Source organism: Pelobates fuscus, chromosome 1, assembly GCF_036172605.1.
Source record: "Pelobates fuscus isolate aPelFus1 chromosome 1, aPelFus1.pri, whole genome shotgun sequence".
Classification (NCBI taxonomy): Eukaryota; Metazoa; Chordata; class Amphibia; order Anura; family Pelobatidae; genus Pelobates; species Pelobates fuscus.
The window spans coordinates 217,608,643-217,680,731 of record NC_086317.1 but is presented as its reverse complement, the minus strand read 5'-3'; the positions used below and the strand labels follow the sequence as shown (position 1 = coordinate 217,680,731).

At 41.9% G+C, this 72,089-nt stretch overlaps 1 protein-coding gene across 1 annotated transcript; it reads left to right on the top strand.

The window, feature by feature from the left end:
- The first annotated feature begins 11,603 nt into the window (after nt 1-11,603).
- Nucleotides 11,604-60,313, top strand: TEKT2 (tektin 2). Its single transcript, XM_063444478.1, has 10 exons — nt 11,604-11,659; nt 26,620-26,792; nt 29,487-29,612; nt 42,004-42,209; nt 49,530-49,673; nt 50,683-50,797; nt 51,973-52,080; nt 57,792-57,935; nt 58,043-58,122; nt 60,079-60,313. Exons 2-10 carry the CDS (start codon nt 26,637-26,639, stop codon nt 60,290-60,292), a joined length of 1,293 nt encoding a protein of 430 aa, XP_063300548.1. The 5' UTR covers nt 11,604-11,659; nt 26,620-26,636; the 3' UTR covers nt 60,293-60,313.
- Nucleotides 60,314-72,089: the final 11,776 nt, after the last annotated feature.

Sequence of the window (72,089 nt, the reverse complement as noted above, 5' to 3'; positions counted from 1 at the left end):
CCTTCTCTGTGGATGTATCAAGAAAATGCATCCACATTTAACTTTTCACAAAGACAAGACACCTCTGTGTGAAGGTCCGGATTATGCCTTCTGTACCATGTGGTACAAGCCAGACATTACTCCTGAACCTTGCTATGAAGATGAGCTCTACCACTGGTTTGAAGTAAAGCTCACTGCCCAAGATTTCTATTGTGACTCGGAAGGCAACAGCGTGGTCCTGATCCAACTGCCTCCAGAACTCAATTACCTATACCGACATTGGGATACTGCTATTCCACATATTCCTGTTACCAAGTTGAAGACAAGATCATGGAATGACCTTGGGCCAATGGCAAAATTATGGGCCACCATGGATGAATCACAACTACAGGAAAATGGCATTGCCAAATACCCAACAACTGACCTTCTTGAAGCATGGCCACGCCATTTCCTAGAAAAAGAATTTAAAGACCTAGTTATAACAAATGACTATAACCCAGAAACTCCTCATGACTGTTTCGAACAGATGAAAATGGAAACAGTGCACTTACCAACCGTGCATGAGAATCCATTACCGGATCCGGATTTTACTCTGTTTGTGGATGGTTCAAGGTATGCTGATGAAGAAGGAAAATACCATACAGGATATGCCGTAACCACAACAGAGGAAGTTCTCAAGTCATCACCTTTACCGCCAGCAATGTCTGCGCAAGAAGCTGAATTGCAAGCCCTGACTTCAGCATGCAAGATTTCCGAGGGAAAACGTGCTAACATCTATACAGATTCAAGATATGCTCTGGGTGTGGCACATGACTTCGGCCTCATTTGGAAGACAAGAGGATTTCTTACCACTGCCGGTACACCAGTCAAACACAGCTCTGCAATCAAGGAACTAATGGATGCCCTCCTACTCCCTGAAGAAGTGGCCGTTTTGAAAGTAAAGGCACATGGGAAATTGGATTCGGATGAAGCTAAGGGCAACCATTTAGCTGATCAGGCTGCTAAGCAAGCGGCCAGAGATTTGCAGGAAGTGGATGAAGAAGTGTCCGGTCAAGAAGAAGTTGTTCCTATCCTTACCTTGCAAACTCTTCCTACTGACCTAAGAATTTTGCGAGAACAACAAGCTGCAATTACCCCTGAAGAAATCCAGAAATGGAAAAAGAAAGGAGCTATCCTAAAAGACGGAATTTACTATAACAACTCTAAATTTTGCCTTCCGAAGAATTTATTTCCAGCAGTTGTCCAATGGGCACATGGGCCCGCACATCTGTCAAAAGACCTAATGGCCGCCCTCATTCAAAAGTATTATGAAGCACCTGGAATCACAACTTTGATCAGCAATTTATGTAAGGCCTGTGTCATTTGTGCAAAATGTAATCCAGGAAGACCAATCAGGGTGCCTGCAAAACACCTAGCAAAACCCATGTACCCATTCCAGAGAATTCAAATTGACCACATTCAAATGCCCAAGAGTGGGCCTCATGAATATGCACTAGTAATAGTGGACATGTTCTCAGGCTGGCCAGAAGCCTACCCTGTGACCAATATTACTGCAAAAACCACCGCAAAACGCCTACTTACAGACATTGTATGTAGATTTGGACTTCCAGAAGTCATTGAAAGTGATCAGGGCCCAGCCTTTACAGCAACAGTGACTAAAGACATTTGGACTGCTCTGGGGGTGACCCTAGCCTTTCACACCCCTTACCACCCACAAAGTAGTGGTAAAGTAGAGCGCATGAACGGCACTCTAAAAGCCAGAATGTTAAAAATGTCACAGGAAACAAAGATGCCCTGGCCAGAAAGCCTGCCAATAGCTTTATTCAGCGTTAGACACACACCTAGAGGGAAGCACTCGTTATCCCCATATGAAATTCTATTTGGGACAGCACCCAGACTAGGTTGTTATTATCCACAACAGTTACAACTTCAATCTGATGTTTTAGTAGACTATGTAACTGAACTTGCAAGTGTCTTGAACAAAATACATGCCCAAGTTTTCTCTTCAATTCCAGATCCTGATTTGGACACAGGTACCCATAACCTGCTCCCCGGAGATTGGGTTCTGGTTAAGAAGTTCGTGCGGAAAATTACCCTGGAACCAAGATTTGACGGGCCATTCCAAGTTCTCCTGATCACCGCAACTTCCGTCAAATTGGCCGGCAGGCCACATTGGATCCACGCTTCCCACTGCAAGAAGTCTCCTGCCCCAGAGGAAGCAGATACCGCACAACCATGTACCTCTGGTACATTGTCCCCTTAATTAGTTTAATTAAGGCCCAGCAGGTAGCCATCACTAAAGATGTCAGTGGGTACACCTTCTGGTATAATTCATCATGTACCCGTGTGGCTACCTATACCTTTGATTATTGTGACATCGTAGAATGCCCATTCTCTACACCACAAATCCAGAATATCTATAGAGATATCCCTCATGTAAAAGACCCATATGTTTGTGTAGTTGACAAACAATGGGGGCACAATTGTGGCCGTTGGGGGGCGGCGGGATGGAATGCCGGGCCTTCCTGGGGTTACAAGCCAAAAAGTGCCTTATCTAAAGTAGATGATCATGGTAGGTCCCTCCTTCAAAGAATGACTCTAAGAAAGCCTGGAGGAGGCACACCAATGAAATTAATTCTCAATATTGAGCATCCAAGCCCAACGGATGCAGACCGATATGTAATGGGGATGTATTGGAAAAAGGGTTCCTACACTAAATTAGGGCATTTCTACCTTAAAGATATGTGTAATTCCCCTGAGTGGCGAGGAGCCACTCACATGGTCATAAATCCATTAAAACCACACATCCAGTCCTTTAAGGACATGATGGCCATTGCTAACCCCACCTTTGAAGATACCATGGCCGCTGAAACAGGTTTTAATGATGTTAACCTATGGTTAGAATGGATGAAATATAATGCCAACAAGCATAACAGAACCGCATGCTATGTGTGTGGTGGTGCCCGGCCTCATCTGGGCACTGTACCTTTAACCTTACCAGTAGATGCAGAAAATTGTGTTTTAAGTCTTTTTGCCTACCAATATGATTTCAACAGGTCTCTATGTCAAGCATGGAAAGCGGAGTATCCTCTTCTAGCCAAAAATGTCAGACCTCCTAATGGTATTACAATATATAAAGGTAATTACACTTGCTATGCCATGCACGATGGGATTGGTAAATTTGTAGGTAACTTTCCCGAAGGGTATTGTGCTACATATAGAACTGTTCCTGTACGTTTACTGCAGCACCACACTAGGTCATTAGGAGATATTTACTGGTTGTGTGGGGATTTACAGCTAAGATCCAGAATGGACACAGAGTGGTGGGGGGAATGTACTTTGACTAAGGCCATTATGCCTATACACATTATCTCTGACACACACCCCAACACCCATGAGCCCAGCCACACTAAGGTTAAGCGTGAAGCCCCAGTAAAAGGAAGTTTTGACCCTCACATTTACATTGATGCCATTGGGGTGCCTAGGGGGGTACCCAATGAGTTTAAAGCAAGAGATGAGGTTGCTGCAGGATTTGAATCAATTTTTACCATAGTTACCGCAAACAAGAATTTAAACTGGATAAATTATATTTATTACAATCAACAGCGTTTTGTTAATTACACCAGAGACGCCCTCCAGGGATTAGCCGAACAGTTACAGGCCACATCCCAAATGGCCTTCCAGAATAGAATAGCCCTAGATATGATCCTAGCCGAAAAAGGAGGGGTATATAAAATTTTGCCCGACACCATGACATGTTGTACCTACATCCCAGAAAACACAGGCCCTAATGGTAAAGTAACTTTAGCCATAGAAAAATTAAATAACCTCTCTGAAGAGTTAAAAAGAAATTCTGGGATAAAAGATCCCTGGGACAGATGGTTTGGTTGGATGACAGGATGGCAAAAGGCTTTAATGCATATTGGTATGGCAATTCTAATTTTTCTTTTTATCTTTGCTCTTCTCTTTTGTTGTGTCTTCCCTTGTCTGAGAAAAGCCCTCACGAAGACTGTTGACCAAGCGGCACCCACTTTTACACATCTTGAAGTTGATGACCAAGACTTCCAGGATCTCAACTCACCCTGTTTGCCGCTGCAATCTATCCCTTTTGATGATAAAGTGCGAGAGTTCTAGGAAGGGACCACCTTAGGGACAGCATCTGTTGGTGAATGGTAAAGGCCCCGTGTGGAGAAGTGGTGGGTTAGCCGCCATGGGACACCCATGGGTGTGAAGTGTTCGAGAGCCATACTGACAGATGAGTTAGCCTGTTAGGGTCAGAATTAGGGACAGACTTGCACTTTGCATTAACACCTAGCTAGCGGCCACGGGGTTTCTGTGCCTTTGGGCTAACACGTCTTCTGATACTAACAAAATAAAGTTTTTATCTCTTAGAATTTAACATTTCATAGGGGGGACTGATGTAGAATTATTAAAAAATCTTTATTGTACTTGTATTGAATTATTGCACTAACTCCATTTTAACCTGATGCTGTGACAAATCCTCCATTTTGTCCCCATAACCTGACTTCTCCATATGAAAACTACATTACATGACAGAATTTCTCAGCACATCTAACAACAATAGACAAAGACTGTATTCTCCATAAGGATATGACTAACCCAGGAACTGCGGAATTTCCCCTAACTCGCAACATAGTATAATTTAAAGGCCATGAGAACACAGTAGTAATGAAATGTTCTATTCATAAGAGACCTTGCACCTAACCACGAGATTTGACATCACCGACCGAGTAAAATGACGCTCAAGACCCCTTGTCCCCCACCCGTGTCCAAAAAAGTACCACCTCTTGGTGGGTGGACACGGAACTAACCACTTAGTTTTTGATCCAATTAATTATATTGATAGGTGGACACTAATCCAGACACTTAACAATTAATCCAATTAATGATGTTTATTCACTGATATCCTGATAATCAATGATGACGAAAATGTCTCTTAAAAGGGCCTGCGCGCCCTCTGATTCTGGACTTGCCAATAAATTTCCTCGAAGTCATTTTAACCTGAACTCCGTGTGTCAGACTGAATTACTTCAGCGTATATACGCAATTCAATTCTCTTTAATTTGGACAGGAACAGATAGACACTTAAACATTTTGGTTTACTGAAAAAGTACCATAACATTGTTATACTCGAATTTCATTGATTATTATCATGCATGTTACTCATCATTATTATTTTAAAATATCACAATAAATTATCTATTTTTATAACAATTTGTGATTTTAATTACCGGTATATGGTTATACATTTCACTTATAACGATAAACGTTCTTAGGGATCTGAGAATTGAAAATCGTGGGCAATTTCTCATCTGTTTACAAATTAATATCCCATAAATATCCCCACATCTATCAGGTACAACCTGTGAGTCATTTCTTTTCTAATACACAGTACTGCTATCTTGCAAAAAGATAAGTCCTGCGCTCACTCCCATCACTACTGGGCAGCAGCAAGGACTACAATACACATCAGCCCCAATATATCATAAAAACCAAAGAAAAACAAGTTACCTGCGTTCTCTCCTTAATCCCTATGTATTTTTAAAAACCTCCATTTGTTTAAAAGTACTGCTATCTTATATATACACATATACATATATACACATCTATACATATACACACACACACACACACATATACATGTACACATATTGGTCACTCAGGACCTGAACTCACATTTCCCATACTGTTGACTCAGAGTGGGGACACTACTAACTTATCAAAGTGTGTCCCCAATATAGACAAACAATCACCCGCAAAGAACACTTAAGACAAACAAAGGTGACCGGGAGAAAGAGAAGTTTGGGTTATACTTATAGATCTATAAACCGTGCTCCTCAGAACACCTATAGTCTTAATAAACCGGAGACCTCTTATGGTCTCAAAAACCTGTATCTACCCGAGATACCCTGTATCTATCTTAGATACTAACCTGGGTTACCAAGAACCCTATATATTTAGATCAAATGTCTAATAAACCGGAGACCTCTTATAGTCTCAATATAAACCGGAGACCTCTCATGGTCTCAATATAACTAGAGTCCTTACACCTTTCCTACTGGATACAGTCTTACTAAACCAAAGGGAATCATAGACAATCAGTGTCAATTAAGACACAAAAAGGCTACTTACCCAATGGTTTTGCTGTTTGCTGATCCCACTTCTAGACACCAAGCTGAAAGGGTTAATGCTGTCCTGGACTCAATTCCCTCAATTCTGTATCTCTCGGTCACCACATCAATTGACGGGAGAAACTTGTTTAGCAAATAACAGACAGACACGAAAGGTGCTTGACAAGTTCTCTCAAATGCTTTACTGTGAATCGGGCATTTATACAATTTTATTTACATGTGTCATGAGATATGCCATTCAGAATATAAGATTGACTACTTCCTTAAATATCACATGTTATTCTGACAATGTAAAGATAAGACTTTCTTGAATATGTCTGGATCCTGGGCAAGACATCCTGAGTATTTAGCATTGTCTTACATCCTATAGAATTGTAAGTCTGTCACAGTCAACATATCTATGACGTACATTAAATTTAGCATACAAAGCAAAAAGTAGTTTAACTGTTCAAGTCAGCAATAATGATAATACATCTTATAAAATGATATAAGAGAAATTAACTAATATTTCTTACAAAGGGGCCAAGCATGAATATCATTACAATTATGCCCTCCGCCCTGGAAAAATTCCTGCGGACACCCATGCCTCTGTTTGTACTGTGTGATTGCAGCATAGGAGGGATATCTCCTACTCATGTTGCAGCTCCTGCACACTGATCAGTGCTAGGCAGAGGGGCATACACAGAGAAGGGACCAAGGCCTTTTCAGGCTCTGGGGATTTTCCTTATCCCTGCTACAAGCTCAAAAATGCCATGGTTAGTGTGATTGCTCAGCCATGGTATTTAAAATGTATTTAAAAGGCAATGTGCTGTGCTAACTTTAAGTGCTGCTTATAATTCATCTGTCAGTCTGGCCCCAGCTGACAGAGGGGATCTTCAGATAGCCAATATAAAAGGGGCTTCTTGATACCAGCAGGGATTAAACCCTACTTATAATTCTAATGCATGATGGTGTATACCATCAGCGGGTGTTAATGCCCTGCACTGCATAACTTTGTGGTCCTTCAAGAAACACTCAAGGCACCATAACAACTTAATTTAAATTGAGTTATTATGGTGCCAGGAGGCCCACTGGTGAACTCTTAACAGTCTTATGGCCCCCTATGCACATCAGTGCACTGGGGCCTTGCCTACACAATAACTCACAAGAATAAAAATGTAAATTAATCGATAAGAATAAGCTTATATTTATTGGTACCTCCAACAAATGCAATACATACATACACACAAACTGCTGAGTACACACACACACACACACACACACACTGCTGACAAGACACAGACTGTCTCTCTCTCCCCTAACGAAGGGCCTTTGGGCCATTGATCTCCCAGTGCCAGGGGCGTACCTAGAGCATTTGGCACCCGGGGCGGGTCCTATTTTTGGCACCCCCTCCACCCCCCAACTTTAAAACGTAAAAAGCAACCACATTTTTTTTTTTTTTTTTTTTTTTTTATGTATTTAGCACTAAGCAGTGTTTATGCTTTTAAATGTAAGCATGTTTTTGTATGGAGTATGTTTGAGTGAATGTAGGATGTGTGTCTGTATGTGGTGTTGGCGTTTGAATGCAGGCATGCATTTTTATGTAGTGTGGTTTTTGAAGGCAGTGGTGTGGTTATATATAATGGTGACGTTGAAATGCAGGGTTGTATTTGTGTGTCGTGTTGGCGAGATTCTGAGATGTATGCACATATACACATACACACACCTAAATACACACTGACACACATGCAGATACATAGACACATAGGAACAACATATAGGGGGTAAGATACCACAATCCAAACTGGGGGGGGGGGCACTAAAACTTTTCACTAAGGGATGGGGTAATGTGCTGCCATTGGCAGGATGCAGTGCACGTTGGCATCAGTCAACAAATTTGCATATAATTCACATTAGCCACCCAGATTTCTTGTTCGTGGGCTAGCTGACACCTCTTAACGTCGATCTTTGTTTATCAGATAACTCCCTTATTTGCTCTGCTTATGTGGGATTGCCATATTTAGGGACACCAAATAAGGATAAGGGAGCTATCTGCTAAACAGAACCCTAATTTGGTATCTTTAAATATGGAAATCTCACATAAGGACACCAATTTAGAGAATTATCAACTAAACAGCTAAAAGATGAATTAAAAAAAAAAAAAAACCTTTTCCTAATTTCAGTTGTTTAGTAGATAACGCCCTTATTTGTTATCCTTATGTGGGATTGCAATATTTAAGGACACCAAATAAGGGAGCTATGTACCAAACACATACACATTTATATACACACACAATAACACAATAGGTGTATGTCTGTGTGTATATCTGTGATTGTGTGTGTGTGTGTGTGTATGTATATATATACACGTGTGTATGTATGTGATGTTTGCGTGTGTATATCTAATTATGTGTGTTTGTAATTGTATGTGTGTGGGTCTGTGATTGTGTATGTCTGTGTTGATGTGTGTGGTTGCGTGTGTATCTCTGTAGTTAAGTGTGTTGTGTGTGTATATATATATATACACACACACACACACACTTAATAATTAAGAGGTCCACCCAGCCTCCCTACCTTGCTCTGGGAGGGCTAGAGTGGATCCTCAGTCCCTGGTAGTCAGTGGTTGCTGCTGGGATCTCTGTGCTCTTCATGCACACGTTCCTTGCACATCCTGTAATATGACGCCGATGCTTGGATGATGTTATGTGCCGACTCACTGCAGGGCGAAGACAGTCAGATACAGTCAGATGTACACAGTTATACGCATATACTGTCAAATACAGCCACATGCACACCGTACCAAACACATAGTCACTTGCACACTGTCAAACGCACAGCTGCAGGCAGACAGTAACACACACGGTTACAGACCGACAGTCACACACACACAGTCTCACACACACACAATTACAGGCAGACTGTAACATAGTTACAGGCAGCACACAGTCACACACACTCAGTGACATGCAGACAGTCCCAGGTAGACAATCACAGGCAGACATTCATACATACAGGCACAGGCAGACAGTCACACACACAGTCACCAAAAGTCAGTCTCATGCACAGTCACAGGCAGGCAGTCACACTCAGTCCCAGGTAAACTGTCACAGGCAGACATTCACACACACAGGCACAGGCAGACAGTCACAGACACAGTCACAGGTAGACAGCCACAGGCAGACATTCACACACAGTCACAGATAGCCACAGGCAGACATTCACACACAGTCACAGATAGCCACAGGCAGACATTCACACACAGTCACAGATAGTCACAGGCAGGCATTCACACACAGTCACAGATAGTCACAGGCAGACATTCACACACACAGTCACAGATAGTCACAGGCAGACATTTACAGACACAGTCGCAGGCAGACATTCACACACATTCACAGACACAGGCAGACATTCACACACAGTCACAGACACAGGCAGACAGTCACACACAGTCACAGACAGTCAAAGGCAGGGATTCACACACAGTCACAGTCACAGGCAGACATTCACACACACAGTCACATATAGTCACAGGCAGACATTCACACACAGTCACAGATAGTCACAGGCAGTGGCGTACGTACCGCGGTCGCAGGGGTTGCAGCTGCGACCGGGCCCGGCACTCCAGGGGGCCCGGCCGCCCTGCGGCCCCCCGCGACCGGGTAGCAGCTGCCATGCTTTGCGGCCCCGGCGGCAAACCGCCGGGGCCGCATGTTAAGGGGTCCATCGGGTGGCCCATGCTGTCAGGGCCACCCGATGGACATGGATTGTAAGGGGGCCCGGTCTGCGCTGAGCGCTTTAAGAGCGCGACCGGACCCCCTGTGATGAGATCATCACACGCTGGGAGGAAGTGACCGCACGTCACTCCTCCCAGCATACTGAGAGCCCGCGCGGGAGGAAACAGAAAGGAGGAGGGAGTCAGAGTGAGAACTCTGACTCCCATCAGGCTGAGCCACCACTGGACCCCAGGGAAGTCACACATGGTAGGAAACATTTTGTGTCTCTGTATGTGTGTATGTATGTGTGTATGTCTCTCTGTGTGTGTGTATCCGTATGTATGTATGTATGTCTGTGTGTGTGTGTGTGTGTCTGTGTCTCTGTATGTGTGTCTGTCTCTGTGTGTGTGTGTATCCGTATGTATGTCTGTGACTGTGTTTGTAAGTATGTGTGTGTCTCTGTGTATGTTTGTCTGTGTCTTTGTCTCTGTAAGTGTGTGTGTGTGTATGTGTCTCTGTATGTATGTGTCTGCATGTGTGTATGTATGTGTCTGTCGGGGGTGTGTGAATGTGTTTGTGTCTGTATGTATGTGTCGGGGGGGAAGGACCCACAGTCAGGGGGGAGAGGGTCAGGGTAGGGGGGGGGGACACGGATCAGATTCGCCACTGGTCACAGGCAGACATTCACACACAGTCACAGACAGTCAAAGGCAGGGATTCACACTCACAGACAGTCACAAGCAGTTTCACACACACACAGTCACAGACAGTCAAAGGCAGGGATTCACACACACAGTCACAAGCAGTTTCACACACACACACACACACACACACACACTCTCTCTCTCTCTCTCTCTCTCTCTCTCTCTCTCTCTCTCTCTCTCTCTCTCTCTCTCTCACTTACTGGTGGAGGAGTCCAGTCAGTGAGTCCCTGGTGTGTTGGAGTTGGGGAAGCAGGGCCTCCTTCCTGCTTCCCCTCAGTGTGCTGCAGTGAAAGGCAGCAAATGGAGGCTGGCTGTAGCTCCGCCCCCGCATCCGGTTTGGCTCCGCCCCCATTTCTCCGTGCAGTACACTGTACTGCTGAATTCCCAGCCCCTGCGTGTGTGAGCTGTGTGGCTCCCGGCGCCCTGTGCAGCCACACAGCTCACAGAGTCACAAGCCCTGGAGGCACCCCCTTACCTGGTGGCACCCCCCTAACTGGTGGCACCCGGGGCGGACCGCACCCCCCGCCACCCCCCCCTTAGTACGCCATAACCATTGACCATTGTACATGTTTAATTGATGTGCTCTCTGTTAAAATGTCACTCTATGTAATGCCGAAACTCTGCGTTAATGACTATGAGTATTGTACTGGAAATATGTCACCTGGCTGTAACTCTTGCAATTGTACTTATGTTGTGTTATTCTTGCATAAAACATCAATAAAATTAGATATTGAAAAAAAAAAGTTAAACCCTCCCCCTAATAATATGAACTAGAATAACTAGCCTTAAATTGGTATATTGGTAATCTTGTCGTGCCTCACAGTTTTGCATGTAAGATCCCTATCTAACCAGGTGAAATATCACCCATGTCCTGTTTAAATTAAAGTAAATTGGTGGATCAGCTTGCATCGTGCAGGGAAAACTTCCCTAATGCATGTCTTTAGGATGTTCCGTACGGCTTGCCGTGATAGCTCAACCCACTAACGTTGCTATGACAACGTATGTAAACAGTCATCCTAAACTTTGCTACATGGTATCCCTGGAGACGGTTGCCTAGAGACGCTGTCCTGAGTAACACCCGGCTTCACTCTGAGCGTTCTGAAAAGGAGCACAAGGAACCAGCTTGGAGGTGAGCTGAACGGGGGGCTATTAAATAGAAAACGGGGGTGGGGGCGGCAACAAATCGTCAATATTCTCAATTGCATATGCATGAATTTATTGTATTAATAGTTTTATATAAATATTTGTAATATAGGAATTAGTTCCGTGTAAGTGGTGATTGTTTAGTGTGACTGTATGTAATATGTATCGTAACATTTTCAGGGTCATTCTCTAAACCCCGACTTCTAGCGAGTTTAATCCGAATGGCAAGTAACACTTAAATAGCCAGATTGTGACTACTAGTCGCAGAGTTTTTCCTGATCAGCTATTTTGCAGTTAAACTGTATTTCAATAAAGTTTGTAGTTTGATAAATAAGTCTGTTAGGGGATTCTTAACTAAAGGGCAGAACTTATTTACTTAACAGTGAGTTGGAAATCACATAATAGCTGCCTCAGATAATTCCCCAATTCAGCCGTTTTTCTGCATTGTATATTTCAGCCTAGATTTCTCAGTTTAGTTTTCATTTAGCATCAAATCCCTTAGTGTAAACTAAAGTTGGAATTCATAGTAAATGTAACATTTGCGTTTAAAATAGCTGAATTGAAAAAAAATTCTCTGTTCAGTATGCTTCTATTTTGGCTACTTTGGACAATAATTTTTGGTTAATTTTGAATTCTCACTGTAGTGAATAGGGACATATCAAGGTCATGGGGTCACTGTGAGAAAGTCATATAATGTCGCACCCCACCTCACTTCCCAATCATGGTTCTTGTAATACATCTTACCAGTATAGTAAATATTTATACAGGTTAAAAAAATAATAATTGACATGGGCGAGAGGACTCACGCGGCTTCAAAATAAACAAAATAACGTATTTATTCTAAATGTTATGAACAAACGCATATTTCAGTGGTTAAAGCGGCACTGTCATGCCGAACTTACCTTTCCCCAATCAATTCCTCTTCTCTCCCTCTCTCAGGATCTGTTCTTCATTTCTTCCTGTCTGCTCTAGTTTTCTTGAAAACGTAAGAAAAAGTAGGGACTATTTCTCTTATGGAGGTTTCCAACGCTGTGACCAGCAGAGGAGCAAAGTGTGCTTCGTTTCCGGTGGTCACAGCAATTTTCCCACAATCCTTACCTTTCCTCCCTGTTCCCGCGATGCTTCCTGTCACTTAGACAGGACGCTGGCAAAACTGCCAAATTGCGTTCTAACAGTTTCTCCATTCATGTTAGAACGCAATTCGGTACTTTGTTCGAATCGGAATTTCATGCGCTGCTCACTGTTTAGTAGACATGCCCTTACTCGCGGTGAGGGACCTGGGGGGCTTAGGAAGTGGCGGGGAGCACAGCTCCCTGCCGCTTCTAGCTTTACGTTGTACAAGGAGGGAGCTGCACGTCGGTAGCTTCCTCCTTGTAATAAACTGAACGAACAAACGAACACTGAAATTCAGTGTTTGTTTGTTCGTCTGAAATATCCATTTATTCATTCGTCTTTCTGACGAATTAATGAATAGATGAAATTCCCGTTCGCATGCCCAAGTATTTCACTGGGCATGTGCGGGAATCTCAGTGCTATCTAGTGTAGGCAGATGACGTGTCCCTCAGGGACTTCATCTACCTACACAAAGATGGCGGCGCCCTGAATATAGATCGGGGCAGAAAATAAAGATAAAAAATAGGTAATATGGGGGGTTTAGGGGCATTTGGGGGTAACTAGGGGGTCAGTTAGATGTAGTGGAGTTGGGAGGGGGGGTTAAAAAAAAACGGGATTTGGCCATGACAGTGCCGCTTTAAGTCTGGTTTCCTTGTGTTGTGAGAAGTCTAGTAATAACATGGAAACGATTACTGTATGCCATTGCACGTCTGATTAAAATAAAGACTTTTTATTTTTAATCCTATATTTTTTTTCTTAATGGCACACTAGAGTCACCAGAACCACTGCACTTTATTGTAGTTTGTCTGGTGTCCACTGCCTGTCCCTGCAGGCTTTTTAATGTAAACACTGCCTTTTCATAGGAACATTACTGCATAGGAACTGCATAGGAACACCTCTAGTGGCAGTCACTCCGACAACCACTGGAGGTGCTTCCTCTGTCAGTGCTTCACAGTGTGAAGCACCATCCTTCAGCATCTCCACGCTCTGCATAGAGGCTCTGAATGTTCCTTATAGAGAGGCATTGATTCCTTATGAGGAAATGCTGATTTTGCGTTGCATGAATATTAGCCTCCCAATGCTTACCTAGGGGCCCATCAGCATGTATCCCACTACCCAGCTACTATCATCCCACTATTGACACTAACACCCCACGGTAGTCACTATCCACCACCCACTTTAGCATCCTACTGACTCTATACCCCAATATACACCCTATTGCCCTTATTCCCTCAAACACATCCTAAGCTCTTATGCTCAGCAACACAAAAACTACAGCCCCTTTCTACATACAGCTCTGATTTACTACATTGCAAACAGACCAACCGACACACACAATCCCACAACAGCCTGGCTCTCACACATGGAACCCTACAAGCATCATTTCCTCCACACCCACAACCACACAAGCAGTCTCCCCTTACATACACAACCCCACAAGCAGCATATTCACAAATGTACATAATCCCACAAGCGGCATCTCCACAAACACCACAAGTAGCCTACTGTCATAAATACAATACATCAAGCAGCCACACACACAACCACACAAGCAGCAGCATCATATATACAATATCACAAATTCAACACCACAAGCTGCCTCCACACATTTATACACACCTTATCCTAGCACATATCACCCACCTAGTTACATTCACCATCTAATAATACCCCAACTAATTGCTTTATTACTTTAAAGTGTATATATATATATATATATAGATATAGATATATACATTGTAGTAGCTTGCACTCCAAGAAGACTTTTGTAGTGCCCGGTGCTGGTTGTGGCAAAGGTAGATATGGGTGTAGAAACAATCGCACTCCTGGGACTTGGTTGAAGTAGTAAAATTTAGCTTTTATTTATTCCATATAAAATATCAACGTTTCAGCTCCAACATGGAGCTTTCATCAGGACAGGTAACATATATCTATAGATATAGATATATATATATATTGCAAGAACTGGCCTTGGGGCAACAAGGTGGGTAAACACAGCCCTGATATTTGTTGCCATGAGAATAAGAAACACCTCTCGGCTATCAAACAGCTTCTTTTTCTCTTCTGTTAGCTTTACTTAGCTAATGGAAGTGGTAGGCAAGGGGAAAGAGGGAAGGGCCTCTAAAGATCTGCAGCTTGCAAGCTTTTTAGATACTCCCAATGGCAGCGTGTTTAACCCCTGAAGGACACATGACATGTGTGACATGTCATGATTCCCTTTTATTCCAGAAGTTTGGTCCTTAAGGGGTTAAATAAATGCACACATGTTTTCATTGGGGTTAGATATACTAAAATGCAATTTAAAAAAAAAAAGAAATCCCCTGTGGAGTTTTCCTTTAATTCTTTTGGATATGATTTTCAAATGATCATAACTTGTTTCAAATGATTTATGTACAGAAGTCACCGTTAAAGTCTATAAACATTTTTATATATAAAGCTTGGGAAAGTGGAGTGCTAGTTTGTGTAAACCAATGGACACTACAGCTACTATTGTGAACTCCATTTTCCATTAGCTATCAGGCATGGCAATGGTTTGCGTGTCAGTGGTTAGTCTACATAATCCGCAGTCTACACATCTGCACAGGGGAATTCTGAAATTAATAATGAGGTGACAAAATCCATGCATGCTATATTTTTTTCAAGTTTTGAAACTTTCATCATGCTCTAAACGCAATTAACATAAGTGTGTGAGTGGATGTGTATATATATATATATATAGGTAGTTAATACATTTTTAAACAAAAATCTGCACACCAGTCAAGCCATAAGACTTGCTTTCCCCACAGAAATCCTATGCAAATTAGTTTAACAAAGAATCACATTTTTGCCTCATTCCATTTTAAACATGGATTCCTTTGAGTCTGTGTTTGCAGTATACAACAGCTTTGAAACACAACTTAGGAAAATACGCAAAGCCAGTGAACCACTCATGGACAGCTGTTATGCAAATCATTAGTATGAGGTTGGTTACTGGCTTGCTATTAAGGCTTGGTAGTGCTTGGGAAGCAAAAACCAAGAAGGGTATGGTGTGTGTGTGTGTATATATATATATATATATATACACATATATACATATACAAGTGTAGTGGCACTCACCCTTTCAATGAATAAGTAAAAAACTGCCTTGGTGCAATCCCACGCTGGGTATGTAAAGCAAGAAGGAAAGAGATGCACTCTCAGGTCTTTGTAGAAAAAACTCAATATTATTTAATAACAGGTAACATACATCTGATCGACGTTTCTTCGGGTCTTCCTCAAGATATATATATATATATACACACACACACACATTTTTAATAAGTGGACAACCTGGTGTGGAGTGATATCACAGCACGTGCTGCCTGTTTTAATGACAGCCGCTGAGAGGGAAAGCAGAATGAGATTGGGTGCAAGTGGATACTTCTCCACCATTAGATACCATGGACATTAACTCCAGTCAGGGGAAGGAGAGAGAGAGCGTATTAAATCTGTTCTGTGTGATTGTTGTCCGTGTATGTATGTGATTGATTGCATGTCTCTGTATGTGCCTGAGTATGTGACTGCATGTCTCTGTATGTGACTGTATGTGTACAGGCAGGCATGAGTCAAGTGTCACTGACACCTATGTGCAAGGCTTTTCAATGTTCTATATGGATGTAAATTGCTCTTCTTGTATTTTGCTCCCCTCCCTTTATATGTCTGCTCTTTGTATGTGTTTCACTCCTTTCACAATAAAGAACAGCATAAAAATCACCTAGGGAATGTGGTCATTAGTGATGATGATTGACCATAACACTTCAGATGTTGGTGTTAAACACTTCCAATTTCTATAATCCTAAACCAGCCTAAACGTGCAGATTTCTTACAAATGTGTATATGTGACTGCAAATGTATTGTGTGTCTGTGCACATGGGTTTAATTTGTGTGTGCAAGAATGTGTATCATAGATTTAGAAAATGGATGGGGAGTACGTGAATTTGGCTGGATAAATATATGTTAGTCGGTAAATGTATGTCGTAATGTTATGGTATGATTTTTATTATCCCAAAAATTACAAATTGGTAAACAGTAACGGAGCAAAAAAATAAGGAACTCCATGGTATAGAGTAATTGATATTTTATTTTTAAATGTATATCCCACGGCAGACCTCTCAATATAAATCATGTCAAAACTTCTAGATGCAATCTCATGTATCCAGTTACCATTGAATAATAGGTTCTTGCTTACAATGTTAGTTTGTAGCGGTTATATTATGTTACACATATACAGTTACACCTGTAATCTATCTACTATATAGTAATGTTAAAGGATTACTCCAACTGAAAAACAGTGTTTTAAGAAGAGCCCTTCCTATACCGATATCCCTGGTGCCAGATGCCAAATATGCCAGCCCAATACCCTTGTTGCAGGCTGGCTAACGACACCTCTGTGATGGGGCCAGAGGTGGAGTTACACCTTCGGAAGCAGAGGGGTTAAACTCTGCATATTCCGCATTTCATAGCGACATGCTGCACATACAGACTCTAGGTACCTTGACCACTTCTTTAACCAGTAATAGTGTTGAGCTAAAAATGTATTAAAGTGCATTAACTAGGGATCGACCGATATTGATTGTTGTGAGTCGATACCGACAATCTGTGAACTTTCAGGCCGATAGCAGATAATTTACCGTTTTGAAACAAGAAACAATTTCTTCACAAATCTACTTTTAACTGAACATGTTTAATCTTTTCATTTTGCAAATCTTTTTTTTTTATTAAGTTGTAAATGCACAAAATATACATGCCAGTCAGATTTTTTTATGTTTTCATGCATATTTAGGGTTTCTCTCCCTTCCTCTCCCCTCCCTTCCCTTAGTGTACCTCTCACGCCCTTCCCTGTCCCTTAGTGTTCCTCTCCTCACCCCTCCGTGTCCCTTAGAGTTCCTCTCCTCTCCCCTCCCCTCCATGTCCTGTAGTGTTCCTCTTCCCTCCCCTCCCTGTCCCTTAGTGTTCCTCCTCCCCTTTAATGTGTTTCTCTCCCTCCCTGTCCTTTGGTTTCCCACCACCCCCGTGGTCCTCTCCCAGTGCTTCATTACCTCTCTTGTGGCGTGGCTGGGTGGAGCAAACCATGGTACAGGAGCATCAGTTTCCTGTACCCAGCAGGACTGTCAAGAGTGCTCTCTCAGTGAGCACTTCCTCTCAGTCCGGCTGGGTACAGGAAACTGAAGCTCTTGTACCGCGGTCTGCTCTGCTCCACTCAACCATTGTTCACTGAGTGACGGGTAGGGGAGAGCACTGTGCCCTTCCTTACTTCCGGCCAACTGATTGTTGCGCCCCCATAGCTGCCTTATGGATACGCTGGCCCTGCGTGCGCTGGGCACCGCCGCCTCTCACATTATCGGCAATATCGGTATAAATAGTGGCAGATAACGATATTTGCCAAAACCGATAATCGGTCTATCTCTCAAGTTCACAATTTACACCTTAAGGAATCTTTCTAATGTGCAAAAAAAGATATAATTATACTTATATAGAATGTTCCAATATTTTCAGCCCCTATAAAGTAAAAATCGTACCTACATAATATGCCATATTAACAAAACAACGATCTTAATGTCCCCCCCAAAAACGTACACTCACATGTACAAGAGCCTAATGTCTCTAGGTAAAAATCGCTGAGCAAGGAGAGGGGTTAAACCAACACACAAGTTATATATCCTTTAATGAGTTTGCCAAGAGCCAAGGGGTGCCACAATAGTGTTATATCATCACATTTATTTCATATACAATAAAATTAAAGGGGCTTTACATTAAAACCTGGTGATCTCACTTGGAATGAAACTCACAAATATTGCTCTTGTAATACAATAATTGAAACAGTCTGCGTTACTGCTCGTAGTTCCGATTGCATGATATGCGCATGGAGGCACCTCCTGTAAACGTGTCACCCAATCACGTGCGCTTCATTTGACATCCGTTCTGTGTCCATGTTTTCCCTACGAGGCTCCAGCTCCTCAATAACTCTTCTTCTCCTCGCTTCCAGCCATTTGAATTTGTATATTAAACAAGTCCCTATACATAGTTGCATTGTACCCAATGGATGGAAACATATTGTTATAAACTATAAATATTGCAAAAACTCTTCATTATTCACATAGGGATAACAGAAATGAATGGACACATCATATCAATCAAATCTAAAAACTAAATATACTAAAATCAAAACCATGAATACACTAAATATAATCATCGTACTAATAGAATAAAAATAATGCTTATTTCCCTAAAAAATAAGTTGAATAGATTTGATTAAAAAGATAACAATTCCTTATTAAAAAAACAAACAAAAAAACAACAAGAAAAAAAGAAGGGATTGCTAAAAGGCCTTAAAGGGATATATATATATATATATTTTTAATTTTAAATTCTTTATTTTTGAGTGCAGAGTTAAATACACGTTTCGGCAATGTCACTTGAAATAAGAGAGATTAACACTATATCACTTTGAGTAACCATGGTATGCCATGGTATTTTTTTTTTTTTATAGAACAAGAGTAGTAGGAAAATACAAACAGGATTATCATGTCTAGTCCTAGCTGGAATTGCATGTCTGTAACTATATAGACTTGCTAGACATGTGGAAATTAAAATAAATGAATGCACAGGCTAAAGAGATGAACATGCTGAGTGAAATCATGCTAGGCAAATTCTGTACAGCCATATCATAAGTCAATAAGTAAAGTTGTGAACCATCCCCAGTAGAAGCTTACAAATTCAAGCAGGTTGGTATATACCCTCAGCATATAACTTGTACCCAATCTAGCATGCTAAAGGAACTAACTAAGTGAGGCATATCACACTGGAGGGATAGACAAGAGAAAGTCTGCTGGATCCTGCAAGGGTTCGGTACCACAGTAGTGGTTTACATTAGTATGTGCCAGGCAGCCAGTCCAAACTTAGCCGATGCCCACGTGTGGGAAGTTCATGATGGAGGTAGGGAATTCAATAGAGGCCACGGCACAGTGGGAGCAAGACGGGACATCCCCCCCCTCCCTTTCCCCAGGCCGGCACGTGGGCCACGGACCTGGAGGCTCAGGGAGACCAAGTCCATCCAACCTCGTGGGCGACAAGAGGCCCTGGTGGTAAGTCGCTGCCTGCGGCGGGAAGCTCTTCGTCGGTGTGGGTGATGCTTCGGGGTTAATACCCGGGGGCCCTCGGCCTAGGCAGGCTGACCTTAAGCCGGATAGGTTGCTGAGTAGAGACCAAGCCTGAAGGGGGTCCCTTCACTCTCGGGCTGACGTCCCTCCAGACTCACTCCTGCTGTGTGGCTGCCACACGGCTGTCCAGTTTGGCCCAAAATCGAGTGAACAGCTTATCTAGCCGTTGCAGAAACTGCTGGACAAAGTTGAATGGGAGCTGTTCTGCATACTGTGGTGTTGCCTCGTAGAAGATTTGCGCATCCGCCGTCTTGGCTCCTTGTGTGGAGTGTGGCTGCTGCTGATCACGCAGTAGGAGTTTAAAGTCTGAGCACTCGGCAGGTCAGTCCAGCGGGGACTGGGGGCAGGGGGGAAGAGTAGTGGATTTGCTGTGCCGTGCAAGGTTGAGTGGAGTAAGGAAGTCGCACTTCCCATCCACATGCGTTAGTAGGCCTCAACCTGCTGCCGCCAACAGGGCTGCCATCAGAAATTTTGGGGCCCCTGACAAAGCACAAGGTCTGGGCCCCCCCCCCTCCCCCCCCGACCCCTCCCTCTCCCTCCTGGGCCCGCCCACGCCCTACCTAGTCCGCTGACAATGATGCGGGACTGAATGTGGTGTGTATGGTGGAAGTGAATTAGAATGTGTGTAATGGATGTAGTGTTTGTGTGCATTAGATACTGTTTGTGCAGTGAATGCAGAGTGTGTTAGTGTAGCGGATGCAGTGTGTATAGTGAACGCAGAGTGTGTTTGAGTAGTGGATGTAGTGTGTGTACAGTGATGTAGTGTGTGTTTGTGTAGTGGATGTAGTGTTTGTATGTACTAGATGAAATGTGTTTAGTGGATGCAGTGTCTGTAGTGGATGTAGTGTGTGTATTAGACGCAGTGTCTGTGTATAGTGAATGCAGAGTGTTTCAATTTGTGTTGGATGTAGTGTGTGTACTGTGAATACAGGATGTTTGTGTAGTGGATGCTGTGTGTACAGTTAATGCAGAGTGTGTGTCAGTATAGTGAATCCAGAGTGTGTGCATAGTTTAGTGAATGCAGAGTGTGTGTTAGTGTGTAATGAATGCAGAGTGTGTGTTAGTGTGTAGTGAATGCAGAGTTTGTCAGTGTAATGAATGTAGTGTGTGTGTTAGTGCAGTGAATGCAGAGTGTTTGTAAATGTGTAGTGAATGCAGAGTGTGTGTTAATGTGTAGTGAATGCAGAGGGTGTTTTAGTGTGTAGCGGATGCAGAGTGTGTGTTAGTGTAGTGAATGCAGAGAGTGTTTGAGTAGTGGATGTAGTGTGTGTACAGTGATGTAGTGTGTGTTTGTGTAGTGGATGTAGTGTTTGTATGTACTAGATGAAATGTGTTTAGTGGATGCAGTGTCTGTAGTGGATGAAGTGTGTGTATTAGACACTGTCTGTGTATAGTGAATGCAGAATGTTTCAATTTGTGGTGGATGTAGTGTGTGTACTGTGAATACAGGATGTTTGTGTAGTGGATGCTGTGTGTACAGTTGATGCAGAGTGTATGTTAGTGTAGTGAATGCAGAGTGTGTGTCAGTATAGTGAATCCAGAGTGTGTGCATAGTTTAGTGAATGCAGAGTGTGTGTTAGTGTGTAATAAATGCAGAGTGTGTGTTAGGGTGTAGTGAATGCAGAGTGTGTCAGTGTAATGAATGTAGTGTGTGTGTAAATTTGTAGTGAATGCAGAGTGTGTGTTAATGTGTAGTGAATGCAGAGAGTGTGTTAATGTGTAGTGAATGCAGAGAGTGTGTTAGTGTAGTGAATGCAGATAGTGTGTTAGTGTAGTGAATGCAGAGAGTGTGTTAGTGTAGTGAATGCAGAGAGTGTGTTAATGTGTAGTGAATGCAGAGAGTGTGTTAGTGTGTAGCGGATGCAGAGTCTGTGTTAGTGCAGTGAATTCAGAGTGTTAATGTGTAGTGAATGCAGAGAGTGTGTTAGTGTGTAGCGGATGCAGAGTGTGTGTTAGTGTAGTGAATGCAGAGTGTGTTAGTGTGTAGCGGATGCAGAGTGTGTGTTAGTGTAGTGAATGCAGAGTGTGTTAGTGTGTAGCGGATGCAGAGTGTGTGTTAGTGTAGTGAATGCAGAGTGTGGTAATGTGTAGCGAATGCAGAGTGTGTGTCAGTATAGTGGATGCAGTGAGTGTGTTAGTGTGTAGTGTATGCAGAGTGCATGTTGTATTAGTGAATGCAGTGTGTGTATTGTATTAGTGTATGCACTGTGTGTTAGTGTATGCAGTGTGTGTTGTATTAGTGTATGCAGTGTGTGTTGTGTCAGTGTATGCAGAGTGTGTTCTGTCAGTGTATGCAGAGTGTGTTGTGTTAGTGTATGCAGAGTGTGTGTTGTGTTAGTGTATGCAGTGTGTGTTGTGTTAGTGTATGCAGTGTGTGTTGTGTTGGTATATGCAGTGTGTGTGTTGTGTTGGTATATGCAGTGTGTGTGTTGTGTCAGTGTATGTCGTGTGTGTGTTGTGTTAGTGTGTATGTAGTGTGTGTGTGTTGTGTCAGTGTATGTAGTGTGTGTGTTGTGTCAGTGTATGCAGTGTGTGTGTGTGTGTTGTGTCAGTGTATGTAGTGTGTGTGTGTTGTGTCAGTGTATGTGTTGTGTCAGTGTATGTAGTGTGTGTGTGTGTGTTGTGTCAGTGTATGCAGTGTGTGTGTTTTGTCAGTGTATGTAGTTTGTGTGTGTTGTGTCAGTGTATGCAGTGTGTGTGTGTGTTGTGTTAGTGTATGTAGTTTGTGTGTGTTGTGTCAGTGTATGCAGTGTGTGTGTGTGTGTTGTGTTAGTGTATGTAGTGTGTGTTGTGTCAGTGTATGTAGTGTGTGTGTGTGTTGTGTCAGTGTATGTAGTGTCAGTGTATGTAGTGTGTGTGTGTTGTGTCAGTGTATGCAGTGTGTGTGTGTGTTGTGTCAGTGTATGTAGTGTGTGTTGTGTCAGTGTATGTAGTGTGTGTGTTGTGTCAGTGTATGTAGTGTGTGTGTGTTGTGTCAGTGTATGTAGTGTCAGTGTATGTAGTGTGTGTGTGTTGTGTCAGCGTATGCAGTGTGTGTGTGTTGTGTCAGTGTATGTAGTGTGTGTTGTGTCAGTGTATGTAGTGTGTGTGTTGTGTCAGTGTATGCAGTGTGTGTGTTTTGTCAGTGTATGTAGTGTGTGTGTTGTGTCAGTGTATGCAGTGTGTGTGTGTTGTGTCAGTGTATGCAGTGTGTGTGTGTTGTGTTAGTGTATGTAGTGTGTGTTGTGTCAGTGTATGTAGTGTGTGTGTGTGTTGTGTCAGTGTATGTAGTGTCAGTGTATGTAGTGTGTGTGTGTTGTGTCAGTGTATGCAGTGTGTGTGTGTTGTGTTAGTGTATGTAGTGTGTGTTGTGTCAGTGTATGTAGTGTGTGTGTGTGTTGTGTCAGTGTATGTAGTGTCAGTGTATGTAGTGTGTGTGTGTGTGTTGTGTCAGTGTATGCAGTGTGTGTGTTTTGTCAGTGTATGTAGTTTGTGTGTGTTGTGTCAGTGTATGCAGTGTGTGTGTGTTGTGTTAGTGTATGTAGTGTGTGTTGTGTCAGTGTATGTAGTGTGTGTGTGTGTTGTGTCAGTGTATGTAGTGTCAGTGTATGCAGTGTGTGTGTTGTGTCAGTGTATGCAGTGTGTGTGTGTGTTGTGTCAGTGTATGTAGTGTGTGTTGTGTCAGTGTATGTAGTGTGTGTGTTGTGTCAGTGTATGTAGTGTGTGTGTTGTGTCAGTGTATGTAGTGTGTGTGTGTTGTGTCAGTGTATGTAGTGTCAGTGTATGTAGTGTGTGTGTGTTGTGTCAGTGTATGCAGTGTGTGTGTGTGTTGTGTCAGTGTATGTAGTGTGTGTGTGTTGTGTCAGTGTATGCAGTGTGTGTGTGTGTTGTGTCAGTGTATGTAGTGTGTGTTGTGTCAGTGTATGTAGTGTGTGTTGTGTCAGTGTATGTAGTGTGTGTGTTGTGTCAGTGTATGCAGTGTGTGTGTTTTGTCAGTGTATGTAGTGTGTGTGTGTTGTGTCAGTGTATGCAGTGTGTGTGTGTTGTGTTAGTGTATGTAGTGTGTGTTGTGTCAGTGTATGTAGTGTGTGTGTGTGTTGTGTCAGTGTATGTAGTGTCAGTGTATGTAGTGTGTGTGTGTTGTGTCAGTGTATGCAGTGTGTGTGTGTGTTGTGGCAGTGTATGTAGTGTGTGTGAGTTGTGTCAGTGTATGTAGTGTGTGTGTGTGTGTTGTGTCAGTGTATGTAGTGTGTGTGTGTTGTGTCAGTGTATGTAGTGTGTGTGTGTGTTGTGTCAGTGTATGCAGTGTGTGTGTTTTGTCAGTGTATGTAGTGTGTGTGTGTTGTGTTAGTGTATATAGTGTGTGTGTTTTGTCAGTGTATGTAGTGTGTGTGTTGTGTTAGTGTATATAGTGTGTGTGTTGTGTCAGTGTATGTAGTGTGTGTGTGTGTGTTGTGTCAGTTCATGTAGTGTGTGTGTGTGTCCGTGTGTTGTGTCAGTGTATGTAGTGTGTGTGTGTAAATGTCCAATAAGGAGGGGGAGGGGGGGCATTTTAACATTATTTAAAAAAAAAACATTTTTTTAATTAATTAAATTGTTTCTCCCCCCTCCCTGCTTACCTGTGTCTAGGGAGGGGGGAGATTCCATCCCCGGTGGTCCGGCGGCATGGTGGGGCCCCCCGGCTTCCTGTTACCGCAGAGGGGGCCCAGGCAGCACACTGCCTCTTCTCCTCTTCTCTCCTCCAATAACTCTCGCGAGACCCGCGGAGCGTTGCCATGGCAACCGGGTCTCGCGAGAGTTATTAGCAGGGAGGAAAAGAGAAGAGGCTGTGTGCTGCCTGGGCCCCCTCTGCGGTAACAGGAAGCCGGGGGGCCCACGGCTGCACACATAGATAGCGATATTCGCTATCTATGTGTGCAGGGAGGGAAAGTGGGGCCCGGGACTGCCAGAGCAGTCCGGGCCCCCCAGGGCCGCCGGGCCCGTGACAACTGTCACGGTTGTCACCCCCTGATGGCGGCCCTGGCCGCCAATGCTATAAACTGATGGTCTTGAGAGTGGTCTCAATCCTCTTGTAGTGTAGTGCTCCCCAGATAGGTAGCACCTCAGTTAGACCTTTCCAGCTAAATCAGCACTGGTCGCAGGAGCTCGTTTGATGCACGTCTGGCTAGCTCAAGTTGCAGGCTCCACCCTCCCCCCTTATATAGTGGGATATTAACCCACTTACAATAAAGATATGCATTGAAATTAATGCTTTACTGTAAAAATAACATATTGATATAATTATGGGTTGGATTTGTTTAAAAAAGTAGAAAATAAATGACAAAACACACATATACTAAACCAGTTTATTCTAATGACCTTAAAGGGACACTATAGTCACCTGAACAACTTTAGCTTAATGAAGCAGTTTTGGTGTATAGAACATGCCCCTGCAGCCTCACTGCTCAATCCTCTGCCATTTAGGAGTTAAATCCCTTTGTTTATGAACCCTAGGCACACCTCCCTGCATGTCACCTGCACAGCCTTCCATAAACACTTCCTGTATAGAGAGCCCTATTTAGGCTTTCTTTATTGCAAGTTCTGTTTAATTAAGATTTTCTTATCCCTTGCTATGTTAATAGCTTGCTAGACCCTGCAAGGGCCTCCTGTATGTGATTAAAGTTCAATTTAGAGATTGAGATACAATTATTTAAGGTAAATGACATCTGCTTGAAAGTGAAACCATTTTTTTTTTGATGCAGGCTCTGTCAATCATAACCAGGGGAGGTGTGGCTAGGGCTGCATAAACAGAAACAAAGTGATTTAACTCCTAAATGACAGTGAATTGAGCAGTGAAATTGCAGGGGAATGATTTATACACTAAAACTGCTTTATTTAGCTAAAGTAATTTAGGTGACTATAGTGTTCCTTTAATCAAACAACTCTCAAAGTTCCTTCAGTCTAAAGAAGGGCTCATAAAGGGGGATAATTTCCACTTCTAACCTGTGAAGTGTTCACTGTGCTTGGAGTAACCATTTAAAATGCAACTATCCTTCGCTCCCTCCCAGTAAAAGTACAAAAAAATACTTATCTCCATTGCACTCCTTCGGCGTACTCCTGCATGCTCAGTCATCTAGAGGAGAAATCTGTCATACACGTGCGCATGTTGCTCATTTTCGCCAGAAATGCCAAAGGGCACTGCACGGTTAATTTATTTACACATATTACCTGCTATCACCCGGCAATTTACAATTTACTTATTGTAAATGAAAAAATAATCTATTAAAAACTACATTTCAGGTCTATGGTCTATATATGTATAAAAAGGCAGGTTTCCTTATAAATGTGTTTTCGGAGGAGGTTACTATTTATATTCAAATGTCCGTGTAGTACAAGGTGAAAGCAATCTGTGGAGATGTCGGAGTATTTGTAGGTTGTGAGAGGCATGTATTTTAAAGCAAGTATGTATTAGGAGGGGAGAGCTATATACCCTTAAAAGGTGATAGATAAGTACCCTATTGGGTATATATATATATATATATGAGAAAGAAGAGGCAAGTGTCTAATTAGAAGGAAGAGGTACATGTATTTATATCTATATAACAGTAGCAATTAGCTTGTATATATTTTTTATTTTATAAAAGGGGCAGTATCAAGTGAACCTTAAGACATTAAATGATTTTCTTGTCCAATACAGTTACTGTCACTACAGACATGGCCACTCTCAGTCTGAAACCAGGGAGTCGGTTTGCTGTGCCAGACTGGCACACCAACAGTGCCCTCATCTCCACAAATGCTGAGAGACAACGTTCTGCTTCTCATGACATCCGCCACGAGGCCAGGATGTTGCGTAATGAGACAAACAACAAGGTGAGTGAGTGCATCTAGAAGTGCGTGTGTACATCTCTGAATGTGTGTGTTTATCTGTAATTATTTGCCTTTATGAGTAGCTATGAGAGTGATTAACTGTGAAATTAAGTGTGTATTGCTGTGTCTGTTAGTGCAGATCTGTGAGTGTGTGTCTGGGAGTATAGATCTGTGTGTGCAGGGCCGATGCAAGGATTCTTGCCACCCTAGGCAAAACATTATTGCCGTCTTACAATGTCTTACATATATGATCTGCCCCAAATATGCCCCATCCCTTTCTAAGATATTTACTTTGTCCCCCTAACACCTATGTGTGTCTATTTGCCCCCCAAAGCCTTTGTGTGTCTTTGTCCCCCCCAGTCCTTCTGTGTGTCCTTGTTGCCCCAAACCCTCTCTGTCTTTGTCCCCTCAATCCCCCGGTTTATCTTTGTCCCCCCCAGTCCTTCTGTGTGTCCTTGTTCCCCCAAACCCTCTGTCTGTCTTTGTCCCCTGAACCCCCCTGTGTATCTTTGTCCCCCCACAGCCTCCCTTCTGTGTGTATATATCACCCACCATCCCTCCTTCTGTGTGTCTTTTTGACTCCCCCAGCCTGTCAACTAAACGGTGAGTCATTGAAAATAAATATATTACATGCAATAATTCATGTAGAATACACCTCATGCAGTAAAAATGAATGTCTAAATGCAAAATAGATACAAATTAGCCGCAAGAAAGTATCAAAGTGTAAGTCCCAGAGTCCACAAATGTAACCGCTCATACCAATAATAAGCAGTACATTTCTGCTATGGAAACAGCCAGGGACCCTGCCTACTAAACTGTAAAATCTAGTATCAAAACTAAACTCCCAATGTTATAATAGTTTGATACATCAGATATAAGTGGGTATAATCTTTCATAAGTAAGAAGACCACCAGGATCTGGATAGTTTCTTTGTGTACACCACAATAAGATGGGATGACTCTACAATAAAAAGAGCACAGATGTATTGCTTTCCGAATGAAAATGTATTAGTACATAAAACAAGTATTAAAATACACTCTATTTTAATACTTATTTACTAATAGTCTACTATTGGGACTATTATAATTTAGCAAAAATGCTATTCATTGATTTCTTTTGTATCTCTTAAAGCAACATCTTATGCACCATAACTACTCTTGGTACCAGTTAGATTTAGAATACTTTTCTCCCTTTCTCCCTTCTATGTATCTTTGTCCCTGACTCCCTGTGGTTTCTTCCTCTCCTCCTCTGCCCCCCCCCCCCCCAACTCCCTTCTGTGGTTTCTCTTCCCCCTTCAACTCCCCCACTCCTTTCTGTGGTTTCTTTCCCCCTCCTACTTCCCCAGACTGTGGTTTCTCTCCCTCTTCCTACCCTCAAGAGCAACAATATTTTCAGCTTCAGGGTTAAAATAGAGGGCTGTTTGCAGCCTCTTTTTAAGCATAGTTCACATTTAGGAGAATAATGAATTGGACTTATTGACATTTACATAGCGCCAACAAATTCCATAGCACTTTACATTATTATAGGAGGGGGAGATTTAACAATAAATGAGACAGTTACAAAAATTATTTTCCAGAGATGCTACCTCAGCATAAGGTTTTGAGCCGCAAGACTTGGTGGCTGTGAGTCTTGGGAGCAACCTGATATATTTGTTGGGGCTTAGATGTGTTGAGTCCGCAGCATGTCAGCGGTGACATAATGGACATACTTATAAAGCGTGTCTGTTGGTAGGCCTGAAATTGGGAAAGACAGGGAGTTGAGCGAGCAAACTGCTAGCTGGGTATGTCAGTGATGATAAATACCAAACTGATTACCTTCCCTCCCTTAAAGATTCCTGGCACACAGCACCTGTAGCATTTGCATATGAGTTAAAATGTACTTAAATTTGCACCAAATGTATCTAATCATTTACTCGCACTACACTTTCATGTGTATCAGGTGATCAGGAGGACTGAGGGAAAATCCTGTATCACACGATAAAACCACAGGACTTGGTAGGTCTCACCGTGGCATGCTCAGGGCTCAACACCCGTCTTGGAAATTTGGTCTAGGGTGCTCAGTAGGTGGAAAACAGAAAAATAGCTAGGGTGGTGTCAAATTATACTCATTTGTGATAATACCTTGCCTGGCTTATAACTCTGTTTAGTACATCTCCTATCTATCTTTCACACATGACCCACCCTCTTTTTTGCGAGACCTTAGTATTTCTATTTGTACAAGGGGTGTAAATCTGGCTTCATCAAGTCATTTAAATTAAATAACTTAACTATACACAGATCATTGAAAAACAAAGTTGTTTCAGAATGTTTTGTGTATGTTAAATTAGATTTATATTTGTAATGTTTAATTGAGATAAATAGGATGCCTTCTCAAATAGTAATGGTAATGCTGAATGTATTATACAAGTAGGAATATATCATCCTGCTCACCCATAGTTCTCATTAAGTCAACATCTGGTGGGCCAAAAAGCATTTTTTTGTTCTTCATGACCATCATTTTTTGCTACCAGCAACTGGAAGTCCAAGGGTGGACAATGGACATTGCTGCTCTAGAGCTTTACTTTTTGACCAGAATGGAAATTCATGTTCCACCAGACATAATTTGGATAATCTTCTCAGTAGATTGCATTCATAGTTATAGTTAATGGACAGAGAACTTCCACTCATGCACTCAATAACTTCCTATCTTGATTCTTAGACTCACTGGGATGAGCAAGATAACAGGACCCGGCTTTCAGATCGTATCGATGATGTGGATAAATGGAAGCAAGTGCTGGATAAGTGTTTGTATGAAGTGGATGCAGAAATAGACACTCTGAATCAGGTGGGTTCTGTTGAACTCTTATATATAACATGAGGTATTGAATACTATAAAGACATGCATGTAGCTTGGAAGGACCTACGCAATGGTTCGTGAAAGATAGGTTAATGTAATGAATTGCCATTAGGTATAGTGCTAAGAAGGTACACCTGGCAATAATAGTACCAACCCACTTATCCCTACTAATAATGCCATCTGCTACCAATTTCTAATGCTGGAGCAGTAGGATTGGCTGGGATAGACAAGCCACTCTCATTTGCCCTTGAGCTGCAATGCATGTAAATCCCTTGTACTTAAACTGTGATTGGTCTTCACGCAGATTTCTGTATTTCAGAATATAGGACACAGTTTTTTTTACCTCAAATGTAGTGTGTGTGTGTGTTCTTCAGGCTGTGAGTATTCCTGTCAGAGCAGTGTCTCATATTACCATGGCAAGACTTCAGCGGGAGTTTGCAAGAAGAGTATGCTCAGTCTGCACCTAGTGGAGATGCAGGCTAGAGTCCCTCACCATAAGACCACTAGGTATCACCATGTCCCTCCTCCCTAGCTTAATGTAAGAAGCAGGTGGAAGACTATAAAGTTAAATCAAACACAAATTAAGTTTAAAGAAAAATAATAATAAAAAAATATGACTTATCACTCACCCCTCCTACACAATAGAGTCCCTATCCTACCCCACAATTTGATATACACTACCTCTCCTACACAGACCATATACACGTGCACTATATTCCATGAACACACACATTACATCCTCCACATTCCCTATACACACCGTTGCTACATCCTCTATGTCCATTACAGAGATTTACTGTTACTGTAATAACAGTACTGGTTGTTTTATGTATTTTTTTATTTTTTTACATAGTTATTCAAAAACATAGTTGGATAACCAAAAATTTATACATTTATAATTCCCATCACATTTCTCCAACCTCACATATACAAACTTAATTTAGAACATTTAGAATAGTATCACACCTAGGACTAAGGATAACTTCTAACCGGACCTTAGAATGGCCGGACTTAACATACCTGTAAATAGTCAAAATATTTGTCGAGGTCAGGGACACAGAATGAGACACAACGATGAGGATAACTAGAAGTCAAGGATACCAGAAAAATGCAAGTGGAAACCACGACAGGGCACTGACAAAAAGGTAATTTGGCTGTATTTGGCTGTCTCTGACCCCAAAACGTGTGCGCGTCTATGACGTGACGTCGCACGCTCGTTGGGGCCATCATTGATGTGGGCGAAGGTAAGTTTCCTATAAAAATCTGAACCACAGTGCCCGGCGTTCCTAAGAACGTTGCATCCGCTGGGGACTGGAACGGAGGGAGACCGGACAGCTGCCCGCTGGAACCAAGGTTAGTCAGAAATACCTCTGTCGGCGTGGCGGCTTAATTTTTGTGCAGCCACGCCGGCAGAGGACCTGGGAGCTGTGACATTTATGGACTAAACTACACCAAATATGTTCAGATGTTCCTTCACATAAACCTCATCTCCAACATAAGGAGCAGTGATTAGGGTCAATTTTCTGCATTCTAATGGGGACAAAATGCCATCTATGCATTATTATATACTGTAATTCCTGGATATTTAGACAGTGAGTAACTCTCCCGACCTGTATCCAGCTATTTCCCCATGCATTATTATCCAACACTTTTCCGAGATCATTAGACCATGATATTTGAGCTCTGACTTTAGTTATCTTTTCCAAATATTGAAAAAAATAACGAGCTTTTGCAAAGATATTTTTATTTGAATGAGTAGCAAAGAGGGTCACTAATGATTCCATAGTCTTAGGATTCAAGGTAGTAAAAAGATGCCTAGAAACAGTTTTTAATACGAATCAAGTTATAGTAATGCTTACTTGGAATATCATGCTCTGTTATTAATGGTTCGTATGTTTTAAATTGAGCACCCTCTAAAAACTCTTCAACCTTTAAGTTTTTGTTATTATACCACCTCATGTTATTCATATCCGCAATATTATATTATATTATTTCTATAGCAGTTTGTGATATTTTCTTATCCTTTAAACCGATACCATTCTTCAATTTCAACCAGAAGTAAATAATATATATATATATATTTTCTTTAATTCTCTATTTTTCATGTTTGGTAGCGACAATTTGTAAAGCAAACATGGGAAAATTCAGGTAGAAACATATGGTTGAGTTATAAGGAAAAACTTACTTTTGTCAGACATTTTAATAATTTCAGGTGAGTCATAGCACTTTTCAACGGTTACAAATCCGGGTTGAGCTGGAGACATATACATTCTCTCAATTTCTTAAAGAGATCATTTAAAAGGTCTTGACAGAAATATCTTAAAATAGAGGATCCTTTGCAATTTTAATCCCTAAGTAATCTATAAATTTGTCTTTCCACATAAATGGAAACTCATGGCTAGTGCTATACCTGTATTTTCATTAATTCTTACTGTCATTGCTTGTAATTTATTAATATTCAGTTTGTAATTGAAATGTTCCCCATATAATTTAATCTTTAGTTTCTATCGAGATTTCAGGGTCCGCATGATGCATGAATAACGTTGGGGTCGTTTTTTGTACTAAATCTATTTGTATAGACGCTCTTCCAATGGGTCTCTTGTACTCCACAGCCTTCTATATTCTGTCTAAAAAGCAAATCATATAAGGCTGTTTGTTCTCTTTTGGGTAACATTTAAACCTCGGGCATTAAATGTGGCTATCTTTATTAGATTCTTCATCTACCTATCAAGATCAGATTTTTACATAGGAGGAGACCACTCACAGACATAACTTACAATAAACCCATAACACATAACAAAAACCTAAGAAGATCTGGAAAACCATCTCTTCTATACACAAAAAACCCAAAGCCCTACTCGGGCCACAGCCCAAAACCAATCCCAAAAATGGGATCACGAAGAGATTATCTCTACCTCTCATCTCTTCCTAAGAAAAATTATTGTTTGCCTTGGGGCAAGTGCACCTTCATGCCTATTATTTATAAAAGCACGCTAACAATTATAATAAAGTAGGGGTGGGGATGGGAGGATTGAGGTCCTTAGATACCTTCTCTAAGTTATTTCTAATAAATGTAAACCCTATAAAAATTGGCCTTCTACAGTCATTAATTATATTACCAGGGTTCAAAACTGTTGTTACACCTTCAATACCTATGAAATATTATTGTAACGGCACCCCCAGGCATAAAAGGGGTTAGAAGCCGTTTAGTAGATCTTCCCTTCCAGAGACACAGGCACAGCTACTGTAGACACCAATCCACCGAACCGGAGAAGCATATGAATGCTCTCAAACATGTGAATGCTGTAAACAGCCGAATAGGAAAAACCATACGAATAGGTTTACACTACTAGCAGTCAAACTGGAACAGCATACAATAAATCCCTGCCCAAGAACTAGACAAGGCTCAGTGTTGAGGGTCAAGCAGGAATAGCCAGAGCTGTGGGTTTATTGTTCTTATATACACATTAGTACCACCCACAGGGTTTTGGAAAACAACCAATAAACACGTACAATACATTCAGACACTCCCACACAAAATCCTCCCCTCTGCCTGTGATACAATTACCTTACACAATGGGTAATGTAATTATCACAGGCAGAGAAATACAGTATTTCCACATTATTCATAACTTTAAAAGTATGCATCACATAAAACTTACATTTTCAGAATCAGCATACTCCAAATACAAACATACGTCAAAATCATACAAATTGGTCCAGTGGTTCAAAAGATAGATCGTAGTCCTTTGTGACCAAATGAAGCATGGCTTTTCTGCCCAAAACCAGTTCCACAGAGTGTTCTATCCTGGAGACAATTGGGAAGTAATCCAATTATCTCCAAGGACAGAGGCAAAACTCCATTGAACACATGGCAGTAAAAGACAACAAAATACATAAAAATATATAACTGTGCATCCATTGCATAAAACAGGTACATTCAACATATCCCCAGATAGCTCAGATCTGAGCACACATTATTACTGAATGGCGCTCAGATCACACACATACAGTTTAACTGCCATGGAGTCAAAATCTTTCCCATAGTCTTTCATTATCCGAATGGGCTCCATGGCATAGCTATCTGGGGTATCACCGCTCAAACAGGGCAAGCACCGAATGACCTGGCTTTCGTGTCTTTGCAGGGGAAAATCAAGCGTTTCAACATGGGGCCATAGTCTTAAGGCAGCAGGCGGGCAACCAGGCTCCTCCAATGCACAGTGGCGAGATTGGTCTTGTCACAATTATATTCATTCATATTCCCTTACTATATTCAGCAATCAATGATATTCTCAGAGTTATAAGGGATAGTGCGAACAACAACAAAAAAGAAAGAAAAAAGGTGTAATTCTATATATACAAAATCGTGTTTAGTGTTATCTCTTGCAAATTTTCATTTAAGCTATTAATCATCAAAAACCTTCCACGCAGCTATACCTGCTATTCCAATCTAATATATCCTTTAATTAATCCCTTCTCTCTTCTATTACTCAAAATATTGTTTTATAGTGACTAACCCATAGTATATCATCCAAGACTTCTTTATTAATTATGTTATACTAATTTGTGTGTTTAGTGAAAAATATCTTGTATCCCTAAATTTTATAAATCTTAAAAAGACCTTAGAAAATGTCATAGTATGTGCATAAAATTATTACTAGTGTAACAATATTTCATAAATAGCTTTTAGTATTACAACTGTGAGACTCCATACTTCCAGAATTTGCATTGTTCATCTATTTCTACAAATCCTAATGTAGATTTAGTCGCTTTTACTGAGACATGGTATACATAAGAAAAATGACACTAGGACATAGCAATACCAGGGTACTCTTTATATAGAAAAGACAGGGAAGGCAAGAAAGGGGGAGAAGTGGCCCTGTATGTGAAGGATAGCATACAATCTAGCCTAATAAAAGTTAGTGAGGGGAACATAGAGTCCGTTTGGGTAACGTTAGAATTTGGTAATCACACAGTAACTCGTGTAGGTGTGATTCATAGGCCCCCAGGGCAAATAGAAGAGTTAGATAATCTACTAGTTGAGGAAATAGCTAAAATGACAATGAAGGGGGAAGTTATCATCATGGGTGACTTTAATCTTCCTGATGTGAACTGGAAAACCAAAATAGCTACTTGTGCCAGGAGCACACATATTCTAAACTCCCTACTGGGATTGTCTCTAAAAAAAAGTCGTTGAGGAGCCAACTCGTAAAGAGGCCATACTAGATTTAGTGTTAACAAATGGAGATTTGGTAACAGATATTGCTATAGGTGAAAGTTTAGGATCCAGTGATCATCAGTCAGTGTGGTTTAATATAAGAACAGTGACTGAGTCACACCACACAAAAACAAATGTTTTAGACTTTAGAAAAACATACTTTTCTAAAATTACAATATGTGTACAGGAGTCATTATCAGATGGAGCAATTTAAATGGAGTCCAAGAGAAATGGGATTATTTAAAAGTTACACTGCTGAAGGCAACAGAAAATTGCATTAGGCTAATCAGTAAAAGCAGAAAGTTTAAGAAACCACAGTGGTACTATGCAGATGTGGCCAAAATAGTAAAAAAACAAAACGTTAGCATTTAGTAATTACAAAAATACCCAGAATGAGGAATATAGACAGATCTATAAGATCAGGCAGAAAGAAGCTAAGCAAGTCATAAGAGCTTCCAAATCACACAAACAAGGGAAAATAGCACAGTCAGTAAAAAAAAAAAAAAAAAAGGGGACAAAACATTTTTTAGATTCATAAATGAGAAAAGGAAAGTAAAACAAGGATTAGTTAGATTAAAATCAAAAGAAGGAAGGTACGTAGAAGAGGATAAAGGTCTAGCTGACTGCCTCAATGAATAGTTTTGTTCAGTAGTTACAGATGAAAATGAAGGAAAGGGAAAAGGACAAATGGGTCATTTGCTACATGTGAGTTTACAGAGGAAGAGGTTATATTTCAACTGTCAAAAGTAAAGACAAATACGTCAATGGGACCTGATGGAATACACCCAAGGTTATTAAAAGAGCTTAGTGGTGTACTAGCAAAACCATTAATGTATTTAACCAATCATTGTTAACGGGAGTAGTCCCAGAAGATTGTAAGTTAGCGAATGCTGTGCCTATTCACAAGAAAGGTAGTAGGGAGGAGTGAGGCAACTATAGTCCAGTAAGCCTTACTTCAGTAATGGGGAAAGTAATTGGAACCATGTTAAAAGATAGGATTGTTGAACATTTAAATCACATGGATTTCAAGATCAGAGACAACATGGGTTTACTTCAGGGAGATCATGCCAAACTAATCTAAATGATTTTATTGATTGGGTAACTAAAATAATAGATCAGGGTGGTGCAGTAGACGTTGCTTACCTAGATTTCAGTAAGGCTTTTGACACTATTGCACATAGAAGATGCAACAATCAATAACCTGGAATCTTTAAGTTTGGATTCCAATATTGTTGAATAGTGGCTGAGTGACAGGCAGCAGAGGGTTGTAGTCAATGGATTATATTCAAAGCATGTCCTGTCACCTGTGAGGTACCTCAGGGATCTGTAGTTGGACCCATTCTCTTTAATATTTGTATTAGTGATATTGCAGAAGGTCTTGATGGTAAGGTATGTATTTTTGCTGATGATACCCAGATATGTAACAAGGTTGATGTTCCAGGGGGGATAAGGCAAATGGCAAATAATTTAGGTAAACTAGAAAAATGGTCAGAGTTGTGGCAGCTGACATATAAAGTGGATAAGTGCAAGATCTTGGATGTAAAAACCTAAGGGCAGAGTACACAATATTTATAGAGTCCTAACCTCAACATCTGAGGTAAGGGATTTAGCGATAATTATTTCAGATGACTTAAAGGTAGGCAGACAATATAATAGAGCAGCAGGAAATGCTAGCAGAATGCTTGGTTGTATAGGGAGAGGTATTGGCAGTAGAAAGAGGGAAGGGCTCATGCCATTGTACAGAACACTGGTGAGACCTCACTTGGAGTATTATACGCAGTACTGGAGAGTGTATCTCCAGAAGGATATTGATACTTTAGAGCAGTGCTCCCCAACCTTTTTATCGCCGCGGACCGGTAAACATTTGATAATTTTTCCGTGGCCCACTTGTTTTGATTTAATAAGACAAAAAAAAAAAAACAGTCACATATATTAAAAAAACACGCAGACACATACATAGTCAGAAAATCACAAACACAGTCACATAAAGACATAGACTCAAAATTGTGTGTATGTGTGTGTGAGCGGTGCAGTGTGTATGTGAGGGTGGCAGTGTGTGTGAGAGTTGCAGTGTGTGTGTGTTTGGGGCGGTGTGTGTATGGGGGGCAGTGTTTGCGGGGCAGTGTGTGTAGTGTGTGTATGGGGGAGTGTTTGTGGGGCAGTGTGTGTAGTGTGTGTATGGGGCAGTGTTTGTGGGGCAGTGTGTGTAGTGTGTGTATGGGGCAGTGTTTGTGGGGCAGTGTGTGTAGTGTGTGTATGGGGGCAGTGTTTGCGGGGCAGTGTGTGTAGTGTGTGTATGGGGCAGTGTTTGTGGGGCAGTGTGTGTAGTGTGTGTATGGGGCAGTGTTTGTGGGGCTGGGTGTGTAGTGTGTGTATGGGGGCAGTGTGTGTAGTGTGTGTATGGGGGCAGTGTGTGTAGTGTGTGTATGGGGCAGTGTTTATGGGGCAGTGTTTGTGGGGCAGTGTGTGTAGTGTGTGTATGGGGCAGTGTTTGTGGGGCTGTGTGTGTAGTGTGTGTATGGGGCAGTGTTTGTGGGGCAGTGTGTGTAGTGTGTGTATGGGGCAGTGTTTGGGGGCAGTGTGTGTAGTGTGTGTATGGGGCAGTGTTTGGGGGCAGTGTGTGTAGTGTGTGTATGGGGGCAGTGTGTGTAGTGTTTGTATGGGGCAGTGTTTGGGGGCAGTGTGTGTAGTGTGTGTATGGGGGCAGTGTGTGTAGTGTGTGTATGGGGCAGTGTTTGTGGGGCTGTGTGTGTAGTGTGTGTATGGGGCAGTGTTTGTGGGGCAGTGTGTGTAGGGCTGTGTGTGTAGTGTGTGTATGGGGAGTAAGGAGGGTAGGGAGGCTTTTTTTAATTTATTTAATTAAATATAATATATTGATGTCCCCCCTCCCTTCTTACCTTTACTGGGAGGAGGGGGGACATTTCTTAGTCCCTGGTGGTCCGGTGGGGATTCCCTGGTGGTCCGGTGGTGGTGAGATGAACTCTAGCCCAGTTACAGGGCTAGAGTTCACTCTCGCGAGATTTGGAGCGTTGCCGTGGTTACCGCGGCAACGCTCCAAATCTCGCGAGAGGAGGACCCGGAGGAGCTGCAGGTAAGAGCTCCTGGGTCCTCTCTCCCTCCCCTGCCGGCTGCCAGCACCGTGCCTGCGGACCGGGGAGGGAGATCTCTGATCTCCCCTCCGGTCCGCAGGCACATTGCAGGGCTGGCACTTGGGCAATGCCAGCCCTGCATTAGCTGGCAGGCTCGCACACCCCTGGGCGGCCCGGTACCGTTTGATCCACGGACCGGTACCGGTCCGCGGCCCGGGGGTTGGGGAACACTGCTTTAGAGAGTTCAGAGAAGGGCTAATAAACTGGTTCATGGATTGCAAGATAAAACTTACAAGGAAAAGTTAAAGGATCTTAACATGTATAGCTTGGGGGAAATACGAGACAGGGGGGATATGATAAATACATAAAGGGAATCAAATCAACACATTAAAGGAGGAGACTATATTTAAAAGAAGAAAGACTACCACAACAAGAGGACATAGTCTTAAATTAGAGGGGCAAAGGTTTGAAAACAATATCCGGAAGTATTACTTTACTGAGAGAGTAGTGGATGCATGGAATAGCCTTCTAGCTGAAGTGGTAGAGGTTAACACAGTGGAGGAGTTTAAGCATTCGTGGGATAGGCATAAGGCTATCTTAGATATAAGATAAGGCCAGGGACTAATGAAAGTATTTAGAAAATTGGGAAGACTAGATGGGACGAATGGTTCTTATCTGCCGTCACATTCTATGTTTCTATGTTTCTTTCTTTTTCTACATAGGGTTAACAAAATAAAAATAAAAATAATTCAATCCCTACCCCCCTTCCCCTTCCCAATCAAGATTGCCATCAAGCCTGCCTTATTTCTAGAACTTCATTTGAACTTGCTTCTTTAGAGTTCATTAGAGAATTGTTCAGCCAATCCTGAGTTTGTCTAGCCGTATTAAAAATAAGATTTTTTCCTTCATACATAAGAATAACTTTTATTGGGATTCCCCATCGATACTTTATGTTCTTGGTTCTGAGAATGTCCAATGTTGGTTTTAATTCTCTTCTCATTTGTCTAGTTTTGGTAGAAAGGTCTTGATAGAAGTAAAGATTCTGGAAGTTTCCTTCCTCTGTATTAAAATTTCTTGCAGCAGATAAGATTTTTTTGTTTTATATAAAATTTCTCTTTTTATGATGATATCACGTGATATTTCTTTGGGGAGATAGCTGGGTTTAGGGAGACTGTGGACTCTTTCAATTATTGCTTCACCATGTTCTTCTTGGTGAGGAATCCACTTTTTCCAAGATGCCCCTTAGTTTTTATCTTCTTGCTCTATCTCCTGCATCTATGATTTGAGTCTCTAGTGTGTTCCTTTTTTTTTTCTCCATTTCGTTATTCATCTATTTCTCTGTTAGTTCATTTCGAATTGGAGTGATTCAATTTTATATTCTTTTTCTTTAATTCTTTCATTCATTTTAGACATTTCCTGTTTTAGATCACCCATATGGATTCTAAGTTCTTCTTTAATTTGGTTTAGATGAATCTCCAAACACTGTTTAATATAATCTTGCAATGCAAGATGTACTTCTGGGGATTTTGGATTTGTAATTTTTGAACTGTATTATTATTATTATTATTATTATTATTGCCATTTATATAGCGCCAACAGATTCCATAGCGCTTTACAATATTTTCAGAGGGGGGGATGTAACAATAAATAAGACAATTACAAGAAAACTTACAGGAATAATAGGTTGAAGAGGACCCTGCTCAAATGAGCTTACAGTCTATAGGAGGTGGGGTATTAGAAACATTAGGATAGGAAATATCAAGTAGGAGTGAAGCAGAGCTGGAGGAGAGAGCAAAGCACTATCCCATAGGAGAGCAAGAGACAGGTATGTAAGGGAGAGATTACTCTGGGAGGCCATACGCTTTCCAGAAGAGATGGGATTTAAGTCCCTTCTTAAATGATTGAAGACTAGGGGAGAGTCTGATGGCAGTAGGCAAGTTATTCCATAGGAGAGGAGCCGCCCGTGAGAGGTCCTGCAAGCGTGAGTTGGCCGTACGGGTGCGAGCAGCGGTCAGGAGGTGGTCGCGGGCAGAGCGGAGGGTACGAGGAGGGGCATACCTCTGGATCAGTGAAGAGATATAAGAGGGGCTGGAATTGTTCAGTGCTTTAAATGTATGGGTTAGCACTTTGAATTGACTCCTATAGGACTGGCAGAGGGGCGAGGTGTGAGAGGACCGACTGGATAGGAAAATCAGTCTAGCTGCAGCATTCATTACAGACTGTAGCGGGGCAGTACGGCTTTTGGGGAGACCAATCAGGAGAGGGTTACAGTAATCCATGCGGGAAATTACTAGAGCATGGACAAGCTCCTTGGTAGCATCTTGCGTAAGAAAGGGGCGGATGCGGGCTATGTTTTTGAGTTGGAACCTACAGGACTTGGCAACAAACTGGATGTGAGACTCAAAGGTGAGACCAGAGTCAAGTATGACGCCAAGACAGCGCGCTTGTAGGGATGGACTCATGTGGATATCACTGACTTGAAGGGAGAGTGAGAGAGGAGGATCAGTATTAGGATGGCAATGTATGGTTCAGATTCATTAGTATCATTGTCTGGAATATCAGAGATATTTTGTTTTGCCAGTAACAATCTGGGTTTGGGGTCCGTTGGTTTAGGAGAGGGGAAAAATGTAAATAATCTTATTTCACTTTTAAGAGGTTTCTCGTCTTTTTTCTCTTTTTTTGTTTCGTCTCATTAGGTTTTTTTATTCCTGATTTTGTTGATCTACACTGACTCTCCTTCTCTCTTACTTCCCCTTTAAATCTGAGGGAAAATATGGCTCCCTTTTAGTCCAGATTTAGTAAACTTTTTTTTTTCCAGACACATCAAAAAATGTAACTTCTTGTATTTTAGCTAGGAAGAATCTTTTTTAGCTGTAATTTCTCAGTAGTTTGACTGCAATTTGACAGAGTTGTCTTTAAAGGACCACTATAGTTCCAGGAAAACATACTCGTTTTCCTGGCACTATAGGGTGTCTAGGTCCCCCCACCCTTAGGGTCCCCCTCCCACCGGGCTCTAGGGTGAGGAAGGGGTTAAACATTTACCTTTTCTCCACCGCCAGGCTCCCTCGGCGGTGGGGACTCTCCGTCTCCTTTCCCCGCCATCGGCTGAATGCGCATGCACGGCAAGAGCCGCGCACGCATTCAGCCCATATCATAGGAAAGCATTCTCAATGCTTTCCTATGGACACTGGCGTCTTCTCACTGTGAAAATAACAGTGAGAAGTGCGGAAGCGCCTCTAGCGGCTGTCAATGAGACAGCCGCTAGAGGCTGGATTAACCCATAGGTTTACAGCAGAAAGGGTTAATCCTAGATGGACCTGGCACCCAGACCACTTCATTAAGCTGAAGTGGTCTGGGTGCCTATAGTGGTCCTTTAACTTAACAACCATACAGGTATTTCCAGCTTTTATCCCAATCTTAATATTCTCTGAGCATGGAAAATCTGCACCTTGTAGAGACTTTAACAGCTATCTTTAGCTATTTTAAAGTCATACATGAAAAAAATGATATGTTATTTTAAATGCAAGTTATGCTGCCTGTTGTGTAGCGTGGTTTATCCACATAACTTCCAATCTCCCAGCTATCTCCTACGTGCACTTATCTGTCCAGCTAGAATGCTTCAGGCACCGACGGCGGTAAACGTCCCCTGCAATGTCTTATATAAGTATTCCCTTGAGATCACTTAGGAATCTTGAGGGGTCGTCGAGCTGCTGGGTTTGCCTCTGGTAGTTTGTAGGTTTTGGCTGACAGCCTTTCTCGCTGCGGCTTCGGCTTCAGCCTCGGCGTGTCGGAAGGAGATGGAAAGCACTCACCCTCACTGGTGCGCAATCTGGACGCTCCGCCCACTCAGCGTCCTATGTCATGACTGACCACGATTGACATAAGCCAATTTATTCTTTTTTATTTAAAATATATGGGTGTGTCTTATAATCTGATGCATCTTATATTCCTAAAAATATGGTATATTACTTGTGTGCACAAAACCTTTTTAAAAAAATTAATAAAACTTAATAATGTAAATAAAAAATTTTTGTGCTGTTTTCCACCTTACATGTATTTTGGTGAATTACAGATAAAAGATGAAGCAGAGCGAGCCTTACAGGCCAAGAACGTCCCTCTGGATGTGGCTGTGGAGTGTCTAACTTATCGAGAGCGTCGTAGGGACATTGATCTAGTAAGGGATCAAGTGGAAGCTGAGCTTCACAAAGAGGTGGAGGTGATCGAAGCTGTCCGCAAGGCACTGCAGCAGAAGATCAGTGAGGCTTTCGAGCAGCTGTGGTAAGATTTCCAAAATGGATGTAATTTATTTTTACGGATTACAAGAATTTTGGATGGAGACCGTTTGTTGCTAGCCTGAACTGATTGCCATTTAGTACAATAAACATCCCGTGACATACTGCTAATGCAAGCATTATATGATCTGCAGCCTCAATATAACTTTGGGGGTTACAAAGCAAGAACACGAGAGATAAAAAAAACACAACAAATTCTCTAAAATAATATACATGGCCGGATTTACCATAAGGCCGCCAAGGCCTCTGGGCGGAACACGGGAGTGGGGCAACCCTGCTGAAACCCTGTATCGTTAATGGGACATCAAGAGTGCTCATGTGAAAAGGGAAATACTTATTTCCTCAAAGGAAGGAGGTAAAACTAGAAGAGAATTACTGGGGACACATAAGAGGAGAAGTGAGTGAAGGAGAGAGAGGATATAAGAAGAGAACAGTCTGAGAAGGTCAAAAATTTAGTAGTTAGTGCAGTAGCTATAGCCTATTTACATCTCACAGGTTTATTGAATTTCAAACTTAAGGTCAAAATAGCCGAACTGGAAAAATCAGCTATGCTTTCAGTCCGGCTACTCCTAAATTTTAACTTCACTTTAAATTGTCACTTAATAAATAACCCACTTGAGATCTAGTAGTCCTAATGGAAGTGTGGTACCTGTCTTTGTCACCTTGGTCTGCCATAGAAGACAAGAAATGTCCACAGGTACTTCACCTCTCTGTAGTAAGTGAGCACACGTTTACAGTCTGTTCGGGCCTTACTGATAGTTGGGGATTTATTTAGTTGGGCTTGGGTGCTTTTGTTACATTACCTTAAAAACGTAAATAACATACAGCAGCCACTAAATATTCACTTCACAAATGAATCACTGTGTCCACAGACAATATTATCTTAGGAATGTAGTTCAACTTGAAGGTGGCGAATAAAACGATTTGGCATCAGACAAAGGTTTACAGAAATTTACACTCAATTTATTGAAGGAACACTGTAGTGATTATGGTGCCAGGAGTGCACTGGCACCCTCAAAGAGTAAGTGGTCAAATTATCATCAATTCTGAGTTTAGGAAGGAACATGTCATGTAGGTAGATGCCCTTAACGACTCTTCTGTATCATAACAACATGCAATACAAAATGTAAGTCCTAATTATTACTATTATTTTTATTATTGCCATTTATATAGTGCCAACAGATTTTGCAGGGCTTTAACTATAAATAGGACAATTACAAGAAAACTTACAGGAACGATAGGTTGAAGAAGACCCTGCTCAAACGAGCTTACAGTCTATAGGAGGTGGGGTATAAAACACTTTTGGACAGGAAATAGCAATCAAATAAGGTGGAAGTGAAGCAGAGCTGGAGGAGAGAGTAGAGTGCGGCCCTTTAGGAGAGCAAGATACAGGTATGTAAGGCACAAGACAAGGGGAGAGAGATCTGATAAGGTGAGATGGGACATGATCGAGTGGCACTTCTTAAAAGATGCAAGACCAGGGGAGAGTCTGATGGCGGTCGGCAGGCTATTCCATAGGAAGGGAACCGCCCACGAGAAGACCTGCAAGCGTGAGTTGGCCGTACTGGTGCGAGCAAGGTACAGGAGAAGGTCACGGGCAGAGCGGAGAGATCGAGAAGGGGCATACCTATGGATCTGTAAAGACATATAAGAGGGGCTAGAATTGTTCAGTGCTTTATAGGTCTGGGTTAGCACTTTGAATTGACTTCTATAGAATACAGAAAGCCAATGTAAGGACTGACAGAGGGGTGAGGTGTAAGAGGATCGACTTTAGAGGAAATTCAGTCTGGCGGCAGCATTTATTACAGACTGTAGCGGGGCAATATGGCTTTTGGGAAGACCAATTAGGAGAGGGTTTCAATAATCCATGCGGGAAATTACTAGAGCATGGACAAGCTCCTTGGTAGCATCTTGCGTAAGAAAGGGGCGGATGCAGGCTCTGTTTTTAAGATGGAATCAACAGGATTTAGCAACATACTGGATGTGAGGCTCAAAGGTGAGGCCAGAATCAAGTATGACGCTAAGACAGAGTGCTTGCAAGGATGGACTTATGTGGAAAACACTAACTTGAAGGGAGAACGAAAGAGGAGGATCAGTATTAGGCAGAGAAAAGACAAGAAGCTCAGTTTTAAAGAGATTGAGTTTCAGAAAGCGGGAGGACATCCAGTCAGAGATGGAAGAAATGCAAGCAGGATGGCAGGGGAGAGGTTGCAGGATGGCAGGGGAGAGGTCCGGGGAGGAGAGATAAATCTAGGTGTCATCAGTGTACAGGTGGCAGTGGAATCCAAGATACGTAATAAGTTTGCCAAGAGAGGCAGTATAAAGAGAAAATAGAAGGGGACCAAGGGCAGAGCCTTGGGGGACTCCAACCGAGACAGGACAAGGGGAGAAGGTATCATTAGAAAAGGAGACACTGAATGAGCGTTGGGAGAGATAAGAGGAAAAACAAGGGAGGACAGAGTCACAGAGACCGAGTGATTGAAGAGTTTGAAGAAGGGGAGAGCATGATCAACAGTGTCAAAGGCAGCAGAGAGGTCAAGAAGAATTAGTATAGAGTAGTGGCCTTTGGATTTAGCTGCGATTAGGTCGTTAGTAACTTTGATAAGAGCAGCCTCAGTAGAGTGGAGAAGGTGGAAGCCAGATTGAAGAGGGCCAAGGAGAGAGTTGGAATTGAGGAAGTGAGACATACTGGTAAAGACAAGTATTTCCAGAAGCTTTTGAGGAAAAAGGGAGCAGGGATATGGGACGATGGTTAGAGGGGGAGGACGGGTCAAGAGATATTTTGTTTCGGGATAGGTACTACAGTGGCATGCTTAAGGTCGGCAGGGACATTGCCAGAAGTGAGAGAGTAGTTGAAGATGTGTGTTAAGGAAGGCACAAGACAAGGGGAGAGAGATCTGATAAGGTGAGATGGGACAGGATCGAATGTTCAAGTGGTGGGGCGAGAGGAAAGGAGAAGCGCAGCCACCTTTTGTTCAGTAGCCGGGGAAAAAAGTCTGAAGATTAGGAAAGGCATGATCTAGGGCTGCGCTGTATGAAAACAATATGAATCTATAATGGAGAAAGTCTGACTGGGTGAGAGATTTCCTCCAGGAGCGTTCAGTACAACGGGAGCATCTGGGCAGGTAGCGTGTTGATTTAGTATGCCACGGCTGGGGGCGTGTCCTGTGGGGATATTTATGGGATAATAATAGTAAACAGTTGAGAATTGCCCACTATTTCAATTCTCAGATCCCAAAGATCGTTATCGTGTAAGTGAAATGTATTCCATATAAATAAAATCACAATTTGTTATAAAAATAGATACAATTTATTGTGACATTTTTAAATAATAATAATAAGTAACATGCGTGACAATAATCAATGAAAATTCAGTATAACATAGTATGCAATACAATATGGTAATGTAAAAACATCTTCCAATGGCTAACAGCCTTAATTGTCAAGACAAGATTTATGATGGGCTTTCACAGAGAAACGACAGTGAAAGTTTACACACACAGAAAACGAATAGCCAGCGAATAGCCATAAAAACTTTAGCTGACAGTTAGAATAACCCTTTCAATGCTGGCTAGAACTCCTAAGTAATTAAGACCTATTCTCATGTAATTTTTTTTTTTTTCCAATTTATAATTTTATTGAAGTTATATATATTTAAACATCATAATCTGTCTTATGCGTTACAAAGTTTCATATGGGACAAGTAATATAAAACATCAATTATGCATATGGTTAGTATGTAGGCTTATAATATTAACGTAGTACTCTTAGTGTACATATACGTATTATATAGGTGGTTAGGTAGGGGGTTGATCTCTCGTTATGTAGCAGCAGTCCTGGGTAACAGACCCATTTCCAGTGCTATTCTTGAGTCACTTAGCAAATCTGCGTTCTGGCTCTCTCATGACTGCAGGTGTCAGCCTCTTTATTGCCACGGTGCTCGGTGCTTTGTGTTGCTTGCGCTCATGGTGGAGACATTGCTCCGGTTCTTCTACTGTGGCTTCTGGCAAAGGGGTCTCTTGCTGTTGCCTTGGGGCCAGTCCTGTGTGTTTGAGGAAGCTGTCTAGGTCATCTGCTGAGGTGAGTGTACAGCTTTCATCTGCGACGACAGTGGTGAGGGATCCATCCATGCCCCAGCGGTACCTCAGGTTAGCATCTCTCAGTTTCTTAGCCACAGGTGCCAGTCTCCTCTTTTCTGTGAGCGCTGAAAACGGCGTATCAGGGTATACTGCCACTTTATGGCCTTCGTGGGTCACTGTACCTAGTTCCCTTGATCGGGTCATAATTGCGGCCCGTATGGAGATGTCCCTGGTGACAATGATGATGTCTCTGGGCGCTTCTGTGGGGGCTGCTGCGAATTTCGCACCCTGAAAGCTGAGGTGATTTGTGTCTTGTCCGTGGGGTCTCTAATGCTCATGGCTATCATGAGGTTATGTATATAGGGCAGGAGCTGTGCGTCGTCTATGTGTTCTGGGACTCCTCTAAGGCGCAGGTTTTTTCGTCTGTGCCTTGCCTCCATAATTGACATTGAGCGTCTCAGGTCTCTTACCTGTAGGTTGAGCTCCTGTAGGTTATGCTCGGTGGCAGAGATTTTTTTGTCTCTGGTTGTCTCCCTTGTCTCCAGGTCGTGGACTTTGCGGCGTACGTCCTCCACTTCCGTCTGGGCCTTCTGGAGGTCTTTTTTCCAGATCTGCCTTAGGTCGAGCAGGAGCCTCTTGATATCCCCTTTCGTGGCAGGGGTTTCGTCTGCCTCATGCTCCGGCGAACTGTCTCTGGCCTCTGAACGGGACGAGGGCAGGGAGTCTACTTCTTCTGCAGAGGCTTCTGGTGAGTAACAGGCCTCAGGCGCCATCTTGGGCCTTCGTGGAGGGTCAAAGGAGAGTCTGATGTCGGGCTGCCGGACCGATACCGAGCTCAGATTCTTTCGGTTTTTCTTCCCCATAGTCTCTGCTTGGGGGTTTTGTTTGTCTCGGGTGGAATTTTCTTAATTTTCCCGGTGTTTATGGCTTTAGTGTCTATTGTGGAGAGCGGAGCTCCGTGGAGAGACGTCCGCTCAGTTCAGCCGCTGGCCACGCCCCCATTCTCATGTAATTTTAAATAAAATAACATTTAAACCAGCTCATTAGTCATTTCCTGGAACCATCCAATAAGAGTAATCTACTATGTTCTATAAGCAGAATTTTAACTTGCCTAAACAGATATTTAATCTTATTTTAGAGCAAATCAATACACCTGGATAAATATCACGATATGCTAACATGTGATATGTCACATTAAATACATAATTAATCTTTTCTATCTGCAGAATAGAATGTTTAATCATATACTTCTTAGTTAACTAAGATTTCTAAATATCGAAATCTGATCGTGATTTATCCAGTCAAATATCATGCTATTAGAAAATGTTTAATTAATTTAAATTAATTAAATGAAACCAGTATAATTACCAGTTAAGTAGATATTTTCATCAGATTAGTAGGTAGTCTCAGGAACTTGTTTGGATTTCTTTCTCTGTCTCCTGACTTAGCCTGCTTCCAACTCTTTGCCCCCGACTGCTCACTCTCTTGCTTTCTCTGCTTTGCTTTCTCTCCATACCCCTCTCTTTCCTTTGTCTTAACTTTTTTAAGGAAAAATTCCTCTGTTCGTCACTAGGTGATAGACCAATAGAAAACTGGGGGTGTGGTTACCTTCCAGATAGCAATTTAAGTATTTGGTAGATAGAGGCCAGTCTCGTCCCACTAAACATTCCTATCCAGGAAAGAGTTAACTTTTCCTGGTGGCTATTTTGACGTCATTTAGCTTATCTTTATAGTTGTCTATAACTTAAGTTTTCTGTCAGTTCAAGAGTTTCTTTAAGTTTTGTCCAGACTATGTGTCTGGCAATTCCTGCTGTAATTTCCAATATGACAGTTCGTAAACTTAGTCTCACCTTTCACTACAATGGGAATCTTGTGAAATTTAGAAAGTAAAATTAATTACTAAGTCTTATCTGGTCACTGGTGTCTAGCTTTCTTGTGTGAAGCTAACATTAAGAAGAGTATTCCATCCCCCTTCTCTGTTAGATTTATTGTATCACTGGGTTTGTTTATATATTCCTTAGCTTCTGGCAAAGTGGTTAGTTTTACAGAAAGGATAGAAATTTTGTGTCTCTTTGTTAACTTGAAAATAACAAAATGGAGTCTGGTCTGTTCAGAGTGACTCAGAATATACACTTTTAATTTCTATCATAGCACAAAATGTCTGCCGATATAAATACCTTGAGAGTCCTCCTCGAGGTGCCTGTTTGGAGCGGGGCTGCAGTGTTCAAGGTAGAGGTGAGGGTAGTGTTATATGTGGAGCTGGTCAGTGAGGGACAGGAGAGGGAAGTGAATCAATATCAGCTGACAGCTGCTGGAGGTCAATAGAATTAAGGTTCCTCCTGAGTTGAGGGGGGTTAGGTTGAGGTTATTGGGTGAGGGGTACTCAAGAGCAAACGATAAGAGGTGGTGATCAGAGAGAGGAAATGGAGTGTTGCAGTTATTAGATACTGTACATGCATAAGAGGAAATGAGGTTAAGGGTATTACCAGCTACATGGGTGGGAGAATTAACCCAAGGGAGGAAGTAATTGAAAGTAGTTTAGAGACTGCTGAGGTCAAAGGTAATAATGGGAATATTGAAGTCTCAGAAAATTAGGGATGAAATATTAGAAGAGAGGAAGAAGGGTAGCCAGACCGCAAAGTGGTCAAGGAAGAGAAGAGGGGAACCAGGGGGGCGATAAATAACAGCAATGTTAGCAGAGAAAGGTTTGAAAAGGCAAATCGTATACATTTTTAAAATGATGGGAAAGAGAGGGCAAAGGAGGGCTGGGTAGAGGTTTGAAGGAGCAGTGAGGTGAGAAGAGAAACCCTACACCACCACCTTTACATTCAGAGTGTCTTGGGTTGAGGGTAAGTTGAAGACCACAGAAGGACAAAGATGCGGGGGTAGCGATGTCAGAGGGGGAGAGCCATGTTTCTTTTAAGGCTAGTAAATCTAGGGAAGAAGATGGGAAGAGGCTGGGGACAGCAGTGGATTTTGTAATATTGCAAACAGAGCGTGCATTCCACAGGGCAGTATTGAAGGAGGATTTAGAAGAAGAGTAACAAATGAGATGGGTATGAGATTGGTGTGGTTCCTTGAGTTAGTACGTGGTGGGTTTGGAGATGGGACCAGGGTTTGGAGAGATATCATCAGCAGCTAAGAGCAGAAGGCTAGAAAGGAAGTGAAGGTGGGAGTAGGATAATATTTTTTGCCCAGTCTAAAAAAAAATTTGTCTCCTCCCCCAGCCTCCTGCAGGAAACTCGTCAACAACTGAACTGGGATCACAGATGTAAGGTGGAGACCATAGAAATAGACCGGACCTGCCTGTCACTTAACAAGAATTCTCCAAACATTTCCTTGAAACCAGATCCAAAACGTGTACCATCTGGGTAGGAACATTTTCTGCCTTAATTCTATAGGACATGATTTATGATGATTGAAGTTTGTATGCTAAAAGGAGGTGTGGTTCTTAAATCTGTGTATTAAGAGAAAACTAATAGTACTCATTTTTATATGTAGTATTATTTAAAAGTTTGCAGAAGGTGCAGTAGAAACAGCTTAAATGGACACTCTAAGTACAATAGCCACTTCATCTTAAATAAGTGGTATTGATGCATAGATGCTGTAACTTTTGATTGGCAGTGTAAAACATTGCCATTTCAGAGTAACAGTAATGTCTACAAACAAGCAAATGCTGCATAGACAGGATCAACGTGATCCCACAACAGTACTTATGTAATAGGGATATGCAGCAAAGTCCTGTTCCCAAGTACCCCCTCCCAACAGTTACCTTGCAGAGCACTGTGCTAGTGACCTTTATTTTTATTTTTATTGTATGAGTCAGCTGCTTTGAGCAAAATAAATGATAATCATAAAAAGAAAAACCCCACTAAAATGCGGTGTGTCCCCTCCACTAATAGTAGAGATCCATGGCTGAAGAATCCCTAATTCTGAATTTCAGCCAGCAAAGCCCCTGTCAGCAATAACTATGGTCATCATACACAACATTGTGATTCTGAATGCATCCAACGCTTCTCTATGAGAAGTATTGGATTGGCAGATTGTGGTGAATGCTTCACATGTGTCCTATGTCCTCGATGCTTGTTCATAAGAAACAATGGACTTGACAAACTCATCAGAATTGATGACCTCATCAGAGGTAGAGCAACTGCAGAGATGAGAGAGTCTCAACACACTGAATTATAAAATATGGTTTATACTTTCTTATAAAAAAATATTTTTTTATTGGCCTTTTTTTTTTGTATAACGGGAGGTGGGGACTATCAATGTGAGTTGAGGGATATCCTTTATAACGTTTGAGTATGACTAGCATATCAAGAATAGGCAGGATATGTTGTGATCATGTGTATCTACTCAAGAATGGTTACTTGTCAATAGGACCACAACCCCCCAGGAATGGGAACAGTACAGCCAGTACAACAAGGAACGGGCAGAGGCTGAAATACGGGGATCTACTCAACTGAGAGAAGCTATTGCAATGACTATTGCACAGGTACCATCAAACCTAAGACCTGTTACCTAATATTCTCATACTACTTACACCTATTTTATACTGCTATCTACATTTATGAATGCAAAGAAGAAATTTAAGGTTTAGAAGTGTTTAGAAGCATACCTCCCAAGGGACCTGATAAAACAGTCCCTATTGAGGATCAGAATTGCACTGACCCTACTTTTTCTCAGTTGTATCCAAAAAATGAGAATTACAAAAATGTGCTTAACCCCTTAAGGACCAAACTTCTGGAATAGAAGGGAATCATGATATGTCACACATGTCATGTGTCCTTAAGGGGTTAAAGGAACACTATAGTCACCTAAACAACTTTAGCTTAATGAAGCAGTTTAGTGTATAGATCATGCTTCTAAGGTTTCACTGCTCAATTCACTGCCATTTAGGAGTTAAATCACATTGGCTCTGATTGACATAACCTGTATGAAAAAAATCTGGTTTCACTTTCAATCAGATGTAATTTACTTTAAACAATTGTATCTCTTTCTCTATAAATTGAACTTTAATCACATACAGGAGGCTCTTGCAGGGTCTAGCAAGCTATTAACATACCAGGAGATAAGAAAATCTAAATTAAACAGAACTTGCAATAAAGGAAGGATACACTTTAGATGACTCTTTACATGAAGTGTTTAGGAAGGCTGTGCAAGTCACATGCAGAGAGGTGTGACTAGGGTTCATAAAAAAATTGATTTAACTCCTAAATGGCAGAGAATTGAGCAGTAAGACTGCAGGGACATGATTTGTACACCAAAACTGCTTCATTAAGCTAAAGTTGTTTTGGTGACTATAGTGTCCCTTTAATGAAGTGTCTGTTTAACACCATATATAATATTTGTTCAAGATCGTTGCATTTCTGTTGCTCTTTACACCTTTGTTACCAACTCCTGTCATGGGATCTTGGGCTTCTGATTTTTTATTTGTACACTGTATAGATACTAGATAATTCATCATTTAGTTCCAAAATAAATTCCTGTATGTTCTTTAGCAAACATATGTATGGATGCACTAAATAAGGGAAAGAGAAATTATAGTTGAAGAAATATATAAAAAAAATGCTAATTATCAGGAAACGTAATGTAAAAGAGTGTCTCCTCTCCCCCACCCAAATCGTACAAACAGGTTATTTACCAGATTTACCATTTCCCCCAATATAGACTTATAATGAACTGGAGGCTCAGAGAGTTGCTGTTGAATTCGCTTTCAGGAAGAGGATACGGGAATTTGAAAAGGCTCACAATGAACTAAAATGGCAAGAGAAAAATGTAAGTTACTGTCTTGTGTCCACCAAAACATCTGGCTGATATGTAAAGCACTCTTGCCAGGACCTGTTTATAATTATATCGGTCTCTTTAAGTAAGAGACATTTATTAAGGAAACAAAAAACATTTAGTGATTTTACATACAGCTACAATATTAGAGTTCTGATTCGCTTACTGGCACTGGCTGAAGGTGCTCACCAGACTTAATGCTTGAGGCCTTCTCACTCAGGTGAGTCAAGGGGATGCGGCTGATTCCCCACTCTCCATTGAAAAGTCTGCTGAGCCACGTTACCCTTCCTTCTGGACCCCACCAACGCAGATATTCACAGTATAATTTGTGAAATAAAAAATAAAAAAACATGCTCAACATTCTCAAGAGTGTCTCAAGATGGCAGCTACTCATGGTCCACAACCTGGGGCTGTCTCAGGACACAATGTGGTGGGGAGGTTGGACAGTGTAATGGGTCTGGCAGGGCCAGACTGGGGAAAAATTCGGCCCGGGCATTTTTTATTCACAGCGGCCCACTGAAAAGGGGGTGGGGCCAGATAGGGTGTGTTTTGTCATCCCCAATGACAAGCACGCCCCATCTCAAAGTGAGCATGTTGGTTCAATGCTCTTCCAGGGCATGAGAAAAGGGCACTGTATTTGTTCTGCACAGCGCAAGCAAATTTAATAACATGCTTGCGTTGTGTTTGCTTGAAACTTGTCTCAGGGGTTTCCATAATTGGGATACTCACGGTATCCCATTTATGGAGACACTATGTGTTTGCTTAAATGGAATCTAGTGTGTGCATAGGGTATCCAGAGTGTGTATGTCAGAAATGTAGTGTGTGTGTAGGTGGTGCAGCGTCTGTGTGTAGGGGATCTAGTGTGTGTGAAGGAGTGCGTATAGGAGATCTAGTGAGTGTGTGTGTGAGTGGTGCAGCGTGTTTGGGGGCTGCTGTGTGTGTGAGGGGTGTAGTGTGCATTTGTGAGGAGTATAGTGTGTGTGGGAAGGTGCTGTGTGTGTGTGGGAGGGTGCAGTATGTGTGTGTGTGAGGGTGCAGTATATGTGTGTGAGGGCGCTGTGTGTGTGGGTGCTATGTGTTAGGGTGCTGTGCGAAGGTTATGTGTGTGTTAGGGTGCTGTGTGTGTTAGGGTGCTATGTGAGTGAGGGTGCTGTGTGAGCTAGGGTTCTGTTTGAGCTAGGGTTCTGTTTGAGCTAGGGTGCTGGGTGAGCGTTAGGGTGCTGGGTGAGTACGTTAGGGGGCTGGGTGAGTACGTTAGGGTGCTGGGTGAGTACGTTAGGGTGCTGGGTGAGTACGTTAGGGTGCTGGGTGAGTACGTTAGGGTGCTGGGTGAGTGTTAGGGTGCTGGGTGAGTATGTGAGGGTGCTGTGTGAGTATGTTAGGGTGCTGTGTGAGTGTTAGGTTGCTGGGTGCTATGTGAGTATGTTAGGGTGCTGGGTGCTATGTGAGTATGTTAGGGTGCTGGGTGCTGTGTGAGTATGTTAGGGTGCTGGGTGAGTATGTTTGGGTGCTGTGTGAGTATGTTTGGGTGCTGGGTGAGTATGTTAGGGTGCTGTGTGAGTATGTTAGGGTGCTGGGTGAGTGTTAGGGTGCTGTGTGAGTATGTTAGGGTGATGGGTGAATGTTAGGGTGCTGGGTGAATGTTAGGGTGCTGGGTGAGTACGTTAGGGTACTGGGTGAGAGTTAGGGTGCTGTGTGAGTATGTTAGGGTGCTGGGTGAGTGTTAGGGTGCTGGGTGAGTGTTAGGGTGCTGTGTGAGTACGTTAGGGTGCTGGGTGAGTGTTAGGGTGCTGTGTGAGTATGTTAGGGTGCTGTGTGAGTATGTTAGGGTGCTGGGTGAGTGTTAGGGTGCTGTGTGAGTATGTTAGGGTGCTGGGTGAGTGTTAGGGTGCTGGGTGAGTATGTTAGGGTGCTGTGTGAGAATGTTAGGGTGCTGGGTGAATGTTAGGGTGCTGGGTGAGGGTGATGTGTGTGTTTGCAAGCATTGTGTATTGGGGGGAGGCAGGTAAATGCCAATATTGAGTTGTTGTTTTTTTTTTTATTTAAAATAAATATATTATATCCCCCCCCCCTTCCCTTCTTACCTGTAGCCTGGAAGGGGGGAGGGCCGCTGACATCCATCCCTGGTGGTCCTCGTGGTAAGTGAACTCTAGCCTTCGGGCTAGAGTTCATTCTCGCGAGACCGGGCCGGTTGCCATGGCAACGGCCCGGATCTCGCGAGAGAAACCCGGCGGAGCTGCAAGTTAGAGCTCCGCCGGGTCCGCCTCTCCAGGCTGGCTCCCTCCCTCTCTCTCCCAGCCGGCGGCCGCATTTGAGAGCATGTGGGCCGGTGAGGGGATCTCCCCACCGGCCCTTCATGCAACACATCGGGGCCGGCGCTCGGATAGCGCCGGCCCTGCATAGACCGGCTGGATCTCCCTGGCCTCGGCCCGTGGCCATCGCGGCCCACCGGGCATTTGCCCGGTTTGCCCGATGGCCAGTCCGGGCCTGGGGTCCGGTACTTGCTCGGAGCTGAGGATGTGGGGTCAGGGAATGCAAATGAGGCTTATTAGCTGGTCTAAATTAGGTCTGATGATTTTTAAGATGCATTCAATACACCTTCCCTTGCCTAGCCCCTTAAGGACACATGACATGTGTGACATGTCATGATTACCTTTTATTCCAGAAGTTTGGTCCTTAAGGGGTTAAGCACATAGGCTGATATATTGTTGTCTCCTTCCAAATGGTTTCATAATTGGCTCAGACAGCAGTTTTTTAGTTCAGTTGTTCTATCTTTTGTTTGCTTTCTTTTTGTTTGAGCTCATCAGTCCAGCACCTGTTATGGCTGTCAATGTATCTAGGTCAAATACGATATAGCCTTTCTAAATCATAGTACAAGTACAGCAAGCATAGGCCTAATCTAAAGCAATGTTTTATATATTATTGATTATTATTTACTCTCTAAAATTGTTCTTCAAAATTTGTACCCACTTGTAGATTAAATCCACTTTGACTTTGTCTCATGATGATGTTTTTATTTACATGCATCTATGCACACAAAAATGTAAAAATGATTTGAAAAACTACTGACAGGTGAAGTAAATAAAAATTATTATATAGTTACAATGGCACCTCCCAATTGGTGGGATATATTAGGCAGCAAGTGAACAGTCAGTTCTGAAATTTCATGTGTTGGAAGCAAGAAAAATGAGCAAGAGGAAAGATCTGAGTGATGTTGACAAGGGCCAAATAGTGATGGCTAGACAACTGGGTCATAGAATCTCCAAAACGACAAGCCTTGTGGGGTGTTCCAAGTGAGCAGTGGTTAGTACTTACCAAAAGTGGTGCAAGGAAGTGAACTGGTGTCAGGGTCATGGGCGCCCAAGGCTCAATGATGCACAGTTGGAGCAAAGGCTTACTACCTGGTCCTATCACACAGAAGAACTACTGTAGCTCAAATTGCTGAAAAATGTATGCTGGCCATGATAGAAAGGTGTCAGATCACACATTGCATTGAAGTTTGCTGCATAAGATGCTGCGTAGCAGCAGACTGGCCAGAGTGCACATGATGACACCTGTCCACCACTGAAAGTGCCTTCTATGGGGATGTGCACATCAGAATTGGACCATGAAGCAATGGAAGAAGTTTTTCTTTTAGCTTGGGTGGATGGCCGAGTACTTGTGCCTTGTATACCTGAGGAAAAGATGGCAGCAGAATGCATTATGAGAAGAAGGCAGGCTGGCAGAGGAAGTGCTATGCTTTGGGCAATGTTCTGCTGGGAATCCTTGCGTCCTAGCATTCATGTGGATGTTACTTTGTTCAAAAAGTGTTCAGGAATGGTTTGAGGGACATGACAAAGACCTCAAGGTGTTACCTTGGCCTCCAAATTCCACAGGTCTCATATCCGATCCATGGAGGCTCTACCTCACAGCTTGCAGGACTTAAGGGATCTGCTGCTAATGTCTTGGTGCCAGATACCACAGAACATGTTTAGGGATCTTGTGGAATCCATGTCTCGACACATTAGAGGTGTTCTGGCAGCACAAGGGGGATCTACATGATATTAGACAGGTGGTTTTAATGTTGTGGCTAATCAATGTATAACCAGACAATCTGCATGCCTACATCACTTGCAAATTATACAGAACCATATGTTCTAGAAGATTACTTTTGTCATTAAATGAGCATTAAATGAAAAGCTTCAATGTAATTCTCTTTTAATGACTGACAATTGGTCTACATATTTTTAAAAAATGAACAAGGGACTGTGTGTTTTGACCAAACCACTATCAAGAAACAATTAGTACTTTGCAATAAAGTACTCATTTCTGGTATTTCACTTAATTTCAGGTGTAGTTGACTCTTTATTGAGCTGTTTTTCAATAAAATGTATGCGCATTTATTCGTATGCTTTTGGGGAAAAAAATTCTTGTCTGGGAGAGAAACTTTTTTCCCCCTTTTTGATTGAAGCTTAAATAAAGTAAGCGCTTCGTAATTTAAAAAAAAATTAAAAGAATATGTGAATGCAGATACAGTATAGGTTTGTACTTAGAAGCCAAACTCCTAATAGCCTTTAGTAGCTGCTAATTAAGTAATAATTATATGGAGAAAGCAGTATAATTCTCAACAGTCCCAGATCTGGTGGGACCATTCCATTGTGTCCACAGATGTGGAATATCAAGGAACTAACACTGGATTTTGGAATAGGAGATGCTATCCCCAGGAAGCATAGCATGCAGGGCCGGATTTTCCTATAGGCTAACTAGGCTTCAGCCTAGGGCCTCAAGATCAAGAGGGGCCTACATTCAAATTGTTAGCACAATTAAAATTACACTATTCTAAAACCAGTGAACACTAAAACACTGAACCGAAAATAAGGAGAAATTCTACGCATATGATATGACCAGTGGCGTACTAAGGAGGGTCCGCCCCGGGTGCCACTTACTAGGGGGGTGCCCGGGGCAGACTGCAATGCCCCTCCTGCCGCGATCGCCGAGACCGGCGGTCTGCAGCTCCGCAATGTGGATCTCGCGTGCACTGCCCAATCAGAGCGTTGCCGCGGGTTACCATGAGGAAATGAGGTCCACCGGACCACCAGGGACCCCTCCTGACCACCAGGCAGCCCCCCACTGGACCACCAGGGATTTAAGGTAATTTTTTTTGTCATCCCCCCCCTCCTCATCACCCCCCTCCCTCTCACAATCACCCCCCCTCTCCCCATCACCCCCTCCCTCTCACAATCACCCCCCCCTCCTCATCTCAACTTTTTTTAAATTTATTATCCGTGCCACATTTTTTATAAAGGTTAGTACTAATCACATGTTTCATTTAACATATTGATATATATCACAGTAATGATGTATTTTATTGTCTCTCATGTAATTTACAAACTTAAAATAGGAGGTGAAAGGGCCTCATAAGTGGAATAGCCTAGGGCCTCTTTTCATCTAAATCCGGCCCTGATAGCATGGATGCATCATTTGATGTACTCGCACCAGATGAGGCCACTAGGACCAAGCAGAGTGTTTGGACATTGCTAGTGCCACAAGAAGTGTTGCTGGAAGACTCCTTTCGAACCACTTGTACTGTAAATTTAAATTGAAAGTTGGGTCTATTTACCTACTGAACTATAATTTGATTTTCTTTCTTGAAAAAATATGTTAGATCTTTGCGAGCAAACAAAGTTGTTGTATAAAATATTACCTTGTCATCCCTCTTGTCAAAGACTAAGGAGGAGATAGAAGAGATGGAAGAAGACATCAGGCGCCTGGAAGCAGATCTGAAAGATAAGAGAGGGCCTCTAAAGCTGGCTCATACTCGCTTGGAGACACGCACATTTCGACCCAATATGGAACTCTGTAGAGACCAGGTATAACACGTTGTTTAAGTTCTTTCACTTGAATAGCCTAGTAGTTTATCAAGCATCCTTATAAGAAGTGATAAAAACCAAAACCTTATTTCTCTTTATTTGCCTAGGCACAATACGGCTTGACGGATGAAGTCCACCAGCTTGAGGGCACTATTGCTGCTCTGAAGCAAAAGCTAGCACAATCCCAGTAAGTTTAATGATTGATTTACCTTTGATTAGCAGTACATTTAAAAGTTACAAGTGAAATATTAAAACCAGTCCTTTAAGCATTAGTGAGAATTGAGTTTCCTAACAGGGTATGGGTGAAAGATTCCCTGCTTTTGTGCAAACATTGATGTCCGGCATAGTGTAGATGATTTAATGTTACTTTGGGCTAAAAGCTCCATGTCTCCTATTAGCAGGGCTAGTAGGTTCATTAACACCTGAAATAACTAAAATTAATTAGTAGTTTTAATACCTAAATGCACTATGTACAAAATTGTCTGTGGCTATGCATATAAGTGCAGCAAGGTTTGCAAATTCTAGATGCTATGCTGAATAGGATGAAAGGAGAAAGGGACAGCAATGGCTATACTAAACACGGGTAACACTAATTAGTGTTCTTTATTGCATGTGTTTTCTTTTTCAAATACATCCCTGTACTCTCTCTCCCTCACACACACATAAAATACAAATACATCCCTGAAACGCCAAACACACAGTGACACCTGGTGCAAATACAACACTGCACACAAAAATACACCCTTGCACACTCATTCACACACATGGATATTCCTTAGAAATGTACTTGTGCATTCACACACACTGACATGTTTTGGAGACACCTTGAATATAAATAATACTTTGAGCAACTTGTATACCTAACTTAAAATGTGAAATTTAATGTCCTGATTTACTTTTATATTTAAATATGTTTTATATATACACAATTTGGCTACCGGCCCATGCATTTAACATCTGTTGCACACATTACCCAAATAAAATAGAATTAAGCTAGCAGATAAAGTATTTTTTTTAAAAGTCCATTTAAGCTTTTTTTAGTAACATTATAAAGGAATGATTATGTGTGTATTTTTCTCTTTGTTTAAATTTGTGATAGTAGCAGACATAGGCGTGCGCAGCCTATTGCATTAGGGTGTGCACCCTAAAGAACAAACACACGCCGTGTGTGTGTATATATATATATGCATGTGTGTGTATATATATATATATATATATATATATATATATACACACACACACACACTGCTGTGTGTGTTTGCTGTAAGTGTGCAGTTTGAGGATGCTGTGTGTGTAAGGGTGCTGTGTGTGTGTGTGTGTTTGTGTAAGGGTGCTGGTAATGTGCTATGTGGGTGAGGGTGTTTGTGTGTGTGTTTGTGAGGGTGTGGTTTGTGTTGTGAGGGTGCTGTTTGTGTGCTGTGTGTAAGCGTGCTGGTAGTGTGCTTTGTGTGTGAGGGTGTTTGCGTGTTAGGGTCCTGTGAGGGTGCTGTTAGTGTGCTGTGTGTGAGTGTGGTTTGTGTGTGTGAGGGTGCTGTATGTGTGTGTGGGTGCCGTATGTTTGGAGGGATTGTGGGGGTGGCGGTGGGGGCAGATTAGTAAATATCCCCCCTCCTTTCTTACCTTATGTAGGGAGGGGGGGATCCTTGCTGCCATGTGCCATCCTTGGTGGTCCAGTGGAGAGTGAACTCTAGCCTTCAGGGCTAGAGTTCACTCTCGTGAGATCTGAGCGTTGCCGCGGCAATGCTCAGATCTCACAAGAGGAACCCGGCGCAGCTGCTGGCTGGAGCTCCCCAGGTCCTCTCCTGCCTCCCTCCATGCTGCTGTGGGCGGATGAGGGAGATCTCCCCACTAGCCCATGGAGGCCTAGAGCAGAGCCGGCGCTCTCCCCTGCTGGTCTCAATCACTAGGCGTGCCGCGGGGATTAGGGTGTGCCCAGGCACAACCGGCACACCCCGTGCGCACGCCTATGGTAGCAGACCATTTCCATGCAAAAACCAGACAGAAAAGGTAAATAGGACTATTGTGCATTTAGTTTCCTTTGAAAATATATTCAGGATAAAGATAGCTGCTGTTTGTTTAGTATCTCCTCTTTAGCCAAACCTTTGTTCTCATTATGTTTTTTTAAAATTCTGTTTTTATTTAGGGATGCCCTGGATGCTTTGTACAAACATCTAGCACGTATAGAAGCAGATATCAAGACCAAGGAAAATTCCCTCAGTCTAGATAACAGGTGTCTAGATGTTCGTCAGAAGCTCACAGTTCCTGCTGAGAAATATGTTCAATCCTTGGATACATTTAACCGAACCACCAATCGTAACCTTTCACCCCTGAAGATTCACCAGCTAGAGTTGGCTTAAATGATAAAAAAAAAAAAGAAATTTATCTGAGTTTTCCTTTTGTTTTATTTCATTTGATTAATTAAAAATTTATTTACGATAGGTTATAAGTTAAGATGCTCACTTCTACATGTGTTCCATTCCAGGTCTTATAAGGACTGTCCTCTGCCCAGGGCTGGACTTAGGCCATTAGGCACCCTGTGCGAAAAATCTTCACAGCGCCCCTCCCCCATCCTCCCCGTCATACACCTTCATCCATGTATGTGTGTGTGTGTATAGGAGTGTAGTGTTTATATAGGGGATTTATTAAATGAAAAATGATTTAAAAACAAAGATTCATTCCCTGTTACCTTGCAGTGAGGGGGTATGCTGATATCTCTGGTGCTCCAGTGTGCTGGGAATATGGTCTGCCCCTTCACCGGATGCAGACTATGAATAACTGTCTCATGAACTCAGACATTTACAGTGTCAGAGCACTGATTGGCCGGAGCACGAAAGACAGCTACGGTCTGCAGTTAACAGAAGTGCGTGCCAGACTGCCTCCCCTGCATTTCAGGCAGACAGTCATACACACACAGTTGCAGGCATACAATCACACACACACACGCAGACAGTCACACACACACAGTTACCGCTTTGCATTATGGGATGGTAGGGGGGAGTGGAGGCAGTGCAGCTCCTGGAGATTAGTTGTTGGGGAAGCAGGGACTCCTTCCTGCTTCCCACTTCCTGTGCAGTAGTTACACGGCATTGGTTAATGAGCGCTTTTGGCTCTGCCCATGCTGCCATTGTAGCTCGCCTTCACATCTTGACAAGCTCTGCCCCCACCACTCTGTAAGCTAATTTTATATTAGTCCTGCGTGGAGAATAATGAAATCCTCCACCCGGTTACCTGCTTTCGGCCATGTGCGAGCTGTATCGGCTGCATGGCGCCCTGTGATCGGCCGCACAGATCGCACACCTCTAAGGCCGCCCCTCCATCTGCCCCAGCCCAAATATTATTACCACATACACGGTAGGATTTTCAGTAGATGTTTAGTTAGGAACACACTAGTGTTAAAAAATACCTTTTAGATTACTGTGTCTACGCCTTGTTATTAAAAAATAAAAATATGCTACAAAAAATATGAAGTCTCACTGCAACCTGTATTACATTGCCAGACAAAAGAAAAGGCTTCCATGCCCTAAAGTCACTAGATGGTTTTGTGACTTCGAATGACCCTTTAATAGTCCCAGTAAATACTAACCAATGAGAGAAATATTGTGTGCATGTATCCCTTTTCCTTGTTCTTTAGGTTACATGGTGATAGATATACGACCTGGGCTGGTCCTGAAAACGTTGTGTTCTGTGCAGGGCCGGCCTTAGACCTTTGGGTGCCCTGTGCGAAAAATCTTCACAGCGTCCCCCCCCCCCCCCCCTTCCCACACGCACACACAGACATAGAAACGTAGAATATGACGGCAGATAAGAACCATTCGGCCCATGTAGTCTGCCCAGACAGTCACACAGAGGCAGACAGCCACACACAAACACACACGCAGACAGCCACACTCAAACACACATGCAGAGAGCCACACACCTAAGGCCGGCCCTGGTTCTGTGTCCTTCTGTGTACATATGAGAGATGTTTTGTGGTTTTATATGTGCAGATATAAGATTAGGGAAACATCCATAGCAGTCGGGGTATAGAAGTCAACACTGAAAACCGTATAACTTAGGTGCGCTTTGCTGTAAGGTCCACATACCATCTGGATATCAGCCATGCTTGCTATAAAATTTGAGTGGATTGTGACAGGTCTTTTTACTACAAAATGTCTGTAGATAAGTATGTCTGTGAACTGTCTTAGAATATGTAGCTGTGGATAATTTGGGAGCACTATGTAATATGTGTTGGATATGTTCAATATCTCAGCATGAGGTCGAAGGCAAGGCAGGCATACAATTAACCCCTTAACACCGCAGCCAAATGTACAAGTTGTGAACGAAACAAAACGTAAACAAAACCTGGCATTTGCGCTATATGTCTGTCCAACCGTAATTCACCTCTTTCATATTAAATGCACCCCCCCTTATTATATATCATTTTATTCAGGGGAAACAGGGCTTTCATTTAATATCAAATATTTAGCTATGAAACATAATTTAATATGAAAAAAATGGGAGAAAATAAGATTTTTTTTTATTTTTTTCGTTCTTCATGACATTTTAACTGTCAATGTCATAATACTGTTTGCTTTTACTGCAATAAAATACACATATTTGTATTCAGCAAAGTCTCACGTGTAAAACAGTACCCCCTATGTACAGGTTTTATGGTGTTTTGGGAAGTTACAGGGTCAAATATAGCGTGTTACATTTGAAATTGAAATTCGCCAGATTGGTTACGTTGCCTTTGAGACTGTATAGTAGCCCAGGAAATAAATTTACACCCATAATGGCATACCATTTGCAATAGTAGACGACCCAAGGTATTGCAAATAAGCGATGTCCAGTCTTTTTTAGTAGCCATTTGGTCACAAACACTGGCCAAAGTTAGCGTTTGTATTTGTTTGTGTGTGAAAAATGCAAAAAACGCCAATTTTGGCCAGTGTTTGTGACTAAGTGGCTACTAAAAAAGACTGGACATACCCCATTTGCAATACCTTTGGTTGTCTACTATTGCAAATGGTATGCCATCATAGGGGTAATTTTCATTATTGGGCTACCATAGGGTCATAAAGGCAACGTAAGCAATCTGGCGAATTTTAATGTGAAAAAAATTAAACACAAGCCTTATATTTGACGCTGTAATTTTTGAAAACACCATAAAACCTGTACATGAGGGGTACTGTTGTACTCAGGAGACTTCGCTGAACACAAATATTTGTGTTTCAAAACAGTAAAAAGTATTGCAGCAATAATATCGTCCCTGTAAGTGCTGTTTGTGCGTGAAAAATGCAAAAAACGTCACTTTTACTGGCGATATCATGGTTGTAATACATTTTACTGTTTTGAAACACTAATATTTGTGTTCAGCGAAGTCTCCCGAGTAAAACAGTACCCCCCATGTACAGGTTTTATGGTGTCTTGGAAAGTTATAGGGTTAAATATAGTGCTAGCAAATTAAATTCCCTATACTTTCGGCATGGGTGGTCAGGCAGGTCCCGCTAATTGTAATTAATTAGGATACCTAATTATGTAAAATTATTACATAAATATATGTGTAGAATTAATATATGTATATATATACATATGTGTATATATACGTATATATATATATAATTTTTTTTTAATATTTTTATTTATATATAGGTATATATATAGTGATATATACGTATATATTTATGTATATAGATATATATATTATTTCGTTATAAGTGTATTTTGATATAAATATATATATATTAATATCAGAATACAGTTAGAACGAAATAAAACACATCTATATATTTTTTAATATTTTATTTTTAATTATTTTTTTTATTTAATTTTTTTACGTATTTACATATTAATTTTTTTTATATTATTTATAAATATATATATAACAATAATTATATATATATTTAATCCGTATCAGTCTACGTGTAATTTGATATTAATATATATATATAATTATATATATATTAATATTAAAATACACCTAGACGGTGTATGTGTATGTGTGTATATGTGTATATATATACTTAGATCATATATATATAATATATATATATGATCCAAGTATATAATTTATTTATTTTTACACTGTTTTAAAACATTTTTATTTTATTTTCAGCCAGCAGGGGGACCAACTGTCATTACAGTTGGTCCCCCTGCTGGCAATGCAGCAGGCAGCTATACCGGCCATGTGATTGTGAGGTCCTCGCAAGGACCTCACTCTCACATGGCCGGGAGGGCTCCTGGAGGGCGGACGTGCCGCGGGGGGCTCCCTGGGAGTCCCCCGAACCGCGATCGCCGGAAGGGGACCGCCAGCGACCGGGTAAGTTACTAAAAACCGGAGGGCGTACTATTACGTCCGGCGGCGTTTAGAGCCGCTTTTAAAAGGACGTAATAGTACGCCCTCCGGTCTTAAGGGGTTAAATGACACTTCTAAACGGGGATGTCCATAAGACTATATAAAATGTGCTGTAATAAAAACAAACAAAATCCTAAACTGGTTGTTGTTAGAGTGCTTTTTCATATTTTTTTTTTTTTTTTTTTTATGGCCAAGCTGGAATTAGTAACTATTTAGAATGTACAAAAGAATTAGTATGAAAAAGATGAACTCATTCCCAGATGGATACAATTCAAAATAGAGCAGATGTGCATACAAATAAAGGGATACTCTAAGCACCAAAAAAAACTTTAGCTTAAAGGGACACTATAGTCACCTGAACAACTTTAGCTTAATGAAGCAGTTTTTGTGTATAGAACATGCCCCTGCAGCCTTACTGCTCAATCCTCTGCCATTTAGGAGTTAAATCCCCTTGTTTATGAACCCTAGTCACACCTCCCTGCATGTGACTTGCACAGCCTTCCATAAACACTTCCTGTAAAGAGAGGCCTATTTAGGCTTTCTTCATTGCAAGTTCTGTTTCATTAAGATTTTCTTATCCCCTTCTATGTTAATAGCTTGCTAGACCCTGCAAGAGCCTCCTGTATGTGATTAAAGTTCAATTTAGAGATTGAGATACAATTATTTAAGGTAAATTACATCTGTTTGAAAGTGAAACCATTTTTTTTTTTTATGCAGGCTCTGTCAATCATAGCCAGGGGAGGTGTGGCTAGGGCTGCATGAACAGAAACAAAGTGATTTAACCCCTTCAGGACGGAGTCAATAGTACACGTTCTGATCAAAACGTAAACAAAAACTGGAATTTGCACTATATGTCTGTTCAACCGTAATTCACCTCTTTCATATTAAATGCACCCACACTTATTATATATCATTTTGTTCAGGAGAAGCTATTTATATATGAAACATAATTTATTATGAATAAAATTTAAAAAAATTAGAATTCTTTTTTTTATTTTTTTTTTAATTTGTAGTTCCGCCTTACATTTTAGCTGTAAATGTCATAATACTGTTAGGTTTTACTGCAATATAATGCACATATTTGTAATCAGCGATGTCTCACGAGTACAACAGTACCCCCATTAACAGGTTTTATGGTGTTTTGGAAAGTTACAGGGTCAATATTTTCAAATTGAAATTTGCCAGATTAGTAATGTTACCTTTGAGACGGTGTGGTAGCCCAGGAATGAGAATTACCCCCATAATGGCATACCATTTGAAAAAGTAGACAAGCCAATGTATTGAAAGTGGGGTATGTTTAGCCTTTTTTAGTAGCCACTTAGTCACAAACACTGGCCAAAGTTAGCGTTCATATTTGTTTTTGTGAAAAAAGCAAAAAACTAATATTTGGCCAGTGTTTGTGACTAAGTGGCTACTAAGAAAGACTGGACATACCCCACTTGCAATACCTCTACTTTTGCAAATGGTATGGCATCATGGGGGTAATTCTCATTCCTGGGCTACCATACGCTCTCAAAGGCAACATAACCAATCTGGCAAATTTCAATGTCAAAAAAATATAATGCAAGCCTTATATGTGACTCTCCAACTTTCCAAAACACAATATAACCTGTATATGGGGGGTACTGTTATTCTCGGGAGACTTCACTAAACACAAATATTAGTGTTTTAAAACAGTAAAACATATTACAACAATAATATAGTCCATAAAAGTGCAGTTCGTTTGTAAAAAATGAAACACTAATATTTGAGTTCAGCGAAGTCTCCCAAGTAAAACAGTACCCCCTATGTACAGGTTTTATGGTGTCTTGGAGAGTTACAGGGTCAAATATAGTACTTGCGAATTAAATTCTCTGCACTTTCTCCCTGTGTTGTCAGGCATGTCAATCAAATTTTAATTAATAAAATCCCATAATTATGTTAAAAGATTATTTAAATATATACGTAGAATTTTAATATATATGCATTTATAGGTATTTAAATTCTACGTGTATACTAATATAATCTTTAATGTAATTATATGTATTTATCTATATATATAAATTTGCGGTTATTTGTATTTTATATATAGATAGATATATATAGAATGTCATTCTAAGTGTATTTTGTTACATATATATATATACATATATATATATATATATATATATAATATATATATATATATATATATATATATATATATATATATAGGAAACATGGGGGGATGGTTGCACTCACCTAAACATGCTTAAATGGGGTGCTGCTGGGGGCCACATTATATAATAAACAATACACAAGATCCAGCGCACTCTCCTTTCTACTAAACAGCAACTTCAATGTTGACAGATTTTATTAGTTTGTAAAAGTTTTTTTATTTTTTTTTAAAACACCTAATCTAGGCAAAAAAAAAATAATGGGGATGCCACAACGTCAATGTACCCCATCTTTGGCAGGTCCTACTCTCACAGTCTAATGTCTGCTCTTATGAGATATATATTAATAACAAAATAGAGTTAGAATGAAATTACATATGAATATATAATTTATATAAAATTGTGTTTCAATATTTTATTTATTTATTTTATTTATTTATTGTAATTATACATATATATATGTGAAATCCAAAATGATGGTGAAGCGCTATAAAATAAAACTAATGGAAATGGGGGTATACGGTGTAATAGTGGGATAAAACAATATATTTGTGTATACCTTTAATATTTCTCTAATCTCCAAATCCTAAAATGTTTTTTGTGTTTATGTTTTTAAGGAACTATACATTACCTATCATAGTGTAAAACTGTAAAATACAGAATTAAAAAAGGTGCAAGATATTATTCCCACTCACAATATATAGAGCCAAAAGATTTAGGCTCAGTTCTTGCGTGTTTAGGGTCCGTAGAGGCCTCTAGCATATATAGTGCAATACCTTAGGTAGATACCTTGTGAATAGTAAAATAAAAATGGGGTACTCACAAACCCAGAGCCATCCAAATTGGCTCAATAAAACAGCATATGTGGTTAAGGACCACACTCCTCCTTTCTTATAGCAGGAAAAGATGCCAATAGTGTATAATGTATACAAATATATTTACTTCATTGTGCTATAACTTTAAAAGTATAAACTAATCTATACAATAATAACACTATATAGGCATAAAAAAGTCCAATATTCACAGTCTTTCAATATCTCCAGGACGCGTTTCGCTGTGTAGGCTTCCTTAGCTGGATCAAAAAAAGTCTTTATATATGTATTAAGGCCGTTCGGCCTGTATTTGTGGGAGGGGCTTAAATTAATTCACTCCCCTATATAAGGGACACCCCTTACCTGACTCATATCGCTTGAGGTCAGCATCAGAATGATTTCCACTTCCAGGTCATCCAGACGCCATTTTACCTGATTACTCCATGAGGTTTTCTAAGCTGAGCTGTGTCAGGAATCCAGCCACAGGCTTTTCCGGCCTACCACCTTCTTTCTTCAATCCATTGCCGTGGATGGTGTCCAAGTGACTCACAAACCGTAAGTCGACCTACCCGTTACGCCAGGCATCAGTCCCACGGCACCATGCACGGGTCAGGTCCTCACTTTACGGCTGCATTTTGTCTAAGTCTGTTCTAAAACCATTGCATGTTCATGCATATAATTTGTTTAAACCCCCTACCGGTGTTTTGGCTTCTTAGACATTATAGCATTTCATGTACAAACCAACGAACCACTGCATTTTCGCCTATACACTGACCCCTACCGGTCTTTGGGTGTACTACAGGCTTCTTAGACATTATCGCATTTCATGTACAAATCAACGAACCACTGCATTTGCGCCTACACACTGACCCCTACCGGTCATTCAGTGTACTACAGGCTTCTCAGACATTATTGCATTTCATGTACAAACCAACAAACCACTGCATTTTCACCTACACACTGACACCTACCGGTCATTCAGTGTACTACAGGCTTCTCAGACATTATTGCATTTCATATACAAACCAACGAACCACTGAATTTGCGCCTACACACTGACCCCTACCGGTCATTCAGTGTACTTCAGGCTTCTCAGACATTATTGCATTTCATGTACAAACCAACGAACCACGGCATTTTTGCCTACATGCTGACCCTTACGGTATACTACAGGCTTCTCAGACTTTATTTCACTTCATAAGCAAACAAACTAGCTACAGCATTTTCGCTTTTATACTGACTCCTATCTGTCAAACGGTAGGATTAAAGGGTATTTTTACCATACAATTCAAGGATTTTACTATTACCATGACGTAAAGTCATGATTTTATTAATGACACGGAGGCTCCTATTAAGCTGCACTCTTTCTTTATTTCCCTCAGCAGCAAAGAAAAAACGTTATAAATATAACAGTAGTAACATTAACAGTCTTAGGTGTATTCTTCCTAGTAACAGGAACAGCCAATCAGGAACAGCCAATCAGGTTCCACTTCTCCAGCATAATAGGCTCTGTCAGCCAATCCTGTTCCTCTTTATTTGCAGTCCCGAAGTAGTAAAGTGTCCAACCGAACATGAAACTGTACAGGAAGGAGTTTTCCCTTTCGATGTAGGGTAGATTAGGCTGTAAAAGAGGAGAAATATGGTAATACCTTAGCATCAAACTGGGTGTACGCATAATCATAGGTATTTGAGCTAGTGTTTGGTCAATGTTTGTCCAAGGGGATATTATTTAATCTGTACATACTGGTGAACGTATAGACAAAAGACTATCATAGTGAAGACTCACCTGGTTGCAAGTATAACTGTAATTTAATAGTCTGTTAAAATGACTTACCGTAGGTCAACTTACCCAACTCCCGTCTACCTTTCCACCGTCGCCGGGTGGGAGGGAGGGATAATACTCGCCTCCGTGTCATTAATAAAATCATGACTTTACGTCATGGTAATAGTAAAATCCTTGAATTTTATTAAGACACGGAGGCGAGTATTATGCTGGTTTAAAGCTGAGAAACTACCGTTCCTGCGAAGTGCTGTATTGGTTTGAAGTAGAAATCACGGAAGGTGGTTTCTGAGGACCAGTCGGCCGCTTTCAAAATGTCTTCCAGGCGACAACCCATGGAAGAGGCCTTGGAAGCCATTGCTCCTCTTATGGAGTGAGGAGAAAATATGGAGGTGTCAATTCCTGCCGCAGTCATGATCCATTTGACCCAGTGGGCCAGGGTCGTGGTAGACACCGGTAGGTGTGGTCTTTGGAAAGAGATGAAGAGTTCATGTTTATTTGGGTCACGCAACGTCATGGTGCGCATTTCGTAAAGTTGTAGGCATTTAACCGGGCATAAGAGAGGCTTGTCAGGAAAGGCTGGGTATGTCACTCTCTTTGTCGAGCTTTTTGTTCTCCGTGATATATCAAAAGTGACCCCTTCTGGCGTGTAGGACCGTGCGGTGATGTCTAACGCTCTAACGTCTGAGACCCTTTTGCAGGATATGAGGCATAGGAGCATGACCAGTTTTGCCGACAGTTGTTTCAACGATAGTGATGCATTATCCGGCCAAGACTCGAGGAAAAGGAGGATAGTGGAGACGTCCCATAGCACTGAATAGCGTGGTAGCGGGGGTCGTGCAAATCTGATGCCGCGTATGAGACGGCATACCAATGAGTGGCGTCCTATCGGTGCGCCATTGATGCCTTGGTGTGCGGCCGAAATGGCCGATCTGTAGAGGTTCACCGTACGGTATGCTTTGCCGTTTTCAAATAATGAAGTTAAGAACTGCAGGATCGAATTCAGAGGAGCCGATATGGGATCCAGGTTCCGTTCCATGCTCCAATTGTGCCATTTGCTCCAAGCAGATTTATAAGCTTGTCTCGTGCCGGGTGCCCATGCGCTCTCGAGAAGTTGGAGAGTTGATTCCGAAACCCCTTCGATTGAGTAGGGTTCCCGGAAACCAGCCATGCCGTGAGATGCAGTAATTCCTGTTGAATCAGGGGGTGAGGGGACCCGTCCGGGTCTTGGAGAAGATAGTCGAAGTGTGGGAGAGTGCGGGGTATGTCTACCGCCATTTCCAACAGAGAAGGAAACCATGGTTGAGACAGCCATAACGGTGCCACGAGCACTGTCGTTCCCATCTGTTGCCGTAGGTGTATTAGGCATCGGGGAATCAACGCAAGGGAGGAAACGCGTAGTTCCTTGTGTAGGACCAGTCTTGGGTAAATGCATCTGTTGCCAGTGCTTCTGGGTCTGGTTTCCAACTGAAAAATCTGGGGAGTTGTTTGTTCAAACGGGAGGCGAACAAGTCCTTGTCCAGAGGGCCCCATAGGGATTGGATGTCTTGAAAGACCCTGGGATCCAAGTGCTAGTCGCTGGAATCCCTGAGGTGCCTTGAGTACCAATCCGCCGTTGTATTGCAGAGGCCCGGGATGTACTCCGCTGTGACTGAGATGCCCTGTGCCAGGCAGAACTGCCAAAAGTCTCGTGCCAGATTCGCCAGGACCTTGGATTTCGTCCCGCCCAAGTGATTTATATAACGGACTGCTGATATGTTGTCCATTTTCAATAGGATGGCACATCGGGCTTGAGTCGTTGTGGTTGGATTGACCCATGATGAGGATGTCGTCTAAGTAGATTATTAGACGAACCCCTCGACTTCGAAGTAGAGCCACCACGGGTTTCAGGAGCTTTGTGAAACACCATGGGGCTGAGGATAGTCCGAATGGGAGGCAGGCGAATCTCCATTTTCTTCCTTGCCATATGAATTGGAGGAAGTTTTGGTGTTGACGTGCGATTGGTATAGTGAGGTAGGCGTCCTATAGGTCTTGACCATCCAGTCTGACGGTTGGAGGAGATCTCGGAGGCAGTGTATGCCTTCCATTTTGAAATGGTTGTAGGCAATAAAAGTGTTGAGCTGTTTCAAGTTTATCACTGGGCGGACGCCGCCGCCTTTCTTGGCAACTAAGAATAGGTTGCTCACATAGCCTGGGGTAGTCATAGGGATCTCTAAGATGGCTTGTTTGTGTGCCAATTCTGAGACCTCCTTGGAAACAAGGGAGGCGTCTTGTTGGGAGAATAACATTCCCCGTGGCGGGGAGATTTGTACTGGGAGGGACAGGAACTCTAAGGAATACCCTCTTACCGTGTTCAATACCCAGGCATCTGATGAAATGTGTGATCATACATGGAAAAAATGTCGGAGTCTGCCCCCCACTGCCCCTAGGGAAGAAGGAAGTAGGAGATGACTTACCATAAGGTCGTCTGCTTGGTCTGGTGCCACGTGATCCACGAGCAACCCATGGCCGCCCACGCTGTGGGAAGAAGGCCGGGGTGTTGCGGTGCTCCGTGAAGGAGGTTTGTCCAGTGTAGGAGCCTCGGTTCTGTCGGAATGAACCCCTGTTAACACGGCCGGACAGACGGCTCCTGGCTCTTCCGGCCCCACCAAAAACCTTAGGGTGGAAAACTCTGCGCATGTTTGATTGCGCCTTGTCTAGGGCAGTAAAAGTATGTACAAAGGAGCCAAGCTCCTTGACAAAATTGTCTCCGAACAGGAGACCACGGGCCTGGGTGCCCGGCTCGGTAATAGCCATATTTACCAGTTTTGGCTCTATCTTTAATAAGATCGCCTTGCGACGCTCTGTGGCTATCGCACAGTTGGCATTGCCGATCAGGCAAATTACTCTTTGAATCCAACCACTTATGGCGGTACGATCTAAGTCTTGGTCGTTTTCGACCATATCAAAAATTTTGGTTGCTGGGCCCAATATATCCAGTAATCAGGTATCAAAATTACAAGTAACCCAAGTAAAATCATAGAGAACAATATTCTCCCTATGATGAAACAAATAAATAAACAACTTAAAGACCTAAGAACTGCAGAGATATCATGG

Bases quoted from the DNA above. Each gene is read 5' to 3' on its own strand.
- TEKT2 (XM_063444478.1), top strand. From the start codon at position 26,637: ATGGCCACTCTCAGTCTGAAACCAGGGAGTCGGTTTGCTGTGCCAGAC. The intron at 26,793-29,486 runs GTGAGTGAGTGC...CTTGATTCTTAG, and splicing joins GTAATGAGACAAACAACAAG to ACTCACTGGGATGAGCAAGA. The intron at 29,613-42,003 runs GTGGGTTCTGTT...GGTGAATTACAG, and splicing joins AAATAGACACTCTGAATCAG to ATAAAAGATGAAGCAGAGCG.